The sequence below is a fragment of the Leptinotarsa decemlineata genome, unplaced genomic scaffold, assembly GCF_025532065.1.
Source record: "Leptinotarsa decemlineata unplaced genomic scaffold, Ldec_3_MD MMD2_tig00026369_RagTag_RagTag, whole genome shotgun sequence".
NCBI classification, from domain to species: Eukaryota; Metazoa; Arthropoda; class Insecta; order Coleoptera; family Chrysomelidae; genus Leptinotarsa; species Leptinotarsa decemlineata.
The window spans coordinates 5231317-5303405 of NW_027412709.1; the positions used below are offsets into that span (position 1 = coordinate 5231317).

General features: G+C 33.3%; 1 protein-coding gene across 3 annotated transcripts; it reads right to left on the bottom strand.

The window, feature by feature from the left end:
* Nucleotides 1-16635: 16635 nt before the first annotated feature.
* Nucleotides 16636-48937, bottom strand: LOC111510121 (uncharacterized). Of its 3 annotated transcripts, none has more exons than XM_023165994.2 (5): nt 48804-48937; nt 28687-28869; nt 24755-24840; nt 20476-20629; nt 16636-16903 (listed from the first exon to the last, which is right to left on the bottom strand). In XM_023165994.2, exons 2-5 carry the CDS (start codon nt 28859-28861, stop codon nt 16836-16838), a joined length of 483 nt encoding a protein of 160 aa, XP_023021762.2. In that variant the 5' UTR covers nt 28862-28869; nt 48804-48937; the 3' UTR covers nt 16636-16835. The 3 variants fall into 3 exon arrangements, with proteins under 3 accessions (XP_023021762.2, XP_023021760.2, XP_023021761.2); XM_023165992.2 differs by lacking the exon at nt 48804-48937 and adding an exon at nt 48658-48797; XM_023165993.2 differs by lacking the exon at nt 48804-48937 and adding an exon at nt 48658-48797 and having other exon boundaries at nt 28687-28888.
* Between the last annotated feature and the right edge of the window lie 23152 nt (nt 48938-72089).

Sequence of the window (72089 nt, forward strand, 5' to 3'; positions counted from 1 at the left end):
TTTCTTGTTTCTATTGAAACGTTTCTGGAGCACTTCTTTAAGTAGAATATAATGGTGTTAAATATTTTTTTTCAATGAGACACCCTGTATCTTCTTACATATTTCAATAGAGCTCAAAATTAACTTTCTATAAATGTAGCACACTCGATGTTTTGCTCGAGTCATCTTTGAAATACAGAGCTTTTAGATTTTTTCGTGTAGACACACACTTTGATCAAGTAGGCTTTGGACGATGCGGCGATAAACAGAATACAAATCTTTACTGGTAGCTGATTCAAGCTGTAAAGACGCTCTTCTGGTTTCTGTTCAATTTTCTAAAACATTCACAATGAATTGGAAATTGTCCTGATTGCGCATTAAAGGGTTATTTTGCTAGTGACTCTCCAAATGACGGTAATTACATTAGCTATGATGAAAGAGGGCACAGGGCAATTGTGCTTTGGACGATGCGATTCGGCGATAAAACAGAATGAAAATATTCACTGATAGCTGTCAAATTTTGATTCAAGCAGTGAAGACGCTCTTCAATTGGTAGTTTCGTTTCAATTTTCAAACACATTCGCAATTAAGTAAGAGAAATATGAAAAATTGGATACGAAGAGAGAAGACCTAATTGATACTGTTGAAAAGTTGAAAAGAAAAGACCAAAACTATATAAATCAAATAGGGATGAAGAATTAGAAGGAATAGTCGTTCTAGGAGCTGTGGAAAATAATCCCAAAATTTCAATATGAAAGTTGAAAATATCAACAGGCCTACCACGAACTAACGTTGAGAGGATTAAAAAAAACAAAAATTCAAGCCATATAAGACCAGAAGAGTTAATCAACTCAAACCAGGAGAGTCTGTACGCCGCATAACTTTTTGCCAGTGGTTCCTCGAAAGTAGTAACCAAGTGCGTGATTTTTCGTTGAAATGTATTTGGGCAGACGGAGCCTATGTGAACAGTGCCGTCATTTTCAACCGCTACAATTCTTATACTTGGGCACAACGAAATCCTCATTCTGTTGTGGAGCATAGAAGTCAAGAAAGATTTGGATTTGGTGTGTAGGCAGGTGTTTTCAGGAGTAAATTCATGGGCCCGTTTATTCATAATGGCACTCTCACATGTAGGAGGTATTATGAAATTTAATAGTATTGAACCCCTTGTTGATGAATTGCCTCTATTGGAGCTCACAAAAATATATTTTCAATGAGACGGGGCTTCACCTCACAACAATGCAATTGTAACCAATTTTCTGTCTGCAAATTTCGGTAATAATTGGATAGCTAACCTAGGATCAAACCGTTAACCGGTCAGGTCACCGGACCTAACGCCCATGGACTTTTACCTCTGGAAGATTGACAGACCTCATTTCTCAATTGCCGACCAATTCTAGATATGAATTGGAAGCGGCAGTGATGCAAAATTTTGCTTCTCTTACTACTATTGAACTGTTCGGCAAAAAACGTTCAGAAAAGGTGTCGCCTCTGTGTTGAAGAAGCTGGTAGACATTTTAAACAACTTCTCTGAGGAAATATATTCCATTGTTTCTTCTTCATCATTCTTATTGCTGAAGTTTCATTTATTGGCAGTAAATACAGTATAAATTGTTATCAGTTTTATTGAAGCGATGCGTTTTAATTACTGCTGTGGAAAGCTTTCTCAACAATTATTAGCTACTACTGAATGATTTTTTTCTATTTTATCGTCGCGTCGTCCAAAGACTACTCGATGAAAGTTTGCGTTTCAAAATCTACACGAAAAAACGTAAATGCTCTGTATTTCAAAGATGACTCTAGCAAAATATCAAGTGTGCTTCATTTTTGGAAATTTTGAGCTTGTCATTTTGTTATTTTGAGTGTGTCATTGAAAAAATAGTTTTCCACCAATAACTCTCGATATCTCATTTGAAAAAATAAGTTTCTTACACCATTGAATTCTACGAAAGTGTTTTGAAAATGTTTTTAAAGGAAAAAGAAATTTGAGGACATAGGACTGAAAACTTCTTCCTCTAGGAAGTTCTTCTAGAATATACCAAAATATATAAACATAATAATAATGATAATAATGATATTTATTTCACTTGTTTAACAGTATGAAATCATTTCAATAAACATTTACATACAGTAACAAGGAAGACGTCCATGTATAACTAAAAACAAATATATATATATATATATATATATATATATATATATATATATATATATATATATATATATATATATATATATATATATATATATATATATATATATATATATATATCATAAAATGAATTTTGAAAATCCAAATATTTTAGATAGAGAAATCGATACAACGAAAAGAATATTTTTGGAAATGATACATATTAATAACGAAGAACATTCAATGAATAAACGAACTGATATTGATAGTCTTAGCAAAATTTACACGTACCTACTGAAATATGATAAAGAAAATAAAAAATCCAGTAATTCGAGTATCATTCAGAATTTTCCCACTTGACATTGTCAGCCAAAATTTTTATCAACTGTCATTTATTAATGTTTTTCTATCTGTTTTTGAACCATTTTATATTTTATTCTCAAGTTAGTAAGTTCTCCATATTTATATATTTTTTACAAGATATATAATCTTATTATTGTAGTTGTCCTGACGAAGGTGTGAAATATACCGAAAGCTTGATATATAACAAAGAGTTTTCTTTGTAACAGCCCAGCTATTGACTGCAACCTCACGAATTAAATCGATTTATAGTTAATCCAGTCACTAATTATTCTGTTATACAAGGATGGGGTTTTACCAAGAAATCCATCAACGCTATGGAGCAACGAGCGTGAGATTCTTGAAGACTTGGGCAAATGATAACATCAAATTGGCAACATTACAGAATAGAAAAATTTTCCTTTTGAAGTGCAGACAAATGAGTTTATTTCCCAACCATATTTCCAATGGAATCCATAACATCATCAACTTAATGAATCATCAAGAAGGACGAACAGGACGTCAAATTAATAATTTCAATTTAAAGTTGAGAAAGAAAATTCTGAATTTAGAAATTCAAATTACTATTTCTGATATATCCAAACTGAACAAAGAACAAGCAGATCTAGAAAGGAAAGTATTAACAATAATACCAAATCATATATTTGGCGAATTTGAACGTAGGTCAGGTGTAAATTATAACCGCCACTTCCATCAAATTAAAAATAAAAACATTCAAAAAAATCAATTCATTGAAAAATAACTTTCTATCTGAAATATCATTTCAAAAAGATTGGTTTAAAAACTTAACTAATATCAATTTTCCTAATGATATACAGAATTTTCTATCCCTTGGCCCTAAATTCAGTGTTTCTCCAAATAAACATAATATTAACATTTCGTCTCTATTAGCAGATTTGGAATATATAATGGAGAATTTCGATGAGACTGAGAAAGATTTATATAGAACACAAGTAACGAATATAATAACAAATTTTCTACACAAAAATCATGACAAAGAACACTATTTGAATGAATTGTATAATAAAACCCGAAAATATCTGAAAGAACATCCAGAGATTATTATCATGAATAGTGACAAAGGTAACGTTACAGTCGCCATGTATAGAGACCAATACATCAATGAAAATCACATTTTATTAGAAAACTATAAATACTATAAAATTTTAAAATCAGACCCAACTTCTACACTACAACAGAAAGCAAATAAAATTGTTACAAAATTAAAAAATTGTCAAAAAATAGATAATATTGCAGCTAAATCATTAATGATATACAATTCCATAGCACCACGTTTTTATTCGTTACCTAAAGTTCATAAACCTACCTTATCCATGCGACCAATTGTATCTTCCATCGATGCACCTAACTCAAAACTTTGTAAATTTTTAACGAATATTTTAACAACTTCCTATAAAACAGACAATCCTTATTATATTAAAGATTCTTTTTCATTTAGTGAATTTATAAATAATTTTCAGCTTCCTCAAAATTATGTTTTGATAAGCCTAGATGTTGTTTCACTTTTCACAAACCTACCGTTAAAAGTAGTGAAACAAACTTTGAACAAAAATTGGTCTAACATTGAAGAACACTGTGAATTAGTCAAAATTACATTCATGAATATTTTAGATTTTATTTTTGATTCAACATATTTTATATTTGAAGACAAATTTTATAAACAAATATTTGGCACACCTATGGGTTCCACCATTTCACCAATTTTATCGAGTTTTCTTTTAGATGAGCTTATTGATGACTGTATTCAAAAATTATCTTTCCGTATTCCATTCATCAAACGTTTTGTAGATGATTTGATTCTGACCATACCTACAGATGGAAAAAAAGAAATTTTGAATGTATTTAATTCATATGATCTCAATATCCAATTCACTATTGAAGAGGAAATAAACAACTCAATTCCTTTCCTCGATATGAAGTTATTGAGATCAGAACAGAATATTATCATCACCGAATGGTACAGAAAACCAACATCAAGTAATAGATTTATTAATTACAATTCCTATCATCCAAATAAAATGAAAATCAATTTAATAAAATCATTAAAAAACAGAATCATCAAAATTACCATTCCCGATTTACGAAACCAAAGTTTGTCTAATTTCAGTAAAATTCTGATCCAAAATTCTTATCCTAAATCTTTAGTAAACAGAATTTTATTTTGTGAAAGAACAAACTTTCAAAATAATAATGAAGAAGTTGAATATAACAACGTTATACCTTCATTCATATATAAATCACTCCCATATATTCAAGAATTGACACCAAAATTAATTAATGTATTCCGAAATGATAACCTCAAAATATCTAAAACAAATGTCACTTCTATATCTAAATTATACAGTAAAGTGAAAGCTCCAATTTCAATTAAACAAAAATCCAATTTAGTATACAAAATTTCTTGTATGGATTGTTCTAAAACATATATAGGACAAACATCTAGACCTCTAAGTAGTCGCATCACTTCCCATAAGAGCGACTGTAGACGAAATGTTAATTCTTGTGCATTAACAGAACATGTTAATTCGGAGGATCATAAAATGAATTTTGAAAATCCAAATATTTTAGATAGAGAAATCAATACAACGAAAAGAATATTTTTGGAAATGATACATATTAATAACGAAGAACATTCAATGAATAAACGAACTGATATTGATAGTCTTAGCAAAATTTACACGTACCTACTGAAATATGATAAAGAAAATGAAAAATCCAGTAATTCGAGTATCATTCAGAATTTTCCCACTTGACATTGTCAGCCAAAACTTTTATCAACTGTCATTTATTAATGTTTTTCTATCTGTTTTTGAACCATTTTATATTTTATTCTCACGTTAGTAAGTTCTCCATATTTATATATTTTTTACAAGATATATAATCTTATTATTGTAGTTGTCCTGACGAAGGTGTGAAATATACCGAAAGCTTGATATATAACAAAGAGTTTTCTTTGTTATATATATATATATATATATATATATATATATATATATATATATAAGTGAAACAATATTTGGGTATGCAGCAGACCAAAAATTTTGTGTACTCTTATAACACAGATTCCAGACTTTCGATAATCTTTATTATCATCATCAGGGATGCTACTATAAGGATAAAAAACAGTCATATTTATAAAATAATAATTTAGCCAACTTACAGTGTATGTGAGGTTATGTGGCAGGTTGAAAGAAATATGGACGTAACATATATGAAAAATTACTAAGATGTCACTTAGGACGTTACAGACAAACAATATATAGTAGATTTAATGATATATCATTATATTATCAAATTTAAAAACCACCTGTTCCTTGAAGAGGAAACCACGTGCATGATTCAAAAAAATGGGATATGACATGTAATCCAAAATTAGCATGCGCTGTATACGCCAATTACGGGGCTCCAAACGAATTGACATTCGGCATCAAACAAATTGTTTGATCTGTGGCATAAAACCTTAACATTGTTGCAAAATTGATTTTTGGGCAATGTCTGGCTGTAGACATCGCATGTTTGAATTCCATTACATTTTGAAACCAAGTAATTTTTGTATTAAAACAATATCTTAAAACTTATCCTAATGGATTTTATATTAAACAGTAATAATGAGAAAGGATGATGATGTATTGTATATGGAAGATTCAATCTGTGAGAAGAATACCATTAGATGAGATTTGATGATTTCTTGTTTTGTGATTATCCATACAAATTGAATAAGAGTAAATTTCACTTAGGTGATTTAAGTCAGTTTTTTTATTCATGTGAGTGTGCTATATGTACCATTTCTAGGAGAAGCCTCTTGGTAGTTTTTTTTTCGGTTGATAAAATTTTAATTGAATTATAATCCATACAGTGTCCTTGTTTAGAGACATTTTCACTCAAAGCACATCTTTCCGGGTGTAACCTACTGTCACTTTTGTGTGCTGTGATCCAATCTTTTAATAATCTAGATGTCTGTTCTATATATTCTTTGTCACAGTCTGTACATGGTATACAGTAAACTACATCCGAACAGCTGTTATAGGGAGTTTTGTCTTTTAATTTTGAAAAAATCCTATCGATTGTTAAAACATTTTTGTTTGCAATTTTGATATTATTATTGGCAGACTTCAGGATTCTGGATAATCCTGGGTTGATATCTTTAATGTATGGAAGAGATGCATAAAAATTGGAAATTTGAGTCAACTCAGTGGGACCTGCAGTTTCTGCAGGTCCCACTGCAATTGGAAATTTGACTCAACTCACTGAGTTGAGCCATAAGATTCCTCATGGCTGGGATTGAATCAAATAGGTGAATGAATGCCATTACGATGTCATCGATGACATAAGCAGATCAAGCTTATTCCGTGACATTCAAAATCGTGATTCATGAATGAAGTGTGTGTATTTTCTATAATGTTATCCAATTTGGTACTGATGAGCCTTAGGGCAAGTGTCTTAAGGCGAAACACGGTGTATACCAGTTAGGGTGACAGTGTTCCATGTGAGTACAATTTATTACCATTCATTCAAAGTAGAACTCATGTGAATGATATCTGATTCTTATTCCTCAACAAATGTTCGATATACAAACTGAATAGAGAAAAGTATCTTCTGTATAATTTAGTGTTCATATAGAAGTATTTGTTTCGAAAGATTTTTTTTTCTTTCGTGTAATTCAATGTTTATATGAAAGTAGCTGTTTCAGGAGGACTTTCTTTCAGTTTGTGTCTGAAAGTAACTTCTTTGCATGATCTACACATCCATGTATAGAGTTACTTATTTTCAAATTGATTACTTCCTTCCTTTCTTTGAAAGATTCTCTCATCCATTTTTTTGTATCAGATGGAGTAGTAGAAAGCCAAAAACTATATATATATATATATATATATATATATATATATATATATATATATATATATATATATATATATATATATATATATATATCGATCAATACTGCGTCTTTACAAATTACGGGTATATTGCGTCCCCTAAAACCAATAGAGCTAGAGTAAATCTGAGTGAAGTATATTAAAAATCACATAATTTTGGGTGGGGCATGATATCACAAAAGTATTTTTCATTGAATCTGAAATATTGATTTCTCTTTCATTTTCTTATCTTTCGCGATACCTTTTATTGGTCTATGTTTGTTGAATCCATTGTATATTAATTGAATACATTGAAGTTATTCATGCGTCCTATATGAATATTCAGTTACAGTTATTCAATAATCCTGCATCTACCTTGTTGCCATATTTATCAGCAAAGATAACTTATATTTTTGCCAGAAACCTTCAGTGTGTGATTATTGAGATTATTGCAGAAGTGGAGATTCTTACTTCATTCAAAGTTATAGAATATTTCTTGGTTTTTCCGATTGGTTTACGATTTTCAAATGAGCTTGTCTTTAAAATAAAATGAACCTCTAGAGTTTGACTTTTTAATTAGATTCTGTATAATTTCATGGAAATTAAATGAATGATTGAATAAATTCAACTGACATGGAAAGAAAATCCAAATTAACGTGGGCAGTTTTTAGTAAATAAGTTTTTGGTCACTGACACTAGACAGCATATTTTTCCATTTTATTATGTCATATCCGACCTTTTTGTTCATTATCACTTTCTGTTATGTACAGGGTGACCCTCGAATGATGACTTTTGACTGAGAGCTTGCATCGAAAACACTGCCATTTAACTTATAACAAAACAATTCACTAGGTATTATTATTTTATGATTTTACAAAAAAAGTTCGCAATGGCATATGCCTATCTTTTAATGGATACTTATGAGATCCATTTCAATGTTTGAAATAATGGTAACATATAAATTGGTAAGCAATTGAAGAACTATTTAGACGGAGATGATATAATTTCTTATTAAATAAATGCGGTACTTGCCTTAATCATTTCATACACATTATAACTGAATAAGTGTAAAATATTTGAGGAGGTGATTCCTCATCGAAAAAAGATAGGATCTTTCATATAAAGAAACTTCATTGGAGTATCCCTTGTTAAGATACAGCCCCTTAAAGGGGGTACATGATATTTGTATAACCATTTTTTTCACAAGCACTGAAAAAGTTACAATTTTGAAATTAACCTGACGTTTTGTACTACCAAAAAGACACATAGCCAGTAATTCATTTGGTTCACCCCATGGTTGTAAGGGGTGGAAAACGCAACCCCTAAAATTTATTTCCAATGTAACTTTTTGTCCTATTATTATTTTACCATTTAAAAATTCATTTCCAACAGCCTGTTTTATTCTAAACAATAATGTCTCTTTTTACCCAAAATGAACCAGTTCGCAGCAGAAAATTATTTTACGAACAACTACAGAGATACATCGTCATAAATGCGAACTGGATTTATTATTTTGTAGTCAGTATATGTTTCAGTTAAATGCTGACGTGCTACTTGACTAAAATTGGCGGGAGCCCCATCATGCATAAAAAACATCCCTTCTGACGCCCAAAGGAACTTCCTCCAGCAGTACTGGATGCACTTCTCTTAAAAATTGAACTTATGCCTCACCAGTTGATAGAGGAAGTAGAAAATGAGGCCCAATTAAATCATCCCCAATAACTCCGAGCCACACGTTAGGAGAAAACAGTCCGTGATGGTTAGTTTCGAAATAGCGTAAGGGGTTTTCATCATCCCATATGTGGTAATTATGAAAATTAATAATCTTGTCTCGAGAAAAACTACATTCGTCTGTGAATTCTATCGTCTCCAGAAAGTCACAATTTCTTCTAATCATTTCCAGCATCCAATTGCAAAATTCAAGACGATTCGGAAAGTCTTGCGGTAGCAGTGCCTGTACTCGTTGCAGATGGTAAGGGTATAAGAGTTGTTCCTTTAAAATTCGGAATACCGTCATATGATCAACATTTAGCTGGAAAGCAATCTTTCTAGTACTGGTAGTAGGTTGTTCTTCAATCAAATTTAGTACTGCTTCCTCAAGCTGTGGTGTTCGTACTTCTCGATGGCGACCACAATCCTGCGTATCTTCTAGAAGCTTCTAACTCATTCCCCTGCGACAGACCGTAAACGTAATGCATATCAACCATTTCCTCATTTGTGTATGCCATTTTAATGACAAGTGAATTATTAAAGTAACAAATTAATAACAGAACAACAACACACAATTAGTATTAATTCAATTTAGAAAATTCACAATCTGATAGCGTCATACCAATTTAATTGTCACTATCGCTAATAGCGAACCACTAGATAGATTACTTTCGTATTTTTGCATTTATGACGATGTATCTCTGTAGTTGTTCCTAAAATAATTTTTTGCTGCGAACTGGTTTATTTTGGGCAAAAACCCAAGAAACATTTTTTATTTAGAATGAAACAGGCTATCGGAAATGAATTTTTAAATGGTAAACAAATAAGACAAAAAGTTATATTGGAAATAAATTTTAGGGGTTGCGTTTTCCACCCCTTAAAACCATGGGGTAAACCAAATAAATTTCTGGCTAAGTGTCTTTTTGGTAGTACAAAAACGTCAATTTCATTATTGTAACTTTCTTAGTGTTTGTGACAAAAAATGTTATACACATTCTATGTACCCCCTTTAAGGGGATGTATTTTAATAAGGGATGCTCCAATGAAATTTCTTTATATGAAAGATCCTATCTTTTTTTCGATGAGGAATCACCTCCTTGAAACGTAGCTTACAGAACGAATAATAAGTAAATTTATTTAAAACAATAAAAGACAAAACTTCAGTGTCGGATAGCTCAGGAGTATATAAGCTGACTTGTGGCTCTTGCCAAAACTGTATATTGGCCAAACGGGGAGAACATTTTCGCAAAGAATTAAAGAGCATAGAAGTAGTTTTGTGAATAGAAAGACCAATTCCACATTTGCAAACCACCTTTTAGCAGAAGGATATGAGTTCAATCATGAAAACAACGTGTTACATTTAGAAGAGAAGAGTTTGAAACTCAATCTTCTAGAATATTCAGAAATCAATAGAATCAGAAATTCGGGTAATTTACTGAATGATCAATTGGAATTAAATAACCCCTCGTTACTAAATAAATGTGAAAATTGGGAGATAAGCTCAGATAATTTAATTCATTACTAACTTAGGTAAAAGTCAGGTACCTACTTCCAATTGTAAAATTAGATATATTAAGCATCGAATATGTAGAATATTGTTAGTAAAGACACGCCCGAAAAAACCATTGTATGGATAACAGAACATACAAGAAAAAAAATCACGGGTAGAATAAGCTGTTCGTGTGAAAAAGAACCAAAAAAAATCACAACTTGTAAACAGACTCATTGTCACACAATGAATATTGAACATTATAAATGTTTATGGAGATAAATTGGGGTGAGTATCGTTAATTATTTGAAGGATTGATGTCAAAATATGGTCTATTCGGGTGCTGAAAATTGGGATTTTCTAATGTAAATCACATCCATCCCGAAATTGAAAGAGGGTACTTTTTACGTCCGAATGGTACCTCGGCCTTGACCCATATAGAGAGTTTGCTTTATCAAATGTAATGAATAAAGATTTATCCAAATGAAATGAGATCAAAACATAGTTACAATGAACAAACCTCATGTAGATTGTGGATAACTGAAAAAATTTGCTATTCGACCATTTTTCATTGGGATTTTCATCAAAAGCGTTATCTTTGAAATAGATAGCAGACAAATGGAAAGGTGAACATCCATTCTCAAATGAAATGAAAACAACTCAGACAATCAAACATTAGACTGGTATCAATCATCATTACCATATATTGGAAGACGTCTTGATAGTTTTCTCGTAGTGGGTACTTGAACACATGAAAATTAGATTAAAATGATGTCTTTCTGCAATAATTGACTAAGATCTACAAATATTTATATTCTATACAATTCATGAAATTATAAAACAACAAAAATTAATTGGCATTCAGAGGCGACTTTAATTGATTCCATTTGAGCATTTTCAGCTACAGGAAAACCCGGAAAAATCTGCAGTATCACATCATCTGAAGATCTTGATCTGCCAATGTCCTCTCTTTCGTAAAACAATTTTTTTTTTGAAAGTTTTTGAATTTTATCAATTTTCTCCACCCTTCTATCACTTTCACCATGGAGATTAGAAAGGATGACTCAATAATATTTTTTGGCTCGACAACAACAAAAGTTAACAACAAACATGATATTTTAATTTATCGTAAACCAGCACATACAGATATTATATAGCAGCGTTCAACCAGTATGATCCTCAGACTGATAAATGTTCCCTTGTCAGAGGTGAATTTCAATAAAGAACTGAACATAATGAAACAAATAGCTGTCAACAATGATCACGATAGCAGTCTAATAATTTCTTCATTATCAAAAAAATTATACAGCCTAGCTTTGAAGGAAGTTTACCCAATTTGAAGAGAAGGGGATGAAAATTATACAGTGCTTTTCTTTAATATCCCCCTCTTTTATTTTGTGAACGAGTCAACTCAAATAAATTAAATTTAGGATAATGAATTTAATGCATGAATAATTTATTTTGAAGTGAAAGTGACAGATGAAATTTCAAGATGGCGAATGGGCGCCATCTGGGAAAAAAATTAAACGGAAACGGGGGCAAATGCTCCTTACAATATTGTAACCAATTAAAGAATTAACTGTCTGAAACAAATTTATTTTACCAATACTTCACTATCACAACTAATTTATATACACCGCTTAGCAACTAATGCTTAATTTATCTTCTTTGTTTGTTAACCGCTTGATTCGCTTTCTAGATACAGACTCTCCCTATGGACGGAAAGCAGGTTTTATATACCGGTAACGATTGTTCAAGATTTATCTAGAGGTCTCTGTACTCGCGGCGGTTCGCGATGATGTCATGCGTTTGCTGGCTGAGATATCGGTCAGGGTCGGCTTCAGATTCGTTACAATGCCCCCTTCTTCATCCTTGGCGTGTGTCGATACCTGCAGGACTTCCCATATCTGCACTGTGAAGTTCGATGGAAATAACACACAGTCTTCATACTGGGTCGTGGAAGATGGTTACCGCACACCAAAATCTTGATGCCGCTGGATCTGAAGATCGTTTCCAACATGCTTCTTACAATTCTCCAGTCCAGCCTGTCGAGCCCAGAGGCTAATTTCGGGATTGCCAAGTCCACGAGACTCTAGTCGAACATCGTGTCCTTCAGTCTAGTAAGACTCCTCAAGACGTCTTCATAGGACGGTTTGTCTCGAGAATGCTTTTTGGTCACCAAGTAGAAAATGTCTCTCTGACCCTTCTTCAACTGTAGCACTCGTCCGATATCAGGATTCTGTTCTCGTAATATTTGGAGCTGACCGAATTTCTTGTTGAATACCACAGCGATACCCTTGGACCCCTGCCACGCAGTGAGCTGGTGCGTAATCAACTGAAACCTTGGAAAGGTCTCGTGGCTCTTCTCGAGTTACTCCATGTACGACCTTCTACAGGATCTGCCCTTCTGTGAGTCGGGTCAATGGTTTAGCGATGTTGGCAAACCCCAGCAGATATCTGCGGTAGTAGGTGCATAAACCAAGGACGCTTCGAAGCTGATGTATATCTTTTGGAATGGGCCAATCCTTAACTGCTTTGAACTTTTGTTCGTCTACCGCCACTCCTTTCCCCAGAGACAACGTGGCCAAGGTAACGGACTTCCTTGTGGAACAGATGGCATTTCTTGGGACTGAGGTTCAATCCAGAACTCCTCAGACGCATGACTACCTCCTTCAGATTCTTCAAGTGATCGTCGAACGATTTTCCGACCACGATTATATCGTCGAGATACACTAGACACGTCTTCCATGAGAGCCTCTTGAGAAATGTCTCCATGAATCTCTCGAAGGTCGCTGGAGCATTACAAAGCCCGAATGACATAACCGCGAACTGCCACAATCCTGAGCCGATGGTGAAAGCAGTCTTTTCTCGATCTTCTGGAGCCAATTCAACTTGCCAATATCCACTCTTCAAATCCAAAGTCGAGAAAATTGTGGAGCCGGCTAGCATTGCTAGGGTGTCGTCGATTTTTGGAAGAGGGTAGCTGTATTTCTTCGTCACGTGATTTAGTTGGTGATAATACACGCAGAACCTTGTCGAGCCGTCCTTCTTTTTCACTAACACGACTGGGGAAGACCAGGGGCTGTCAGAAGGTTCGATGACTCCTTCTTTTCTCATATTGCTGACTATCTTGTCTGCCTCTCCTCTCTTGTCAAGAGGGAGTCTTCTAGCTGATTGCCGGATTGGTCGGGCATCCCAGTGTCGATTCTATGCCGAACCACATTCGTTCTGCTGCCTTTTCCTTCTCCAATATCGAATATTTCCTGGGACCTCTTGACTAACTCCCTCAATTCAGATCGGTGAGTTGATGGTATGTCCTTGGAGGAAATATCGATTAACTTCTCCAACTCTTTAGGCAAGTTGTTGGCTTGGCTAACTGAACAGCGTACACTCCGTATCACAGACGAAATGGACGAACCGTGCCCCAGCATTGTTCCCTTCCTAAAGGTCACGGGAAAGTAGTCGACATTCATGACCCTGACCGGCACAACTTCATGAACACGCAACAGGGTCTTCCCCAGTGCGATTCCTCGCACTGGTGAAGACCCCAGTGCGATTTTTCAATTGTGGAATATCATTGACTTTAGGTCGATGATGGTCTGCCAGTCTTCTCGCATAGCCCACTGACTAATAAGAAAGTTGTTCTTCCTTATTCAGAAGAATCAGTTAAATTACGGATATGCAGTTGGTTAGTACCTTGTCCACTAGATGGAGTGACATTTTGTGATGTTCGCTCCAACTTCGGAAGGGAAATGAAATACTCTGAAAAAATTCCGATTTTCAATTGTGGAATATCATTGACTTTAGGTCAATGATGGTCACTATCTTGCACTGATGAGTGACTAATAAGCCCGGAACAGGTCTGCAAGTGTGCCCGTTCCAGAATTGGAGGTCGACTCTTTCAGTTGTATTGCCAATTCCATATGCAGGAAATTTTCTGTGAAGATTACTGCACTGACGCCTGTCGGATATAATCCAACGCCCTTCGTGGTATTAGCCAGGGGTGTACTTGTTTCCTGATAGGCATCAGTTCATTAAACCTACTGTGTAGGTATATATAGACTAACTTGAACGTTTAAAGTTCATTTGCTTTAGATTAGTTTACTGCCAGTCCCCAAGCATAGCCCACTGACTAATAAGAAAGTTTTTCTTCCTTATTCAGAGGAATAGGGTAAATTAAGGGTATGCAGGTGGTTAGTACCTTGTCCACTAGATGGAGTGACATTTTGTGATGTTCGCTCCAACTTCGGAAGGGAAATGAAATACTCTGAAAAAATTCCGATTTTCAATTGTGGAATATCATTGACTTTAGGTCAATGATGGTCACTATCTTGCACTGATGAGTGACTAATAAGCCCGGAACCGGTCTGCAAGTGTGCCCGTTCCAGAATTGAAGGTCGACTCTTTCAGTTGTATTGCCAATTGCATATGCAGGAAATTTTCTGTGAAGATTACTGCAGTGACGCCTGTCGGATATAATCAAACACCCTTCGTGGTATTAGCCAGGGGAGTAGTTGTTTTCTGATAGGCGTCAGTCCATTAAACTCACTGTGTAGGTATATAGAGACTGGCTGGAACGTTTAAAGTTCATTTGCTTAAGTTTTTTTTTTCACTGCCAGTCTTCTCGCATAGCCCACTGACTAATAAGAAAGTTTTTCTTCCTTATTCAGAGGAATCGGGCAAATTACGGATATGAAGTTGGTTAGTACGTCGTCCACTAGATGGAGGAACATTTTGTGGTGTTCGCTCCAACTTCGGAAGAGAAATGAAATACTCTGAAAGAATTCCGATTTTCAATTGTGAAATATCATTGACTTTAGGTCGATGATGGTCACTATCTTGCACTGATGAGTGGCTAATAAGCCCGAAACCGGTCTGCAAGTGTGCCCGTTACAGAATTGAAGGTCGACTCTTTCAGTTGTATTGCCAATTGCATATGCAGGAAATTTTCCGTGAAGATTCCTGCACTGACGCCTGTCGGATATAATCCAATGCCCTTCGTGGTATTAACCAGGGGAGTAGTTGTTTTCTGATAGGCGTCAGTCCATTAAACCTACTGTGTAGGTATATAGAGACTGGCTTGAACGTTTAAAGTTCATTTGCTTTAGATTTGTTTACTGCCAGTCTTCAAGCATAGCCCACTGACTAATGAGAAAAAATATCTTGAAAATAGAATCGTGAATGGAAATATAAACTATTCAGCTTCGAAAGTACTTTCCGTGATTTTTTTTAATGAGTAATCAATGAAACAATCACTCACAAATTTATAAATTAGAAAAGTTTTGGCTTTCCAACTTTTTACAAAAGTGTGGAAAATATCTAAAGGAAGAAAGAAAATAATTTATTTCAAAATGATCATGCAAAGAAATGAAAACGAATACTTTTATATAAACATTGAATTACATGAAAGAAAAGGTACTTTCTAAACAACTACTTCAATATGAACGTTGAATTTCACAGTTTGTATTTCAAACATTCGTTATTCAAATGAATCATATATCATTAACCAAATTGCTATATAATGTAAATAATATATTTCTTGGATATGTTTATATCACATGCCTTTTCTAGGAATCAACAGTTTACTGTTTTTTCTGGGGAAATTCATAAAAAATTATATGAAATATATGGTGATGAAAAATGAGATTTGAAACTCTATGTGTTTTACCACTTTTATTGCCCTGAAGAGGCATAAGCCTACAGTAGGGCACCATAGATTGTAACATATAAACAAAATGTAAACCAAAACAAAAAGAAATAATAAACGTTAATTCATTCATACCACTTTTATTCGTAACTAACGTTACTGCAGTTTCATCCTATAATAAGGACATTTTCAAACTCATACGTTAAACTCCTTATAGGATGAAACTGCAGTTACGTTAGTTACAAATGAAAGTTGTAAAAAACAGAAAGTTTCAATTCTCCATGATGATTTCCTACCACGTAATAACGGCTGCATCCATCAATTTATCAATATGTGTTGTACTTTGATCTTGCTTAAAACAAATCTATTGAAGAAAATCAAATTTCCGTACATTACTGAATTGTTGTGAAAATGATAGGTGAGGATTCTTGAAAAACTCAAATTTTCGTGTATTTTCACCTGAAATCGTTTAATAAAATTATTATTCCATTCACTACTTGAAAGTGTGACATATTTCTTTGAAATACTGAATAAAATCTAGACTAGCAATCTGAAAAAGGCTGTGTAACACTTATTATTGTGCTTATAAGATATGTTATTTCCAAGAATGAAGAAGTTATTTGGATTGCGGCCATGATTTCCTCAGAAATTCAGACTCTTCAGGTGCTTGTAGAAATTCCAAACGCACATTATCTTGTAGGCCACGATTACTGAAAAAAAAAAGACGGATTATTTTTTTAGATTCACTGTGCCTTGTACATCTTATATGTGCTACATATTCCATACTTATATGAAGCAATCATTATGAAACAATTTTCATCGGCTAGGGAAGTTTCGTGGTGGCCGTGGTAGTGGACAGATGTGCTAATAACGTCCGCCCACAAAGAAGATATGCGGATGCCATGTGCTATCGTGGGGATTCGTTTTTTGTTGTGCTAGTCCATTGTATTGGTGAAGTTCAAGGGCCCCTTTATTCACGCCGCTATCCAGGCCGGGGTGTTTCGCATAACCACGTGAAGGGGCTATGTATGTGAATTATAAATCCGAAGGTCTCCCGAAGAGAAGGCGACCCAATTAATATATATTTGAAAAAAATCAAAAAAATCATTATTTTTCATCATAAAAAGTGTGACTTAAAAGGTGTGGCAGCATTGCTTCGAGCAAGACCGCTGCGCCCCCTAGACGAATTTAGAGAAGAAAAAGAAGAAGAAGAAGAACTGAGAGCTAATCTGGGTACATAAGTACTATCACTCAGGGGACGACGGATGGATTTTAATCTGGGATTACACCGATATCGATAACATGAGCATTTCGGGCATGATGAGTTACATACGGAATCTATACTAATATAAATTTGAAAGTTTGAGGGAATGGATGACTTAGATGAAACCTTACATAATGAACACAACTTATACATCAAAATCACATATAGGCTACAATTCACAAAGGTTTTGTGTAATTTTGGTCATAATAAGTTATAAGTGAGTCGAAAAAATTCTTGTTCCCTTGGCGTGCGCTGCCTATACCGTTGGAGTTACATGCAGATCATCTATAGTAAGATTGTTTATCTCAAATAGTCCGGGATAGCATATATCTACCTTTTATGTGGTAGCGACGGTATGCTCAACATTAAAGGTCCTTCAGACTAGATGAAAATGATTCGACGTTTTCAAACCATTCCCGAATGGCTAATGTGATGAATCATTGTTAGTTTAATGTATAAGTTCAAAAATGTCCATATAGGATGAAATTGTAGTAACGTTAGTTACGAATAAAAGTGGTAAAAAAACATAGAAAGTTTCAATTCTCTTTTCTTCATTATGATCACATTGTAGTGAATGGTAAATGAACGAAATTCCTTTGGGTGGGATGAAATTAACTGAATGTATGAGTGTGTTTTATGTTATTCTATTGTGACGAAGACATGAAGTTGTAAAGTAAGAATTAACTGAAATGTTTTTGTGAGATATCCGGAAAGATGTTGTTGACATATTGAAGATAGTTTTTTTGTCCCGAAACTTACAGAATTACATTCGTAGAACGATTGCGAGCATATACAACGCTTATCTGTCTTGACGTATAAGGCTGCGGGCACGAAAATGGCGATGGTCATCCGATAGCGAAGCGAAACGATGTGACGCGGCGGAAAGGTAGCGATATATACAACAACATCAACAGAATAGGTGACGCGTACGAAATGAGCGGTGCTCTCGTGTTCACACGAAATACATATCCTCATCGCTTCGATTCACGTCACCCCGCAGTCGCCATCGCGATTTTCGTGCCCGAAGCCTAAATTTCAAGTTTTTCAATAATATAAATCTCAATGCGGCTCGTTGAATTTTACGAGTGTTACTGGCACGTTGAATATATTATGTATCATTATATTAAAGTTCAGAATTTAAGTTATTCCAGGTGAAATATTAACAATGAAAACGCGTCAATGAGAGCTCCCCTATAACATTTTTTATTTCGATTATATCAGAGCATCTCAGCATTTCAGTCAATGATGTTTATATTCCAACAATAATTGCAGACAAAACTTCACATATTCCAATCTTTCATTATTTCTGAAAGTTTCCAATCATGATGACACACTAAATAAAAATAACTATATTAACTGGGTCCCTTTCCATTCTATAGTTAATCAATGGACAAAAACGATTCTATAGTTACTCAATGGAAATAATCAAATTGCAAACATTCAGATATGATAAAGTATTGACAATTAGAAGTTGGCCATTGAATTTATTCAACTACTATTACAAGTTTGCACACATTTACAGTGCATAAACCTAATTTGGATAGCTAAGTATTTTATTCTAATTGTTTTTCAGCACCTCGAAGTTGTTTATGAGGGCATAAAATTCAGGATTCAGCATGTTTTTTCCAAATAAAATATTTCTTTCTGATAACTATGATTGCATATTGGATATTTTGATCGATGTTGGCATCTTGTCGATGTTTTCATTATATGTTTATTATGATAATCACCTGCATTTATTTGATTTACATCCAATGTAATCATTAAGCACAAACCCATTTTCACCTCCCGCATGTATTATGATCAGACGATGGCCTTTACTATCAGGTTTTTTCAGACCTTCCATGATAACACGTGTGTGTGTCTTCATATGAATGAAATGTCAACACGTTTCTCTGTAGATCCGCATTTTCTTGAAGAATTTTATCTTGAGTAATCGAATAGGTAGGTTGGCATTCCATAATATTTTTACCTTTTCTTTTAGCTTTCCCAATCGAAATTCAAGCTGCTATCCTGTTACCCTGACAGTAGGCTCGTATGATAGTTCTATTGATTTCCCCAAGCTTGGAATTATGCATCTGCATAAAACTTTCCAAATCAGCCTTATCCATCACAATGTTGACATATTATTCATCTCTGATTTGCATTTTCTTATACTTCACATGCAAACCTCTGTGGCTTCAGATACTCGTTCATGAACTTTCAAAGTTAATAGGCAATAACGGTTACCATTTTACTAATTAATACTATTACTTCTTATCTTCGTGAAAGTAATTCTTATTTCATGTGCCGTTGCTTCCACTTGCATAAATCTTGTTATTCAGTTTACTGTAAGAAAACATTTCCAAAAACAACAAATAATTCACAGTTCACCAAACCGAATAGTTTGTCCACGTACTGTACTAACACGAGCTCCCGCATCACTCTTTCAGCTGATCTACTGCGCATCCACTATTCAGGCGCAGACAGACTTGCCAAGCTGTACATAGTTATTCCTTCACCAGCCAATCACAGTCGTCATCCTTTTATCATTCCCCGTTTTGAATTTGAAGTGTCTGGAAATAGTGGAAGTATCTACTGGATGTCAGTAGAATACGACTATCGTAGTCGAAATGGCGTATTCTATTGAAATTTGGATCTACATGTCGAAACATTTTGGTAAGTGCGCTTACTAATCCAACTAGGGAAAGGAAGAAAAGCATCTTGTAGTGTACTTTCAGAGTATCATTTTTTCTGTACGTCAGATTTCAAATATCGATAGTTACCAGGTTACCAGATTTTATCTACCACTGACCCATCACATTGAAAAAAGAGTAGTGAAATAGTGAACTTTCGAAATTTCGAAATGCGAATATACATTTATGATTCGAAAAATCAGGAGTACCTTACCAGTGTACCTGTTAGATGTTTTCTTGAGAAAAGGGTTCCAATTTCACATTTTGATTATATATAACTACAGTTGGGAGTTCAAAAACCTTCAGTTTTCACCGCTGTATTTTTTTATATAATTCTACTTACGAACAATTATGATTCCAAGAAGCATGTGTCCAATGATGAAAGGCGTCATATTCAAACTGGTATGATGAATAATAGCTGTCAGAGTAGCCAAGATGTAGACACCAAGTGCTATAGGATTCAATATCAACCATGGTGTCAAAAGACCCGGACGATTCTGAAAAAACAATAATCATGCACGATTCATTGTGTTTTGCTTCATTTATTTTCACTTTGGATGATGAACAATTTTATAACAAATAAGATACCTTCATCAATTCATCTTAATTCAATGCTAAATCTTGATTGTTGTGAACCATTATTCACATAAGTGAGTCCATTGATTTTCGCTGATAAGAATCACACATTGAGAGAAAAGACTTCATTGAATCTAAAGTATCTGTTATTGAATGCATTGATTGAATATGGACGACAGTTTTATTTAACGAAATAATCCATTCATATCCTAAATGTACTCATCGTTTGTTTCCTGAATATGAGACAAAAATCTAGAACTTTATTAAAAAACAAGTTTTTATGTTATATGTAATACTATTCATAAAATATCTTCAATATCCTTGAATAGAGTTTATTGAAATTTGATACACTTATTTGAAGTGATAAGGTGCCAATTTGAACCATAGCTACATTGAAATTATTAGGTCAAGTAGCGTCTCAATAATATTGAGGACAATGGTATTTCACTGTCTTGTGTTTTGCAGTTCCAATTCTTCTGGAATGAGGAACTGATAAAACAATTGTTTTGTCTTTTGTATTCACTGCATGTATCCAGCCTTGTTTTCTACAACAAATTTAAGCTACTTTATTTATATGAAAAATAAAGTTTTTTGGCATCTTAGAAAAACTTGCCCATTGGTTTCAAAGTGGGTATTCACATTTCTACCCCATTCATTATATTCAAATTTCACCTAAGTGATTTCCATTGTCTAATATAATATAAGTTGTACCAGACTTTGAATAAACACCAAGTCTTTTTTACGGAAAAAGAAAGATAATCGCTAACACCGCACCACAGTAAGCCCCCTCACTTGTATGGACTACCCAAAATCCACAAAAAGGATGTTCCGCTCAGACCGATCGATTGTTGTCCAAATCGAGTACCCATTTTTTTTAAAAGGAGTTCACGTATTTATACGAGTCGAAATTAATTGTTGAGTTTGATATTCTCGCTCATCATCATCTCAACGACAACTATCCTTATATCTCTGGATTGAACGTGCAACACCTAAAATTTGGCCAGCTCGCAGCCCTGAAATGAATTCCTCAGATATCTTATCGTGTGTCTATCTAGAAGTCTTTGCTGATGCAACTTTTTTACTGGATGTGAATGACTCGGGGATCCAGTAATTGCAATGTCATGAGGAATATTCCAGGTATTTTCCAATGTGTCAGACCAAATATGTCTGTTGAAATCTGTTTTGTCCTCAACTAGCAAACCTCTATGGACCATAACCCTCAGAAGTCAAATCGAGCTGAAGATTAACGAGGTATCACCATTCAACGTGCGTTTCCTAGCATAATAAATGACAAATCAATTGAAGTTGTATATTTTATCAAAATGTGAACATTTTCATCTTCTATTATAAAAATGGTTCATTTTCTATATTTGGTTTTTACACAAAATCAAAATTATCACGTTTTCATCTCCCACAAAAGTCTAATGGAGATAATTTCATCAATGAAATTTCTACACAAAAGGCAGCGGTGTACTTTTCCCCCACATAATATTGGCTGTGGTGCACAACGAGACGTCACTGGACCTGATGAGTTCAATTTAGTCCGAGCAAAAATGAACTCCTTGTTAATTGAACTGAATATTTTGGAATATTCATAATATATCATTGAAACGATTTTTTTCAACTTCAAGGACTTGCGTCTCAGAAACTTCTAATTTTTCTCAGTTGTTTGGAATATCAGCCCAATGATTGATTTGAGTTCATAAAATCTACGAATTTTTTTTCAGCATAGCCCACTGACTAATAAGAAAGATTTTCTTCCTTGTTCAGAGGAATCGGGCAAATTACGGATATGCAGTTGGTTAGTACCTAGTCCACTAGATGGAGTGACATTTTGTGATGTTCGCTCCAGCTTCGGAAGAGGAATGAAATACTCTGAAAGAATTCCGATTTTCAATTGTGGAATATCATTGACTTTAGGTCGATGATTACTATCTTGCACTGATGAGTGGCTAATAAGCCCGAAACCGGTCTGCAAGTGTGCCCGTTCCATAATTGAAGGTCGACTCTTTCAGTTGCATTGCCAATTGCATATGCAGGACATTTTCTGTGGAGATTCCTGCACTGACGCCTGTCGGATATAATCCAACGCCCTTCGTGGTATTAGCCAGGGGAGTAGTTGTTTTCTGATAGGCGTCAGTCCATTAAACCTTCTGTGTAGGTATATAGAGACTGGCTTGAAAGTTTTGAAGTTCATTTGCTTTAGATTTGTTTACAGCCAGTCTTCAAGCATAGCCCACTGACTAATAAGAAAGGTCTACCATAATATTTTGAATAATATCATTCTGCCGACTGTTATTTCCATTCCAATGTCGATACAAGGTGAATATTACATGTTATTCATAATTGAAGTAGGTTAAATTTGGGTTCATTTTGACAAAAAAAAAAGGGAAAACTTTCAGGATGTACGAAATAGTTTTTTTTCGAAATAACTCTAAGAATAACTTCTTGAAATATCTACTTGATACTAATAAACACTCTGTAAATCACGAAATGAAATGAATGAATGGAATTCTACTGGAAACGTCTTGTTTTGGTTCCACTGAAAGCAACAGGGTGTATTGAGCAGTTCTTTAGGGAGAATATAATAATCATTAGCAGTGATTATTTTCTCAACGTTTAAAACCCAAAAAGCACCAAGAAACAAAATCTTCAATTAGGATGTTGAATACATATAGAGATATGGGACTCCATTTGGCATATTTTGGCAATCAGGTAATTCAACAAAATTTTCAACACGGTTTTGTGGTATACTGTTAACATCTAAAGTGCGGGATAGATCAACGGCCCACTTTTTGAAATTTTTGCTATATTTATACAACCTGTAAAAGCCCTTGGACCAAATTATCACACACGCCATATGGTTGCGAAGTGATTCCTTAGTAATGATACCACCACTATCCTTCTGAATGGAGAAGTATTCACGAAAACTCCAGAGAACAAACCATCCAATATGTTATCATCATTTGCCCTACAATGGACGTGATGGTTATTTTTCTGCACAAGACTGATTGTTGATAGAAATAGTACTATGACCTCTATGATTATTATGTGAATGATCTACTGACTGGTGCTGCAAGCAGCTTCATCGGACAAGAACCTGGTCATTGGCATCGCTTAAAGCTTTGCCAATGACAGGATTGACTCTCTCCAAAGCTTTTGATCACCCTTTGGAGCTTGATACCAAACAGTTGTTGGACTACAGTAGAGATGAACTACGATGTCTAACAGGCCTTGTTACAGGTCACTGTCATTTGAATCATCATATGTAGAGACTCGGACTGTCGGAAGACAGTATGTGTTACCTCTACACATACTTTGTGCCTGCTCCGCTGGGGACCGAATCAAGTTTTTAGAGTTCGGCAGAGCCGTACGCTCACCATCTGACCTGAAAGACCGGTCACCATACAAACTATTCGGCTTCGTTAAAAAGCTGGGTTTATTTGGTCGAGTGTGAATAGGTGTGAGCCACAATAAAACTTTGAAGTTTGCGATGGAGTGTCGAATAGACCCACCCACTTTAGATCTAACTTAACCTAACCTAACTGACTACGAAGTTTTCAGTATTTTTGATAGAGGTGATATTCCTTTGTCTAAATGACCAAATGATGTTCTCTTCAACTTCCAACTAAGTATTTCATTTTGATACATTTATCAATGTTGAAAATTTCACACTTATGTTTTGGTGTCTTTCTCTTCCAAGAGGTACTTGGTTGAAAATTTGTGTTTTTTCTGATTCTGCACTGCAGACATGGTAATATGAATAATGCGCAAATGTTTCAACCAACATCAATTCAATGAAGATGTTTTATCGAAGGGGCTATTTCACAAGCTCTCTGCGATGGCTGATAAAATTCCGTCGACGATTATCTGAATTTGAGTTTTATTATGGCTGCTGGTAAGTTTTGTGAAACATCTCTTTTGGAATCTCTCCGCCACTAACTAAAATATCTCCCGATAGTTGAGTTCTTGAAGTGATTAAATTTGATTACGAAATATTCACAAAAATTCCACAAAGTCCAGAGAACTGATCACCTAATACTTACAGTTTCAGCTCCAAATATCAGGAAAATGGAAAACAGACATTGAAGAGCACTTCCAACGGATATGATGATGAGAATTACCTTCAGAACTGAAAAAAAAAGTGAAATGAGACAACTTGTATATTAAATTATTGAATGTGAATGAAATAACTTTGACAATGACATATTTATATTTAATGTGGATTTTTTATGTATTAATTTGGGAAGTAGAAGGCCACAAAATTTCTTCCTCGATATGTATCAATTTTTTATTTGTATGCATCATCCACATTTATCGATATCAAGAAATTGTTTTCGCTTCAATATTTTCACTTAGTGTACTGACCAGTAGGTAGGTATATGATGACTACTGCTCGAACCAATCAGGAGAGATAAAATTGGACCGCGACTACTCAGTCGCGGTCCAATGAAGATATCACATTTTTTACAGAATCCATCGATAATCGACATAGATAATGTAGGACATTCATGAATGGAAAAATATGAAAAAGATACAACGAAGCCACCTTCGGTTCATATTTCATCTCCTTCAATCTTTATGTTACGATGTTCATCACTTCTAATATCTCATAATCGATTTATTCCACTTCGTTTTCTGATGTGCTCAGGATTGACACATTTTCAGTGAGATTCACACTATTTCTCACAGTTCGGCAATCATACAAAATGACAACAAATAATATTATAGCTCGTAGATCTATTGCGCAGTAATCAAGCCAATCAAAACCGTAACTCCCCTAATAGGTAGGCGAACTTGAGAGCGAGTGTTGTAATGAATAACGACACTAGAGGTTACATTATCTCAGAAGAAAAAACACATAAATACTGCAAAAACTTCCGAGAAAGACGGTTTGCTATCGAAAAACTACATGAGGGGAAAAATTTCCACTGCGGAGAGAGACCCCACTCAATTTAATCAACTATGGCGACGTCCAAACCTGACCTAGTGCAAATATATTTCATGTTTCATCAGAATCTTATATGTTTCCGGGACAAGATAGACATTTTGTAACTAGATCCTTCCTTCGGATCTCCTGCATCATAAAATATTTCGGGACCATGATGGATGAAAATTACTGGACACTGGACTATTATTTAAATCAAGTTGTTCGTTGAGGACAATAGAATTGGGATTTTTCTTTGACCTGTTTATTTCCATAGATTCCAACGAAGAAGTAAAATAACATGACTGACCTAAGACCTAGGACCTACGATACATAATATACCGATGGTTGAATTTATGATAACATATGGTTTGGTGACCGTAGTTGAAGCAAACGATTGCAGGTGGAAGGACTTACTCTTTTGGGTATGAGGAAAGCAATGAAAACTCTTTTGAGAGTTCATCCTTCACATCTAGTAATAGGAATGTGAGAGTGAGTCAAACTAGATAATTCATCTTGTCACAGCAGATCAAACAAAACAAAAGTGATGGAATGTGTCGGGAAACGAACATGTTCTTGAATCACCAAAATATAAATCCAATACCAACTTCGCGAACAAAGCCATCAATAATGAAAGGTGAAGAGTGAACAGTAATGCCGGGGACTCGATCGGCAGAAACACTTGGTATACAGATAGGTTGGAAACCAAACATAGAACGTAGGCTGAAATCCACGAGAAAACATGTACATTTCAGTTACCGCTCAGCGAATTCACATCAGTCTTTCAGGCTGAAATGTATACAATATCACAATGCGCATGGAACAGACATTTCAGGCTCCAATGGAATGACTAGATTGATATTTTCCCAGACAGCCAGGCTGCACATGGGTCATTATTGAACCCAAAACTGATTCGAATCTGATTCGAATCGAATGGTCTGGGAATGTCGTGGAAAACAAAGAAAATTGACGGACAGGAATAAAATGAATCTTTTCTGAATGTCAGGACAGTCAGATATCATAATCAACGGAAAAACTGTGCTAGACACGGATCATTATCCTCATATATAGGACCAGTAACAATGGTCGATGTACCAAAATCTGAAAAGAGTGTCTATATGGAACATGGAGATTACTGAGAAATATTTTCGTAAACACACTTTATGAAATATTTTTTTTAACAAATCACAAATAATTTCATTCCATTGAAATTTTTCGGACTCGTCGTGACCAATTCTTTGTTTAAACAGAGAGTAGACTAATAACTTTACATATTTCCAAGGCGGGTTGCCTGTCCTTGTTCATATTCCACTACCTGAACCACTGTGCATGCTGTTTTCAGCGAGTGTATTGGCTTGGGATGTGAGGGTTGAGCAAACCGGCCATCGGATGCCTGCTTCCACGTAGCCACGCTGGATACGGGAATGACAGGATCACTTGTGGTTCTGTTATTTCCTAACTGAATGGCATCCCAACGATGGCTTAATCCTAAGGTGTGTGTATCCGTGCCGAGAGGATAAATGACACTGAGCCTATCAGCTGTCTCTACGGAACCTTCGAGATACCGGGCGCCCTCTCGTCGTAGCATCGCCTTGTCACGGTAATGCGGAGCTTTGCCGTGATTGACCTTCTTTCTCTAGCTACTCGTGGGAGTTTTATGGACAGAGTAAACTCAAAAATTCTTTCTGACGCTGAGTCTACAGAGGAGATGGATGCCGAGCTTACGACTCCAACTGACCTCCCTGTAAATTTAGATCAGGAGCGAGAGCTTCCCAACTCTCCAACTCCTGATCCAATAACTGAACCTAAGAAAAAGGTTTGGACGACTGAGTCGTCTCCTAAAGAGCGGAGTATCTTATAAAACTGCCTTGCACCACATTCTTGAGCGGCGTACGCAGAATCTATCTCAGGTGGAGGAACAAACCCCCCATGAGCAGGTTAGAAAACGTTTGCGCTCAAGTGATGATTCACCAGAACCAGAGGCTAAAAAGTCCTGCACGGTTGAATCTGCGCCATCGTTAGGTGTACCTGACATGCAAAAACCCGCATACGTAGGAATCTTGCAACTAGACTATTCGACTACCTCATTAACGATAAAACAGCAGAGCATAAACTTCGTGCCTGCCACGCTGGGGACCTAAAGAGTTCGGCAGAGCCGCACTCTTACCATCTGACCTGACAGACCACTTTCCATACAAACTAATCGGCTTCGTTGAGAAACTGGGTTTATATGGTCGAGTGTGAATAGGTGTGAGCCACAATAAACCCCTCAGGGTTGCGGTGGAGGGTCGAATAGATCCACTCACTTTGGACCTAACCTAACCTTTCATTATTACAAAGAAAATAATCAGTTCAACATATCCATGTCGATACATCGATCATTAGTCAAATGTTTTTATCAAGAATAATTTCTTCACCAAATTTACTGTGAAAAGAATGATCGTGTGACTTCAGTTCCTGTACGGGTTGAATTTTATAAGCACTTACACAAACACCGTTTTACAAAATTTTCTTTGAAGAGGATAGACACAAGTTCAATTGAGATATTTGAAACATCATCTACACTACACTACACACTATTAATTGCTCATTGTTTTCATACTGACTGTATCTTATAGGATGCGTATTATTGTTGACACCACAAACAACTTGAAAACAAAAATTGAGGACTGTAAATTTAGCTGTAGAGAAAAAAATCGCTGAACTGCAACATGTGTTTCGCTCACAATAGCTCAGTCAAGAGTATGAAAACGCTTGAGGAAGCTATCGTATAGAGAAACACGTGTTGCGGTTTTGTAAACTGTCCAGGTGGAAATCTCACCGTGTAGTGTTACTTGAATGAATTATGGATTTTCATCAAATATCGGCAATTCCATCATCACAATTATGACGCTGTCCATCATTTTGAAAACGGATATCAAACATCTCTTTAACTGGAAAGCCTAATCTCAAAAAAAATTCAATAATTGTTTTCAATTTCAATTTTCATTCAAGTTTTCAACAGAAGGGTTTTGCCTTGCCCTTAAAACGGACACCTTAAATAATACTCACTAGTCAAGTCTGGGACGATGGACGGATCGGACATGTCTACCAGTTCGTGAGGATTTTCAGCATATGCAGCGGACAAAACCAAAAACATGAAAGCAATTATACTTTGTACGACTCCAATTATGATGGTCCCATGTTTCAAGCTGAAGCCGCAGCAGTTGGTCATTTGAACTCCCATTTTCTTATCTGAAAGTTGTGCAAGTAACTATTTAAAAAATAACAACGAGCTGTTTAAAAACAATTGTAACTGAATCTTTACGGAGAATATTTCTAGAACAACAAACTTTATTTGGATTTTGATAACTCTAATGAACTGAAAGAAATAATAGCTTTGCCATGACATAACGTCGGTAATAAATAATATTGAACAATATCTGTGCTTTCTGATATTTCAGCAAAAAAGTTTCAATACATATGGGTACAATATAGTTAAAGAATATATTCGAAAGTTTTGACTTCGAGTGTCTTCTTCAAATTAATATATGATACTTTCGAACCCAGAAGGATTTTTTTTGACATTGAGAGAGTGAAATTGGTTCATAGTATAAGTAGAGATGCTGAGTGAACAAATTTAATGAAAACCAACAATATCTGAAACATAAAATAAAAAAGGCATTCTGTAACCCAACTCAAGCACTGATTAGCTTTGACAAATTGATATGGTTGATTGTGCTATAAACCTGGGAGTCATTATGGATGAGAATCTTGGGTTTGAAAAACATGTGAATGAACTAATTGGCAGAGCATATGGATGTTTCAAAATCTTTTACAGTAGTAGACAATATTTATCGAGGAAAATCAAATCGATGCTTTGAGAGACCTTGGTTTTATCAATGTTTAATTTGGCAGATTGTCTGTATGTTCCGAATGCCACAGTTTTTATGGAAAAAAGGACACAAAAAATACCAAATTCTTGTTTGAGATTGATATTCTGTATTCGCAAATATGAAAGCGTTACCCATACTTTGAAAGTTATAAACTGGTTGAATATGGATAAACGGATGTTGCTACAGTCCGTAAGCTAATATGATGGTATAATTAAAACTAAAATACCAAAATATCTCTGTAATGAAATTAAATTACGAAGCGTTGTACATATATTGAACTTGAGGTTTGAACGGCTTTTAACACCCTCTTTGCATAAAACACAACAATATAAAAGATCTTACAGTTATCAGATCTCGAAAATTACCAATGAAATTCCGAGCAGTTTGAAAGAGATGACGGTAGATAAGTTTGGAGAGAATCTGAAAATGATTTCATTGATGAAACAGAACACCCCCCGATAACTATGTTGAGATTTTCTTTCATTTATATACTTTTCCGTTGTAGGGCGCTTTATTAGGTTGACTGGAAGAGCAGCTAGCTCAAGGCTGAACTCCGCCTATCGTCAATAATTACTTACTCACGTTGAAAAAAATTGAAAAATAATTTATTACGTAAAATGGAAAATAAAGTCACTAGTTTTATTATCATTATATTCTCTGGATGTTTTCAATAAGTATTATCACATTTAAAAACTGAAATATGTGTTTGTGTCTGAAAGTTACTTTTTTGCATGATCTACACCATGTATAGAGTTAATTTTTTGAAAATGATTGCTTTTTTCCTTTCTTTGGAAGATTTCATTTTTTTTATAAAGCTTTTCTTTATCTGAAATATATTCTAATGTTACTCGAAACGGTGTTTTTCAAGGCTAATATATTTTGAATAAATCTATTATTTCGAAAGAAACGTAAATTAATTTTTTTTTTTATAGAATTCCTTTGAACGGTGGCGTAGATCGATACGAGATGTTCATTTTTCCTTTACAATGTTGTCCGTTGTGCTATACTCAATTCTGTTTTATTTCACTGCATTCAGACTGAGAGCCTAATTACATATTAATTATTAATCTTAGCTATCCTTACAAAGAATACTAGTATATACTGACATAAATTCATTTTCATAGTTATTCTTTCTGTTCACAGTTTTACCTCAGAAATACTCAAGTAGTTGATGCTTTTTGAGACAAATCTCGATATAATGCTGTTTTTACCCTAATCAGAGATGTGGTTTAACAAAATTTATGCCCATTTTACAAGATGCAATTCAGAATTTCATTGTACAACTGAGTGAATTATTCCGAAAATGTTCATCAATAGATAGATATGTAGTTGACTCTTTATGGCTGTACAAAAATATGAAATGAACTATGGAAAGTAACATTTTTTTAAGAATGTGGAGAAATATTTTTCTATAACATATTTGTGATTAGAATGAGATCGGTTCATCGATACGTATATAAATTAGTTATGAATTGAAGCTCAATTCTGACAAACGAAATATAATATTATATAATATTTATTGCATTATCTATCCCACTATAAAAGTAGTCGAAGGAAAATTTTGAAAATATCTAGATGATTTATGAGTTTGCACTTCATTATATCTCATTCTGAAGTTACATTTCACATTGTTTGCATGGAATGTTACAGAAATAGTATAAAATATTTCTCGAGAATAATTTCTTGTGGAATTCATTATTGCCAAAATAATATCAATAAATGAATAAACTTTGTTATCGACTTGTCTATAGTTGAACGAAGTCTAGAATGAGCTTGTCTTCGTTCTCATATGTAATTGAGAATATGAATTTAAGATATACACTAGATTTTCAGTCATTCGAAACCTTCTTGTTTTATTTGATCTTTCTTCATGAAACTTAACGAAATCATAACACGGATATATCCAAAGTCTTAGAAATGACGTAATGATTAACAGTTTTCAAGAAACTTCCTAGGGAATGGAACAATTTTTGCGAATATATCTGGGGGAGTATGACATATGTTCTGCAAGATATCTGTACAGACTTTACAATATCCATCCAACAAAAAAGTAACAATAGATGCGTGATCAAAGCATGATCACCACGAACATTTGCATCTATAGGTGAAATAAACAAGCCTCTTCACGCCGGCCAATCAGATTCAACTGCAATCGGCTGGCGGAATTCATTGTTTCAGGAATATCGCAACAGTGTCGAAGTGGTCAGTTACTTTTCAATGCCTGTGTGGTGTACATATACGATATGTAGTTATAGTTGACAAAAATCCGTTGATAATGAATCACAATGATGATTCTTTCAGTAGCAGTTCTTTAGCATCTGAGTAATCGGTCTGAAATGACAAAAAGATCACGATAAAACGTCATTATAAGTATATTAAAAATTTTTTACCCGTTTGTCCTGCTGAAATGAAATGGACTAATTTTTTTGTAGTTCATTTAATGCTGAATAAACAGAATTGTTTTTGATTTCTTCATTACTTAGTTCATTCTTTCTTTTGAAGATTATCATTTGGTGATTGAAAGACGTGTCGAGGTGTTGAAAATAACGGTTTGGTGCTGAGAAAAAAACTCTAGTAATATGCATTGTTCATTACGATAGCACCTGGACCTTAGCTGCAGGCAGTAATATTCATTAGTTGAATAATTTTTCTATACCATATTATTGAAACAACAAAAAGAATTTGGTCGTTCTTTTGTGCAACTCTGTACAAGGAGCCTTGTCTGGGAGATCACGTACACTATGCATGATAATATTTTGGAGCATTCCGTTGCGTAGAGTTTAGTACAGGAAACAATTTTGTGACAATGGGTGGCATGAATAGATGATGGAAAACGCAATGAACCTATGGAACTGTCTAATTTCACGAAGGAATGAACAAACCTGAGGTCTTCCGGGAATTGAAAAAAATTGTTGCGTATTATTATGCTGGATGTAAAGAAGGTTATATTTGGATCCAAACCTTAATTTTTATTCAAAACAGACTTTATGTGTATGAGAATACCGGTAGTTGGTTGAACAAGCTGTTGGGTTGTCGAACTTTTTAAAGTACCTACCATCTTGTGCCAACCTTCTCCATTACTAATTATACTTAATCACAATTATATTGCATTTCAATATATATTACACTTTTTCATTATATTTTCAGCTCCACTTCTTGATTTCAGTGCAACCGTTGAATCCAAAAATTCATACAGATTCAAAACTCATGCATCTGGGCATTTTACTGGATGGATCACAAATCTTTGCTGAGTTGAGATCACTTCGTTTGGTGTCGAAAACTAAACCAAGTTCATTGAACTTTCGAACAGCTGCCTTGAGAAATAATGTTATGAGTCCTGCTCCTGCTACAGATTCCAAATAGAATTGTTCTGTTTTGTAATCACCCCAAACTCAAAAATCCACGGTCTCCGTTATCTCAGTCAAAGCATAACAAGCGGTTCAAGATACAAACTTTTATGGAGATGCAGCAAATTTCTGTGTCCTTACGTTGAGCTTACACAGCTCCTTCTGAGTCCACTTCACTACTCCATAGTGGAATGAGATCGGAACTGCAAGCATAGTTGTAGCAGCAACTTTACTATTTCTCGGCAACTTGATGGGTCAAGTTTGTGCTAACCGTTGGACAGAAAGAGAGTTTTTCACTGATATCACCTTTCGTTAATGAAGTTTTTCCAGCACGAGGTAACACTTCTCTTCAGCATCCAGATGCAGCATGAAGCTTTTTTCTATTCATGATCTCTGATATCTTTCGTCTATCATGATCTCCATACCCATAGCATGTGCGTACTCTCACTTTCTTGAAAGACCGATGGAAATCCTTATAATACAAATGATTTCGGTTTTTAGGGTGTCACAGTTTCATTCTCGAATTTTCCTGATCGCCAGCGAAAATGAGATGGGAAAATATGGCTGCTGATAAAAGTCGCCCTGAAATAAATCCTTTCTGAAATTGTGCCACTCCGGACTGTAGTCAGAACATATTTCAGAGCGAAGGCAGCCCTCCAGAGTGCTATTCATTCCTCGGGTATGGCAAGGCATGTGTGCAAATACCAGATAAGCTCATACAATGTTGTATTAAATACCTTGTCATGCCATAGAGAGGTTACGCTCATCATGCATTGAGTACTGCGTTATACATCTATCGATAAGCAAGATTTCTTTCAATTCAGCAACTCTTTTTTGGACTAATTAACAATTTTTACCACGCATTCAAAAAAGTCATTGGCCTGCACTTCTGAGGAATCAGAAATCTACGTATATGGGAATGAGGAAGATCTTCCTTTGACAAATTAATCCCTAATCTGCTACTTTTATCATCTAAAATATTTTGGCGGTCGGACCTTGTCCCCGAAATCCTGATACAATCATACGATGTAATGTTTCTCTTGAAAAAATGACTTTGTAATATTGTGAATTCATTGTATTGTGTAGCCATAGATAATGGGAATTATTCATCCTCATTTTCAAAGTTAATGGCAATTCAGAAAATGAAAAGGCAGAGGCCTGATTGAAAAACATTTTTTAATTTTCATATATCAATTGCAACACTATTCAGAAAAAGGTTACCATTTTGTTACCATCATTTTTTCATGTGAGACTTTTGCCTGAATATTTCATGAGAGAATCAGGGTATTACAAAGTACTGAATGAACCTATGCCACACGCCAGACCCTAAATTTAGGACTTTCCATACCTAACACAAGTTTGATTGATAATTCTATATTGTATAATGGTCTCAAGATATATAGTCATCTTCCTAACAACCTGAAATACGAGCCCTATCAGGCTAGCATGGCAAATCCAGCAAAATTGCAGAAGAAAATACATCAATTTGTAGCTAATTATTTGCTAATTAGTTGCCAAAACGATTTTGTTGCTCGTGTCGACCTCTAGAAATCGCAAATAATGTCGTTATATAAAGGTATCAAGGTAACTCAATAAATTATATACTTTTCCTCTAATCTTTACAGAATATTTAGTTGCTAAACCTTGGATATAGTGTAAAAAATTAAAATTTCTTCTTTTTAATGTTTTATGATCTTGCTATCTTGCTATCTTGAGTATCAGCAACAAAATATTTGAAACCGATCTTCCGATTTATTTTTTTTTCATGTTCTTCCTATCTTGAAACTAGTTTTTCTTAAAATAAAAAGTGTTTTAATTTTGTTGCTCACCAGGAGTTAACTCAAATACACATTGAGTATCAACAACAAAATCGTTGAAACCGATCGGCCGATTTTTAATTTTTTTTCCCCGTTCTTACTATCTTGATACTGATTTTCCTGAGAATAAAAAGGGGTTTCAAATTTGTTGGTCATCAGGAGGGTACTCAAATATACTCCAAGAATCAGCAACAAAATTGTTGGCCTTGATCGGCCGATTTTCAATATTTTTTTAAATTATCCCTGTTCTGGCTATCTTGAAACCGGTATTTTCTGGAATACGGAGTATTATGAATTTGTTGCTAACCAAAAGGGGACTCAAATACACCTTGAGTATAGTATCAGCAAAAAAATAGTTGGAACCGATCGGCCGATTTGCTACCTTGAAACTACTTTACTTCAAGATGAAGAGTGTTTCAAATTTGTTGCCCACCAGGAGTATACTCAAATACACCTTGAGTATCAGCAACAAAATAGTTGAAACCGATCGGCCGATTTAAAATTTTTTTTTCCTTTTTATCGATCTTGCTATCTTGATACTGGTTTTCCTTAGAATAAAAAGTGTTTCGAATTTGTTGCTCACCGGGAGTATACTCAAATAAACATTGACTATCAGCAACAAAGTAGTTGGAACCAATCGGCCGATTTTTATTTATTTTTTTTCATTTTCCTCGTTCTTACTTTATTGAAACTGGTTTTCCTTAGAATCAAAAGTGTTTCAAATCTGTTGCTCGCCAGGAGATTACTCAAATACACCTTGAGTATCAGCAACAAAATAGTTGAAATCTATCGGCCAATTTTTAATTTTTTTTTTTCGATTTTGCTTTCTTGATACTGGTTTTCCTTAGAATAAAAAGTTTTTCGAATATGTTGCTCACCGGGAGTATACTCAAATACACCTTGAGTATCAGTAACAAAGTAGTTGAAACCAATCGGCCGATTTTTATTTATTTTTTTTTTCATTTTCCTCGTTCTTACTTCATTGAAATTGGTTTTCCTTAGAATCAAAAGTGTTTCAAATATGTTGCTCGCCAGGAGGTTACTCAAATACACCTTGAGTATCAGCAACAAAATAGTTGAAACCGATCGGCCGATTTTTTTTTTCTTTTTTCTCGTTATTGCTATCTTGATACTGGTGTTCCTGAGAATGAAAAGCGTTTCAAATTTGTTGCTAATCAGGAGGATACTCAAATACACTCCGAGAATCAGCTACAAAATAGTTGGCTTCGATCGGCCGATTTCTAATATTTTTTTAAATTCTCCCTGTTCATGCTATCTTGAAACCGATATTTTCTGGAATACGGAGTATTATGAATTTGTTGCTCATCAGGAGGATACTCAAATACACTTCGAGAACCAGCAACAAAATAGTTGGCCTTGATCAGCCAATTTTTAGTATTTTTTAAATTATCTCTGTTCTTGTTATCTTGAAACAATTTTTTTCTGGAATACAAAGTGTTTTTGATTTGTTGCTTATCAGCAGAATACTCAAATAGCCCTGGAGGATAAGCAACAGAATAGTTGAAACCGATCGGCCGATTTCAATTTTTTTTTATTTTCCTCGTAATTGCTATCATGAAACTGCTTTTTCCTGGAATTGAAGATGTTCTTAATTTATTGTTTACCAGAATAATACTGGAATACACCTGGAGAATCAGCAAGAAAATAGTTGAAACCGATCGACTGATTTCTAAAATATTCGAAGCAAAACTTCTTTAGGCGTGACCTGGGATTACCTCTGTTTATTTCCTGATGGAAGTTACGCTAGTCAGTTTGTCGTCTTTTTAGGTAGTTTCGGCTATTCAAAAATAGTCAACTGTATTAGAGTATCTCTTGAATTATAGGTGAATTAGGGGCAAAAATCATAATCAATCAAGGGATTATTTACTTTCTATTTCATCAATCGTATGAATCGTGAAAAACAAAGTTAATCAGGAGTTAACGGTTTTAATGAAACAATGATTCTGTTATTACTTTTGTAATGCATTAATTAGTAAAAAAAAATTGAAATTTTCTAATGCCAGCGACTTTTTTCCATTTTCAAAACAAGCGTATAATGACAAGTGGTAATTCAACCTTCAATTCAATATTTTTAATTTTGTCATTACTTTGCTACCAGACTGTTATCGTTTGATATTGAATTATTTCATTTTTGATTTTTGAATGACAGCAAACAGTCGAAAAATTGTCCAACATGTGAGAGTGTGTCAACGAATTTTATATAGAATATGACATGGTACAATGAGACAAGCTGTTTAAGTGAAATGTGAAACATAAAATTTCATTTGGAAAAATGAATAATTTCCTTACATATTTTCTGTCTTACACTTTAATTATTATTAATCAATAATTTCATTCATTTATTCGGTTGATATCAAATATATCAATGATTTTCTCAACTGTATAAAATAACCTCAATATTCCAAACTTCCATTTGGTTGGCTAATAATGCTGGTGTACTTCCATTTCACTATTTATAACTATTTATGAAATTTTCAAATTATTTTAATTATGGAAATTTTATTTAATTTTCGAAATTATCATTGTCAGTATTTACTACTGTTAGTTTATTTATTGGTCATGTAGCTCAGTAACAATTTAATTGAATGCATAAAAAAATTGTTTTCCAAATTGCTAAAGGAGTATAACTTCTAACGTGCGTACACAAGGTCATTTACAGTTCTTAAATTTTCAATCGCCAAACAGAGAAGGAAGTTCAATTGATTATAAATTGAGTTCAAAATAAATTTATGTATATTCTCAGTATGGTGTTTTAATTGACAATCAAGTCAATAATGATAAAAACATATGACATGCTTCACAGAAAAACGTGATTCCCATTGTAAAAAAGATGTGGAGTCGTAAGGATTTTCGAGACCGAAATGGAGGTATTATCATATGTTTAAAAATTTGTGTATCGATTATCAAGCTTTTCATTACTCTTCAGTGAAAATTTTTAGTTGATTGTCCGTACCGTTTACGAGAAATAAATGATTAAAGTTGCTCTTTATACACGTAAAGGTATGAAGTGCTGATCGCCGTAGTATGAAATTTTGTTGCTGATTTTCGGAGTATATTCAAGTACCCTCTTGATGAGCAACTAATTTAAAATGCTTTTTATTCCAAGAAAAACTAGTATCAAGATAGCAAGATCGAGGAAAAAAGAAAAAAATTTTTAAAATCGACCGGTCGGTTTCAACTAGTTTGTTGCTGATACTCAAGGTGTATTTGAGTCCCCTTTTGGTGAGCAACAAATTCATAATACTCCGTATTCCAGAAAATACCGGTTTCAAGATACCAAGAACAGGGAGGATTGAAAAAAATATTGAAAATCAGCCGATCAAGTACCCTCCTGATGAGTAACAAATTTGAAAGGCTTTTTATTCTCAGAAAAACCAGTATCAAGATAGCAAGATCGACGGAAAAGAAAAAAAAATTAAAAATCGGCCGATCGGTTTCAACTATTTTGTTGCTGATACTCAAGGCGTATTTGAGTATACTGCTGGTGACCAACAAATTTGAAACACTTTTCATCCTAAGGAAAAATAGTTTCAAGATAGCAAGAACGTGGAAAATGAAAAAAAATATATATAAAATCAGCCGATCGGTCTCAAATATTTCGATGCTGATACTCAAGGTGTATTTGAGTACCCTCCTGATGGACAACAATTTAAAATACTTTTCTTTCCAAAGAAAAGCAGTTTCAAGGTAGCAAGAATGAGAAAAATCAACAAAAAAATTAAAAATCGGCCGATCGGTTTCAACTATTCTGTTACTGACACTCAAGGTGTATTTGAGTCCCCTTCTGGTGAGCGAAAAATTCATAATACTCCGTATACCGGTTTCAAGATAGCAAGAACAGGGAGAATTTAAAAAAATATTAAAAATCGGCCGATCAAGGCCAACTATTTTGTTGCTGATTCTTGGAGTGTATTTAAGTACCCTTCAGATGAGCGATAAATTTGAAACGCTTTTTATTCTCAGGACAACCAGATAGCAAGATCGAGGAAAAAGGAAAAAAAAATTTAAAATCGGCCCATCGGTTTCAACTATTTTGTTGCTGATACTCAAGATACTCCTGGTGACCAACAAATTTGAAACACTCTTTTTTCTAAGGAAAACTAGTTTCAAGATAGCAAGAACGTGGAAAATGAAAAAAAAAAATATAAAATCGGCCTATCGATCTCAAATATTTCAATGCTAATACTCAAAGTGTATTTGAGTATACTCCTGGTAAGCAACGAATTTGAAATACTTTTCATTCTAAGGAAAACCAGTTTGAAGATAGCAAGAACATGGAAAATGAAAAAAAAAAATTCAAATCAGCCGATCGGTTTCAAATATTTTGTTGCTGATACGCAAGGTATTTGAAATACTTTTTATTCTGAGGAAAACCAGTTTCGAGATAGCAAGAACGTGGAAAATAAAAAAAATTGAAAATCGGTCGATCGTTTTCAACTGTTTTGTTGCTGATACTCGAGGTGTATTTAAGTTTACTCTTGGTGAGCAACCAATTTGGAACATTTTCAATTTCAGGAAAAACCAGTTTCAAGATGGCAAGATCATAAAAATAAAAAAATATATTTAAAATTTTTTCGCTATATACAAGGTTTAGCGACTAAAAAGCAACTAAACCTTCTGTAAAGATTGAAAGAGAAGTATATAAGTTATTGAGTTACCTTGCTACCTTCATATCACGATAGCATTATTTGCGATTTCTAGAGATCGGCACGAATATAAAAATTGCACACAAACTTATATTAACAATTTTTATATTATCAATATTTTGATATATAAAAATTGCACACAAACCTATATTAACAATTAATTCCCTTTTTTCAAACTTAAAAGATAAAATCCCAAAAAAATTTCAATCTCAAGTGGTTTATAGTATCCCTTGTATAAGTTGCAGTGCTGAATACATTGGTCAGACTGCCAGATTATTAAAAGACAGAATATCTGTACACAAAAGTGATTGTAGACTTCATCCAGAAAGGTGTGCCCTTAGTGAACATGTTTATAATAATGGACATGTAATGGATTTTAACTCAGTAAAAATTTTTACTAAAGAGAGGAATGTTTCTAAAAGATTATTCCTTGAAATGACTTACATTTCGCAATCACGAAATTGTCTGAATAAAAAAAACAGACTTACAACATTTAAGTGAAATATATTCCTATTTACTTTTTATAGACAAAAATTGGAATTCCTTCAAAGACAACTCATTTGACATTACTTAAATTCATTTATCAACCTATTAACAAAAATTATACAACAAAACTCTTTCTTCTGGAGGCAACTGTAACTCTTTGATTAATTGCACCAGCGGCAAATGCCAAGTCTACTTCTTCTTCAAAATTTTAATAAATTGACAAGTGATGTGTTTCTAACCTAAGACGCACCACGTTCATTCTCATATAAAAAAAAATTATGATTACTCCTCATTTAACGTATATATATTGTAGCTTTCACTTAATTCTTATGTCTTGTAATTTTACAGTTGTTACGTGTTTTTATCATGATCACAACGTTCATATTTTGATTTTAACTCAACTCAATTGCGACCAATCTCACTAACATTGTAAGTATTCGTCTGTTAACTTAAGTTCTGTATTAATTCAAAATCTATCATTTTAGCTCCCTGATGATGACAATAACCATTGTCGAAATATTGGAAATATAATGTTATAAGAGTACACTTGCGCTTCGCTGCTATCCCAAACATCTCTAAGGAATTGTTCGTAACTATATATATATATATATATATATATATATATATATATATATATATATATATATATATATATATATATATATATATATATATGCTGAACTGGTTTTTCCGGGTATTTGATCCGTGTATGTGATATTATCTCTAATTTCACCGACGTTTCGACAAAATCTCATTTGTCATTATCAAGGTGTGCTGTTACGTGTTCAGAAATTTGTTGACCTTGCTCAACTCACTTCTTACTATAATGGTAAAATGGTATTCGTTATGTGTTCAGAAATAGATTAGTCCATAAACCCTCTACTACCTACTATTTAAACGTTGTTGAGTTTTACCTGCGTTCTTCTTCTTCTTAGTTGGCCTCATCTCCCCGTTAAGGTATTGAATATGAAATCTGAAGTTTTCACGGATAGGAATATGCTGAACTGGTTTTTCCGGGTATTTGATCCGTGTATGTGATATTATCTCTAATTTCACCGACGTTTCGACAAAATCTCATTTGTCATTATCAAGGTGTGCTGTTACGTAACAGATAATATCACATACACGGATCAAATACCCGGAAAAACCAGTTCAGCATATTCCTATCCGTGAAAACTTCAGATTTCATATATATCTATATATATATATATATATATATATATATATATATATATATATATATATATATATATATATATATATATATATATCTATATATATCTATATATATCTATATATATATATATCTATATATATCTATATATATATATATATATATATATATATATATATATATATATATATACACAGGGTCCTGCAACAGTGGCGCGGTGTTCCATATCTCTATATAGGAAGCAGATAGGAATCTAATTTTCTATAATATTACCTTATTGCTCGAGCTCGACAAAATAAAAATATTGGCGGTCACACAGGGTGTTCGATTTTTTCTGGGCGGATCCCAACTGTGTCTTTTTAAATGGCAACCTATATTTTTTATCGCTTTTTCGGTTTCTTCATAGAAAATAAAATAAACTTTATGTATATCTGCACTTCGAAAATATTGACGGTTTTCGAGATATCTAGCATGACAGGTTTTTTTTTCCAATATTCGTCACTCAGAATATTTGAAATTATAAAGTGGTGCCAAGTCCAGTTGAAATTTTTTTTTGGTCGAATATTCTACATTGGTAACTCTCTCAAACGATATATCTGAAATCGACCTGTGATATACAGGGTATGAAAAACCGCTTGCCAAATATTGTAAATGAAAATTTGCAAAATCTTCCTTATATTAAATGGAACACCCTGTATATTATTGATCCATAAGAAGCGCCAACGAAACCTCTACAAATTTCATTAAGTATTCCCTATGGCTAAGTTCAATAGTTTTTCTTAAATGAGCATTTCTTTCGAAAAATGGTCATTTTTTCAAAGCGAAATCCATTTGACGACTGATAAGAATATACAAAAAATACCCTTTCCTTAAAATATCGCCCATTCCTAAAATTACCTGTTGCTAGATAAACAAGTTGCGAATTACACCACAAAATGGACGTTCTTGAATAGTTACAATAATTTCAAAAATCTCGAAATTTGTGCCATATTCTTTCGGTCTAAAACAACCTTTCAGCGAATGAAATATTTATTGGAAATCAAGTAGTCTGGCAAATGACAGAACAAAATATTTGGCTGCAAATGAATATTGAAATTTTTAGTGAATCGTGAAATTGAACTGTCGGTATAATTTCATCAGAATGTTGTTATCAAAAAGTGATTTGATTGATATGATTTTCATATTAGGTGAATCAGACAGGAATTGTTTATTGGCAAGTAGAATTTATTCTCAACGGTATCCAGATAGAAGGCATCCAGATGAAAGATCTTTCCGAAAGGTCTTGGGACGATTCGTTGAAACTGGATCTATTAATTATTCCAAACATGAGCGCATCAAGCCAGCTACTAATGAAGATAATGAATTGCAAGTTCTTCTTGCTGTTGAAGAAGATCCTAGTAGGAGTCAACGACAAATTGGGGAAATAGTGGATATAAGTGAGAGATCAGTGCAACGAGTATTGAAGAAACATCGCTTGCATCCATACCACGTTCAGTTACATCAAGACCTACTGTATGCTGATTTCGAGAAAAGAGTGAGATTTTGCAATTGGGCCATGAACCAAATTCGTCGAAACGAATATTTTTTCAATAATATTTTATGGTCGGATGAATCGACATTCCATAAAAATGGATTTGTAAATCGACATAATTACCATTATTATGCGACAGAAAATCCTCACTTATTGAGACAGGTGGATTATCAACATAGGTGGTCGATAAATGTCTGGGGAGGCATCATTGGAGAATATGTAATTGGTCCATACTTTTTTGAGGGACATATGAATGGTGCAATGTATCTCAATTTCTTACGAAATGTTTTACCAGGTTTGTTAGATGATATTCCTCTTGACCTCCGCAATAGAATGTGGTTACAACATGATGGTGCACCTGCTCACTATTCGGCAGAAGTGAGAGATCATCTAAATGAAGTATTTCCCAATAAATGGATAGGACGGAATGGGCCTGTACGATGGCCCGCTAGATCACCAGATTTGACGGAACTAGATTTTTTCTTATGGGGATACATAAAAAATATGGTTTACGTTGAGCCACCAACTTCTCCCGAAAATATGCGACTTAGAATAACGAATGCTTTTCGCAGCATTACACCAGCTGTCTTGCGCAGGGTAGAACAGTCTTTCAAACATAGACTTCAGCTCTGCATTCAAGAAAATGGAAGACATGTTGAACATATTTTATAAAAGTTTCATTATCAACCTTAATTAAACTCTCCCTTTTGTAGTTTTGTAATTTGCCAGTTGACAAATTTGAATATCTAGAACTCAAGCTCTGAATGAATATAATAACATGAAAAAAATAGTTATTTATAATGTTTCTTTCTTTTAACTTGTTTGGTTTGATATTGCACGATTTATGAGTGAAATTCTGCATCCAATGAAAAAATAATTTTCCATTTAGCAAAAAGTGATAGGTACATACATTTATTTCGTTAAAAAATATTTGTTTGGACACCTTCTAATGTACAAAATTGAAACAAGATATCTTTCGTATATTTTTATCAGTCGTCAAATGGATTTCGCTTTGAAAAAATGACCATTTTTCGAAAGAAATGCTCATTTAAGAAAAACTATTGAACTTAGCCATAGGGAATACTTAATGAAATTTGTAGAGGTTTCGTTGGCGCTTCTTATGTATCAATAATATACAGGGTGTTCTATTTAATATAAGGAAGATTTTGCAAATTTTCATTTACAATATTTGGCAAGCGGTTTTTCATACCCTGTATATCACAGGTCGATTTCAGATATATCGTTTGAGAGAGTTACCAATGTAGAATATTTGACCAAAAAAAAATTTCAACTGGACTTGGCACCACTTTATAATTTCAAATATTCTGAGTGACGAATATTGGAAAAAAAAACCTGTCATGCTAGATATCTCGAAAACCGTCAATATTTTCGAAGTGCAGATATACATAAAGTTTATTTTATTTTCTATGAAGAAACCGAAAAAGCGATAAAAAATATAGGTTGCCATTTAAAAAGACACAGTTGGGATCCGCCCAGAAAAAATCGAACACCCTGTGTGACCGCCAATATTTTTATTTTGTCGAGCTCGAGCAATAAGGTAATATTATAGAAAATTAGATTCCTATCTGCTTCCTATATAGAGATATGGAACACCGCGCCACTGTTGCAGGACCCTGTATATATATATATATATATATATATATATATATATATATATATATATATATATATATATATATATATATATATATATATATATATATATATATATATATATATATATATATATTTATACATTCGTGCAGGTATGTTATTTTGTTTGAATTGTATTTATATTGTATATAACCAATGTTTTTCAGAAAATGTAACACTCAAAATTTTTATTTTTTATTTGTATGGTAGGACTTTAATATTTTTATCAATCTACTAGCGTATACTCTGATTTCATGTATTTTATTATGTTTTTTTTTCCTCACCAAAGCGTTGTCAATGTGAGTTTCTCTTTGGACAATAAAGCATATTTATTATTATTATTATTAAAGGTTTATTTGAATAAAAAATGCCTGCATAATGAAGTATTTCATTTGGAGCGTCTAATTTTTTAGATATTCCATAAGATTAGTGACTTACTGTGAATGTGATACAAAACAAATATAAAATTTGTAATGTGTAAGATGTGAAGTTTAAAAGGAATGTGAATGAATATGTGAATGTAAATAAACTTCGAGCTCATTTTCGTTTTCCTGAAAATGAAATTATATGAGTTGAATTGCTCCCAACAATATCAAATTTCCACGCTTTCTGGCTCCGCATTATCCATCAACGTAGTTTCCTGGAAATCACTTTATATGATTGACTGCAGCCTTTGGAGCTCAGCGAAAGTATGCCTGGAAAGTCCAAATCCACTTCATTTGTGAAGGCGAAGTGGATTTTGACTTCTCAGAATTGAAATGACCCAATATTGAAATGCTACAGGACTCATAATGAGAATTTTGTATCTGCCTTTTTGGAACTTTTTACCTTCCATCATCTGAATTTCACATAAACATAGAAGTTTTAGTATACTTTTGTACGTATTTTAAAATTTTGTCTGAAAAAACAATTCCATGAGTATGTATTATAATAGGTAGCTAAATTTGAATGAGTGAAATGAATTATGATTTAATAAAATTTATTGTTGAATTTATTTATTATTATTGATTTTATCGATTTTGTGGACTCTTACGTTGAAATTAAATTTCTATATCTGAATATATAGAAATTTTTCTCAACACCTCAGGTGGATTCTTGCTCGAATCAAATATGACTTACCAGGAAACAACACAATCTGCATATATACCTGTGGATGAATTTTGGAAGAAATATGAATACAGAACAATTCAGCAAACGTGTAAAAGCTTTGAAAATGTATAAAAAACTCTCAGTGAAGACTCAAAAATATGTTCTATGCTAACCGGACCACCTATGGAATATGGAACGCACTTTATTGTAAAAACGTCTACTTTCAGTTCTCACATGAATCACATTTTTCTTTCAGCTTTAGGTAGAACATTTTCATGAAGATATTCGAATGTATTGTCCTTCTTGTCAATTCGGACAGATCTTTTATATGCATATATTTCATTCAGGAAAGTTCAAACTTTTAAAATTGTTGGTATAAATACCTGGTTTCTCTCCTTTACGTGTAAAGTGATGTTGCACCAATAAAGTTGTTTGATGAAAACTACTGGGAACTTAGCTTTGGAACTTGGAAATCTGCTATAAGGAACTTCCGTGATTTATTCAGTTTTTGGATTGACTTTTGAATGTAGGTCGTACTGGTTTCAACCCAATTATAATTTATTACTATTCTAATTGTTTTCGACTTGATTTTCAATAATTCATGGAGCATTATTGTTAAAAAAATAATATATACTATTACTTTGTCTTTTATTTGCCTCACTATTTGTTTTTCTATTCTTGTAATTATTTTCAACATTATTGTTATCTCTTTGCCTATATTCTTGACTGTTATGGTTGTTTGCCCTGTTCTGTAGATAACTGTAATTTATTTTTCGTCTTTCTTGGGCCATTAAAAATTTACACAAACTATCCTAATCTTTGAAATTGTACAACATCATTATTTCTTCCAGATTATTATCAAAGTTCTGGATTAGTAAATTGACTATATACTCCTGAGTGAATTCACAATTTGTATATTGTGTTGAGCTATAAATTTGCATTGCATATTTATGATATGACGTTCCTCTATTTGGATTGAATTTTTCACCCAATAATTCGTCTTTTACTAATTTTTGTTGTGATGCTCCCAGAAATATGTTAGAAAAAATTGCTTGAAAGCCTCATCTTGTAATTGATTCCTTATTATTTGTTTCACCTCATTATATGAAATATTGTCATATGTATTTTCAATAAATTCTATGAATGGAACAGGATGTTGTCATTTTATTTTTCCTGGGAATAGTTATTCATTATCATTTCCTAAGGTTATTATTGGTCTAATACTATCTTCTCTATTATTAATTTTCCTCTCATTTTGTTTTATTCTATTATTTATGTCTATTAATTTCTCATTAAATTAATTTTCATGTTTATTGGGTTTGTCCCTAGTTATTTTATTATTCCTATCTATCTTGTCATTCAAATTTTTATTTTCTTCCTTACGCGTGTTAATTTCTTGAAGTAACATTCCTTCAATAATACCTATTTTTCCATAAACTTGGTTGATTCATTCTCCTCTTTCCTTTTTATTACTGTCTACCTACTGGAAAATGTGTTCTACTTTCTCTTCAATAGTTTTCTTAAATTCAAACAATTCTTGTTTGATGTTATGATATTTCCATTTCTTTTTCACATTTTCGTTGGGTCATCTCTTTTTCCACATAATTTCTTCATATACATTTCTTGGATTATCATTTCTTCTTGTCTTTGTTTTTCTATGATTTTTGTTTCTTCCTGTCTTTTTTTTCTAATTTTTCGTTTTGTGAAATGAGTCGAATTACTTTGGAAATCGGAAATCTGCTTGATTTATTTAGTTTATGGATTGACTTTTAAATGTAGGTCATATTGGATTTAGCTCAATTGAAATTCATTACTATTATAAAATATTTATTCTAATTGTATTTGACTTAATTTTCAATATTTTATGGAGCATGAAATTTGCGTGACTTCTCTCTTCGTAACTTCAAAAGAAATCTCTTTTTGTTGACAAAAAAGTTGAATATCAACTCCCTTGCTTGGATATGAATTACTACTTATCACAAGTTCAAATTTCGAAATTTCATATTTTAAATACTAGTTAACTTACAATTTTGATACATGCTTCTAAAATTAGATATACTTCTCTGTAATATGCTCACAACTTTTTTATAACCTCACTCATGTCTAAATATCTTAATTTTATCCAAGCATCATTCAATGTTCGTAACTAAGGAAGCATTACAACTCTTGTTTTTCAAACATTTCATCATTTCTAATTAATTATAATGATTTTATTATGTCTCTCCAGAACATATACAATATTATTTCTGATTGATGGTGTTGTAAAAATTCTGTCTGTTGTATTTACTCCAGAATAATTAATGTCATACTTAATTTTCGATATTTCTCTGGCTCTTTCACGTGATTTCCGCTTAGAGAACTTCACTTATATTCATGTACAGGGTGATCAAAATTTATCCCTGTTGAGCCTTTTCTAGAGATATTGAGAACATTTTTCTTTTATTGATTTCTCTGAGTCTATTTCATAACAGTATATAGTTTTTTCGACGTTCCTAAAGCTGAAATCTGCGTCTATCTTCAGAACTAACAAACTTGACTATAACTTGTTTTTCATCCCAAATTCTTCTCATGTTAAAACTCCTTCGACAGATATCGATAGATTTTGCTCTCCAAATCATCAAAATTGAAAATCTGTCCAATTTTTTTATACACAAAATCATGAAATAATTTCAGCAACTCATGAATAGATTTTTTATGGAGAATGTATTGAATTTGAACACTATTTTCTATCGGGGTAAACAAAACTTTGCCTATTTTACATCTGTATGAAGTTCTCGAGTAAACTTTCTGAAGATTGTGAAAATGGTGAACAGTCCCAAAAAAACTGATTAACTTAATTCGCTTAAGTCAAAGCCGAATATATTTGCCAGGTCCTTCCAAAAGGGCGATATTTCACCGTTGGTGATCTCAAGGGGATTGAAAATAATCAATTCTTGATATTTTCACCAGATTCACAGAGTATGTATCGCCAAAAATCGTTCAGTGTAACTTACTGCATATATAACATGAATCACTCCAATAGTTACCATCATGAAATTAAAAAGAGAAAGTGAATTGCAATTCATGCTAGTTACGTTGATTTGTGAAAATTAAACACTTGTATTAAGATATGGTCTTGTCGTTATTTCAAAATAATTGCCAGGTGTCTGACTTACGTGACTTACACAGTTATTTCTTCAGTTACAATGAACTCGGTTTGTAAATGATAATCATTTGAAAGGCAGAATTGAATGGAAAAAATCAAACTGAAAAACTATATCGCATGATTATTACTGAGGTATTCTACTTTCAATGACGATATCACAACTCACATCGAATTCGTTACTTCTATTTCCTGGTATATTTCAATTCTTGTATTTTTTTCAATTGACTTTCTAACTTACATGTATATTGAATATTTTATGAAGATAACAGACAATCCGAAGCACTTTCTATCACAGAAAAGAAGGAACTACACAGTAGACCTAGATTTTTCAAACTAACATAAAATATTTACACAACAATCACAAAACAATGTTTACTGTTATACCTGCTGACAACTACAACCACTTGCTACTTGGCCTGATGCGCTAGATATGCGACATGCATCTCTCTTTAGAACCAGCTTATTGAATGTTGGTTTGCGTAAACGTAAGTCTATACTCGAAGCATGTATTTAAGAGAGAGTAGGATTTCATGATGGTGACTCAGACAAATCAGATTTGAGTGTTTTCTTATACAGCGGATTAGCTCAATAATAGTAATTCAATAATAGTAGGCACTGAATTCTCTGAAATATTATTGCATTTAAACGAAAACATTGTTGTCAGGTTGTGATTCTATACATTTAAATCATGCACAGGCAGCTAAGTGGTCATAGAATAACAGACAACGTGTTTTATTCATTGAAGAAACTTCCTGCTAATAAAATGTATTCAACAGCATCACTGTTACTTAAATGAATACAAATTTTCAAATTATATTCTGCGACTAAAATTTATGATTGGTAACGTTGCGTACACAGAGATGTTTGCGAGGCGGAGAAAAGAACTGCAAAATAAATTGGACGTAAGATAAAGAGAGATATGAATATTGGCCCATCAGCTGAGCGCGATTAGGTTAACATTCATGAGCGTAACATTCGTTAAATAATGCGTAAAGTAAATATTAACTTATTCATCTTTGACCTGTTATTATAATTTGGTAATAAGGATTTAGGTATGTTTCAACACTGATGACAGTTTTGGAATTTCTGTTATCAAAACTCTAAAATTGGAAATACCTGTTTCAATAATATAATGAATAATAATATTTTTGTTTGATCCCTACTCTAGATAATGATGAAAAAGGAATAATACACTTTCTATTATACATTAGGAATAGTCCTAAGAAGTTATAATGTAGTCGACGTCACAATATTAGGTAACTTTATTTCTAGGAAAAGGAATAACAGTAAATAAAAGAACAATATGGAGAGTGAAAGCAGTCAAAGCAAACGCAGACGTCCGAATTCACCTAAAGGAGAATAAACTATTATATACAATGTGTATTTAGGGCTCCGTGAATAGAATGAAAATATGTTGCATGAACACCTAGTTAATAAGTGTACTGATTAAACTGAAGTGTCGATGAGAAGTGTTCAGAAAATTTTTAAAACCTGTGAAGAAAATTAAGGCAAATGTGATGATGTCTCTAAAGATATTGAAACTAGAAGAAAACAAATTCAGCTTGATGATTACAACAAATATGCTATTCGTAGAGAATTTCTTTTGTTTCTTTTTCGAAATGAAATCCCAACCTTCGCAGCCGAAATAAGTTCCGATGAATCTATGTCCAAAATATCACGACGTATTTCATAGTGCACATTGAAGAAAATAAACAATAAATTCATGAGATAGGGTAGGAAAAGTACTGTTGAAGAAAGAGAAGAAATTGTTATGTGGCGGAGAAATTACTTGAAAAAAATTTTGTCAAGACAAAAAGATTTGAATGAATCAAGGCCATACTGTCTCAAAGGTATGGCGAGATTCAGAGGTGAAGAGTTTTTTGAAAAACGACTCATCGAGTCAAAGAAAACTAGAAATTGTCACTGGTATATGGACGCGCAAAAATAAAAGATTTTACCAAACCTTGAACCAAACTCTGACGTGGTCATGGATATCATTCATTGGCTGTCTCAAAAAAATTTACCATTCGACGATGATGTTTTGAAAGTCCAATTAAGTACTCGTGAGAGAAACATAATTGTACAGGGCTTCCCTCCTTGAAATTGTGAGTTCAGACAATGCAATACTGTATTTCATACTATTTTTTTTGTTCATAATGTTCCACACTCTGAAATAATCAGAGCTGATTCTATAGAGAATCTGCTGATTTTGTAGTGTACGAGTATACAGGTTGCGAAAACGAAATAGAGTTGTTTTCCGAAATGTTAACCACTTAAGAAAGGCAAGTAATAGTATTAAATTTTTTTCAAATGATTTTTTTCAGTTTGTTGGCAAAATGTATGAATACGATAATGGGTTTTCATAAAATTAATATAAATTAATTATTATTCGTGAATATAGTTTTAAAATACCAGCAATACACTCGAAATTGAATTTTCCTCATCTGTTTAGTATGATTTCCGTATGTCACTGCAAGAGACAGCTTGAGGCAAAAACATATCATAGTCAGTTCTGAGAATTCAGTGCCTACTGTTTTTGAAATATAGTATAGATGATTTTATTGCGTGAAATCTTGAATGTGTGTTTGTTTTCTTTCAACGATTTGAAAAACATCTTATCAAAAAGATATTGATTGTGATGACTACCGAAAGTATGCAAATATTCAAAAGGGTAGGTATATCATGAAAGAAAAATTGTAGTGTTGAAAAATATGATAAAATTGACCAATACCTGACAGATATCCATTCAAAATCCATTTGAAAAATACAGTTCATTGTGAGATTTTAACTTGGAAGTTTACAAAACCACGATACATGTTTCGACATATAATATAGTAAGATCCCAGGGCCACAATACGTCACGTATTTTCTAACGAAGGAAATGTGGACGATTGAGTACTGTTAGTATGTACTATAAGAACGCATGCCTACCTGCTTGCTTTCTTAGACGGCCAATTATCAGGTATCCGGTAATCAAGGTACATAAATACATTACTTACCTTACGTAAATTCTCCAAGCTGGTTTTTACGTATATTTCAGGCGATATCCTTAAAAATAAGTCGCCAATACTCCCAGATACTTTCCGTCGGCCGTATTGCTTTGTAGATGCTTTAAAACTCCTAAAATAATTACTTAACTTCACTTAAATTCTGATGCTCATACCCCAAATTCAATTTTAAGCCTCTGTTGGTAGGAGCGCGAGGGCATTATCCACGGGCATGGGACTGAGTGAGACATGTACTAGGATATATTGACTTCTCTCTCTCTCTCTCTCTAACTCTCTTACATGTCAATCAATTATTATTATTATAAAAATCAGCTGAAATTTAAAATATCAGGTAGATAATTAAAAATGAAATTCTAAAAAAATGCTCATTTCAGAAAATTTAAAAAAAATTATTTATTGGGAATTAATCATAAAAAAATACAAAGAGAAAAATATCTCAACATTTCTGAGTAGTGCCTCTAATCTTCATTATCATCGTCATTGAAATTAGACAATTCATCATACAGCCAATCTTGATTTCAAATATCTGAAGCGTTATTGTCATTATCAGCATTATCCTCTTTCGTTTCACTTCCACTGTGAAATAGATGGGCTAGGTATTGTTATAGGGTAAGTTATAAGAGTGGTTGTTGAATTAAAATTTTGAGAAATAGATGCTTCTGGCTCAATAGTTCGTATGTCTAATTCAACTGTCGTTAAAAATTCTACAGATGAATTTTCAGCAATATTTATTGATTTTTCTGTTGAGGAAGATTACTCGATTGATAATTTTTTTTTGTAAATAGTATTTTTTATATAACCCTGTGAATGATTATTTCAAACATTGTCTGTGATGACCACTTTCAGATAAATCACTCGACAAAACAACGTCATTAAATTTAGGGTTATGTTCTATTATATGTTTTAAAACTACTCCGTGAAAAGTATTAAATTTACATCAGAATATTTACAAAACATACAATTTGATGGGAAAGCCATTATATTCTTTCAAATACTGCAAATATTATTATTTTTGTCACACACGTTGTGAAATCACGGCTGCACTCAACGGACATTGTGGATCACTGAATCTGAATACTTTTCTTGTGAGCAGTGATGCCAGATGAAGAAATTGAAAATTCAGTAGCAGTGTTGAGAAAACGCGGATTTTCACCAAACAAAGTGAAATTTCATATCGAAACATTTGTCTACATTGATTTTACATTCTCACTTCATACGGTAACTGATATTTTTAATTGTTTATCCATATACGGCAAGGGAACTTAAAAGGTAAGAAATGAAAATAATATAATTTCCGTTACTTTCATTATACCTGTCAGGTATTTATCATACAAGAACAAAAATATTCCTATAGAACCAACCAAAACTTTTGTTAGTATAATTACTAATTTTTGTTTTCAGGTGGTTGACATTGTTTCATGGTGCATTTCATCAGTTCAGACTTCCATTGTCTAATATGATATAAATAGATTTGAAATCCCTGAAAGGATCTGTAAAAAATATTAAAAAGTTTAGCTGAAAAATAACAATTATATTAAGCAAAAAAACTGAAATTACAATGAAATAAAATACAAGCAACAACCAAAAAATTTAAAAAACTATTAACAAGAAATGAAAATTAAAATTAAAATATTTCAAACCAAGTTACTTCACGACGTTTTGTGAAGTAACCAATTATCACCCGAAGACGATTGTGGATACTAACAATTGAAACGTCGTGAAGTAACTTGGTTTGGAATCTTTTAATTTTGATTTTTATTTCTTGGTAATACATTTTTAATTTTTATTCCATGTTAATAGTTCAATTTTTTTTTAATTTTGTTGTTGCTTGTATTTTATTTCATTGTAATTTCAGTTTTTTTTTAATTAAAATAATTGTTATTTTTCAGCTAATCTATTTAATTTTTTTACAGATTCTTCCAGGGATTTCAAATCAATTTGTATCTTATTAGAAAATGAAAGTACAAACTGATGAAATAGTTACTAGTTTTTTGATTCGATATGAATATTATAATCACTTCTCATGCCCACAGACGCATTAAAATTGAATTTAGGGAATGATTGATCCTTTGTATCGATCTGTCTTCTTGTAAAAGGTTTTTAAATAGTTGTTGGGTGGAGATATATAAAAATGGAACATCAGAATTAACGTGAAGTTAAGTAATTAATTTGGGATCTATAAAGCGTCTGCAAAGCAAAGAAAGCAAAGAAAGTGTCTGGGAGTATTGGCGACTTATTTTTAAGGATATCGCCCAAAATATACGTAAAATCAGCTTGGAGAATTTAAGTAATGTATTTATGTACCTTGATTACCCGATACCTGAAAATTGGCCGTCTAAGCCAGCAAATAAGTAGGCATGCGTTCTTAGTACATACTAACAGTACTCAATCGTCCACATTTCCTTCGTCAGAAAATACGTGATGTCTGGTGGCCCAGGGATCTTCGAGTTTAGTAGCATTTTCGAGCGACACAATGTATAGCGAAACACGTTTTGTGAAATTTCAAGTGAAAATCTAACAATAAGCTGTGTTTTTTCAATACATCGAAATGTTAGGTTTGTTATTGACAAAGAAATATAATTTTAGATTATATATGATAATAATATATGATATGCAACATACATAATGATAACGGTTTTGGTAATAATAATATCTGAAATCTATGTATAATATGCAGGTTTACCAGTACAGAAAAATCCCTTTACTTTTTGACTGGAACTAAAATTGTTGTTTTTGATTGAATGGATATAATTCAATTTTTCATTGTTCACTATTAGTCAGTTCCAAATCCAAGAATAAATCACTTCACCATAACATAATGAATTAAGGAAAAAACTTTCGAATAACATTTAATACTTCAATAATCTTAGTGAAATAAATAATCAGTTGTAGTGGATTCAGTCGTAGTAATGATGTTCAATAGTTGGACTATGATGATGAATAATGACACGATCATGGTCATGGTAGTCATGGTATCTGGAGGATCCAATATGAAGGGACGGAAGCAACAAACTCAGCCCCAACCCTAAAGTTCGCTTGTCTCTTGTGGAAGTGCTCTCTTCTTCATTTGTTGAAGAAACTAAAACCAGCCCGAAAATGGCAAAAAAGAGAAACTGGTAGAACTGAAACAAAACTTTTGTATAGAAATCAAAGTTTAATATATTTAGCTGCCCTTAACTTACAAAATCTGAGAAAATGTGTTTTTCAAATGACGGAAGGTTGAAATGGTAGAAGGTTAGAATAGCAAGAAACATGATACCTACTGAGTGACTAAAATGATTAAAAAACGGTCAAAAAAGTCTTGAAACATATTTATCAAATCTGACTATTTTTCGAATGAGTGAAACGACTATTCAATATAGTTATCGAAAAGTAGTATCAACAGTAATTTTCATAGTTGAACAGAGAACAAACACTTCATACTCAATTGATATGCAAATCAAGTAATTCGATTGAGGATCATGTCAGCTGATTTAATATTACCATATTGATGGAAGCTAAAGAAAAACATATGTTGAAATCATTGAAAAATAGTTGAACATGTGATTGATAACCTTTTTGTGTTTTGTGCCGGTCAAAAAAAAACATGGAATAATGAATACTGCCACGTACGATAAAAGACATCTATCTTGGGAGTATGCCTACTACTGATGGAACTGCTTTGATAGTGAAATTGATCAACACTAAATTTTGGAAAGATTTATTTTATAAAACGAACCATTAGTAGGAGATTAATTTCCTACTACCATTATTTATTTCAATTACCTATCATCCATAATGGAAGTTGGGAGTTCAATAACAAAGTTTAGTGTAGAGAATAATTGCATAGATTTTTTTTTCTATTTCAGAAATGCCATTATTTTTCTGAGAATAATGAAAGTTTCTGTCAATAACAGGTTGAAGCATAAATTTTGCTAATATCAGTCCTGAGCTGAGCTTTCAGTAATCATGTTTTTCGGAAACATAATTGCTCTCATAGTAAAGTCTACCATAACACGTTTGTTTGAAGGTGGTTGACAATGTTTCGTGGTGTATTTCATCAGTTTGGACTTCCATTGTCTGATATAATATAAATTGATTTGGAATCCCTGAAAAAAATTACAAAGATTAACCGAAAATAAAAATTTTATTAAACAAACAACTGAAATTGCAAAGAAATAACATACAAGCAACAACCAAAAAAAAAATGAAAAATTGAAATATTACTTGAAGCTGAAAATTAAAAAGAAATTCAAAAATATCATTAACAAAAAATGAGAAATGAAAATAAAATAAAAATCAAAAGATTCAAACCAAGTTATGTCACGACGTTTCGATTGTTAGTATCCACAATCGTCTTCGGGTGAAAACTGGACTTATTCCTCTGAGATCTGACTATTTATAGGTCAATGGTTCTAGCGGGAGATGACCGTTTGGCGGGACTTGGCCGTTTTTCGCTTGATTAGAGGTTTTCATATGTTACGTATCTCTACGCTAGCTTGACTAAATGCGTTGTTGGATAACATATACGCGGCTTCTTTGAATTTTCTCCTAAACCAGTGTTCCTCTTTGTGGATGATTTAAGCTCGAGCCCACTTGATGTTATGTTGATGAGTCCAAACATGCTCTGCTATTTCAGATTTGCTGGTTTCTTCTCGCTGTGTAAGTTCCTTATGCTCAGCAATGCGAACTTTCAATGGCCTCATAGTTTCACCGATGTATGATTCTCTGCACTCGCAGGGTATCCGGTAAATGCAATTCTTGGAATCGCAGTCCGCGTTTGGTTGCCTGGTTTTCGTGAGGCTGCTACGGATAGTGTTCCCAGATCTGAAACAGGTCCTGATGTTATAATTGGACCCAATCCTTCTTATCCTTTCCGATAATCCTCTGATGTAGGGAAGTACAAGTACTGGTTGTGGCGTTGAAAGTCATTTTGATGATGCCTAGTTCCTTTTCGAGACCTTCCTTCGTATTACAGAGCCCGAAAGCACGGTCTAGTAGAATATTGATGATTCCTCTCCTAATCGATTGATGGTTATTGAATTTCTGGTTCAGTTACTGTTCTGTGTGAGTGGGTTTTCGATAAACAGATGTTTCCCATTTAGTGTCGGTCATCTTCACAAATACGTTTAAGGAAGGCAAATCGTTGTGGACTTCCTTTTCCATTGTGGAAGTGATGGCAGGATTTACGTTGTTGATGTGCTTCAGGAAAATTTCTAGTTCTGCATTCCCATGGTTTCCATATTATGAAGGTGACTTCTACGTATCTCAACCAGACTCGGGGCTTCTTGAGTGCTTCTTCAATGGCCAGAGTTTCAAACCACTCCATATATATATATATATATATATATATATATATATATATATATATTGTTGAAAGTGGCGATGCCATTGGCAGTCGGCAGTCCCTCACCTTGCATAAAGAATCCACCCTTCAGTTGAAAGTAGAAGTTTTGTACACAGCATCCTAGTAATTCCATGATTACTTGTTTCGGTAAGTTTGTTCTATCTTTTAGTTCTTCGACAAGCACGTTGGTGTATATGCTTTCCACGTCGAAACTGATCAGTTATTGGTCCTGATCTTTGACTTCAATTTCCCCTAGTGGTTCAACGAAATGCCTTGAATTTTTCACAAAAGATGATGTTTTACCTTGCAGTGGTTTGATTATTGGTAGTAAAAATCTGGACAAGTTCTGAGTGGCTGAATCTCTGAAGCTAATGATCGGTCTGAGCGGAACATCCTTTTTGTGGATTTTGGGTAGTCCATCCAAGTGAGGGGATGGTGCAGTGTTAGCGATGATCTCTCTTTATCCGTAAAATAGACTTGGTGTTTTTCCAAAGTCTGGTTACTTTCGGTTAATATTTTCAATTTTCTTTTTCAGGGATTCCGAATCAATTTATATTATTTTAGACAATAGATGTCCGAACTGATGAAATCTACCATAACAGTTATTTGGCGCAATACAATATTCAAGTAGTCCCTACGTTTACTAATTCAAGTTTCAAAAACAATTTATTAGGTCATAGGATTTTCAAACATTCATATATTTGAAAATTCAACCCAACTACTTGTCACATCGCCTTATTTATGAGAATATTTGTGGAACGACGAATTACAAAGAAATCTGCCAGAATCAATCGATAAGAAGAATATCATTGGGAATGCAGATGATCTTGTTCCCCATTCTCAGTTTCGATAGTGAATTGTATGTGTGGGTCATGAGTATTGAAAATATTCACTACCTCTGATTCACCCTCCGTTAGACCAAGTCATCCATGACATCATGGATCATTTTTGCTTCTTTGGGAGTGCTTTAAATATATCAATTTTATCATTCGAATGAAAATATGTATTGTTGAAAAAAAGGTGATGAGTTCAATAAATATTTTTTATCGATATTGCCCAATTGACTATTGGTCAATTGACTGTTCATTTCCCAGTTTTTATGAATCGTTTCTCAGATAAGATTCCAAATACATACAACTAATATTCACCTTAGTGAAATTCATGCCTTTTAACTGAAAGTTCATTAGCCAACAGTTGAAATACAAATTGTTTATTCCAAAAAGAATAATTTCTCATTGCTAGTCTGTAAAGTATTCACCAACTCAGAATCGAGGTGAGTAGCTAAACAAAATTTCAGAATAATAGTAGGAAAACCAGTTCTGTCATATTATAATTATGAATTTCTATTAAAGGGATTATTTTTGCTTTGTTGAGTAGTAGGGGTCACATATGCACTGCAGGAAAATTAATTCAACCTAAAATAAATGAACTCTCCGGAAAAACTTTTTCATCAGAGGTGAAATATATTTTTAGTGCGTCAGGAAATTATTGCTGTTTTGTTGTCTGTTTCCCTAGGATAATAATATATTCTTTCATCAGAAGAGTCCTTTATTCAACTGAAACATTTGAATTTAAGATTCTGTCAAAATGAAAGATTATCAGATCAATAATTTTTTTAGCCACATGAATTATTTCCATAAAAATTCAAAAACGAATAAGAACAACCAAATTCAGTTGAGCAAAACATATAAAATATATGTATATAGAGGTGAAGATTGTTCAATAAAGTTGATAATGAAATGTAATGAAAGAAACGTCGCATTGGCTCACATCAGATTATAACGAGTAATAAACAGTATCGAAAGGTCCTCTGCTTTTTTTATGGCATTCGAAATGGAGACGGTAGAGCCAAAAACAGGAAAGTTGACAAATCTTGTTTCTGGCGAATATTTAAGAACAACCACTGATGTTCGATTTGAGATTATTCAAATTATAGAAAATAGTCCAATTCAACCTATCTTGTAGTTCTTACCGTTTTAGAGGTAGAACGGTGGGATTAGCAAATTTAGGCCGTTTCATCATGTGGTAACATTGCTATATACTAAACCGTAACAGAAACGAAGACGATTAAATGGAAAAAGGTAACTGTCATTGGAAACATGATATTGTATTTGAAGTGTACTATGATGATGTAATATCAAATATTCGATAAAACGTTTCTTGTCAACATGGCCACCATCAACTTTTTTAAAATACGAACCTGTCTTTTTTTATTACAGATATTGATAAAGCGATTAATTCACAATCCACCCACATTTGATATTTTATAGTCTATCATTTGAAATAACCACCATCAGCAGTGACCACAATGGAACAGAAAAACAATTTATTTTATCATGAACTTTTGGAAAAAATGAAACCAATACGGAAAATCAAAGCTACATGGCAATCTACATTGAATGCTCGAATTAACTATCTCTTTGTCCAATGCACATAAATTGTCGATACAGACAATTTCTGTGGCAATTTTGTAGCACAATAGGTGTAATACTTATACATGCATCTCTTATTTTTCATTTGAGATGGCCGATATTTGTACTTAGTGTTGAAAAAACTTCATCCTTCATGTATCCCCATGACGAATATTCAGTGGCAATTCATCTAATATTATTTTTTTACGAATATTTTCAACTTCCCTATTTCTACGTCTTAATCACTTCGCGAATCGTTCTCTCCATCTGTAATCCCTTTCATTAATGTGATGAACTTTGTGTATCATGTAGCATTTTTATTTGTTCTTTTTCAAAATAGTTCTGGTGGATTTTACAGAAATCCCCATTTCATGGGCAATTTCTCGAAAAGAACAATCTTGATTAGCATCATTTCTGTAACTGGCTAATCCCAAATTATAGAAATATTACGAATTATGATTGATTATGGAGAAATGAACCTTGAAAGAAGGATTACGGCAATATAAAAATTTGCAAAACGAAAAAGTACGAATTTTTATTGTGTTGGTATACCTACCTGTCGAACTTATTGGGTTGCATGAATTATGTTTTGAAGAAATCGAATCAATTTACAAAAGAAGTAACGACACGACCGTAATTCAATATTATTGTTACCGATGATGGTAGTTATTTCAAATGAAACGCTAATATCCAATGTGATATACCTTCGAAATAACAATTCCATTCGAAAAAAAAAACGAAATGGTATTGTTCCCGATGACAGTTACCTATTTTTCCATTCCTCGTATCTGTTATGGTGTAGAATATAGCAATGTCACCACATGATAAAATAAATGGCTTGTATATATATATATATATATATATATATATATATATATATATATATATATATATATATTTTAGGGGTTTTGATACAATTTATATCAACAGATCTATCTAAACTGAAATCAAGTTCGATTTTTTCAATATAATACTGCTATGGCGATTATTCATTCATCATTTTCATGCTGAAATATTTTCTATTAATAAAACCTGGATTTTTTTTTTCAAATATTTTCTCAACTAATGACAACAGGCATACATTGGGAACGAATGAAAAATAATATATCTGAAAAAACGATTCTATAAGAGTCTGTGAGATTTTAATTGCTATTGGTAAAATGTTGCGAATGTTACTTGCATCTCTCTCAATGGTTGAGGTAAAAGTTTGAAAGAATGTACATGAAATTTTTCCGAAAGCTCACTTGGTAGGTTGAATTTTGTATTCAATAATATTGGAAATATAACAGCTTCAAGTCAATATTTTCAAAAAATCTCAAATTATTGGCGGTACTTACTTTGATGAATAGCATGATGGAAAATAAACTACTGAAACTCTTCAATGAGAATTTACTCGTGAACTGACTTGTATAAATATGTTGTACAACTCTTATTATTGAAGTAGGCACAAGAAAGTCTTGATCTAGTTCTAACTAGGGCATTTCATTTTTCAATTGAAATCGGTCGACCTTCGTTATGATATTGAAATAATACATATATATAATTCAAGAAAAGTTTCAGTTTGAATAATTATTGCAGATTTGCAAGATCTCCAGATGGAGGATAATGATTTTCATCAGGGTGGATGATTAACTAAGATTCAATAACATGAAGCAATATAGGTCATTAGGTACTGGAAATCTCTATACATAATAATATAAGTATAATAACTTATTTCATGGTCTTACACAGAATTCATAAAATAAAACATTTTTTTTGTGTTGACGAAGGATTGAAAGGCTAACAGAACAATTTATATTTATTTATGTCGAATTTTCGATATATATGGTGAAGTAATCGATGATTTTTCGATTTGAAATATTGGTCCCATTTTGTCTCATTCTGAAAGAAGTTCAATGTCGTATTCAACACTTATTATTCAATTATGAACAATTGTTATCGTTTCTACTCAAGATAGTCCAGCAGTTCAATCTAAATCATCATCTATGTATCTCAAGCCTACTGAAACCGTAGAAATATAAGAAATAATTAGAATGTTCGATTCGAGAAAAGCTCCAAGATAAAGATCAGGTTTTGTAACTGAAAATGCTAAAATTGCAAAGTAAAACCATTATTTGAACCAGGTAAGAAAAACAAATGACGAATTATAGACCAATTTCTGTTTCACCAGTTTTATCTAAAATTATTTAGAAATCAGTACATTCTAGATAGTTTGAATATCTTGAAAAAACAAAATTATTTGATGGGCAATACGGATTTCCAAAAAAATTAATGTGTGGGGTATCGTAAGGATCAATACTTGGACCTGTTTTTTTTCTTATATATTCCAATTCTATAGCTACAGAAAATTTATTTGGTAAGTTGAAAATGTTTGCCAACACCACTTTAATTTACAATGGAAATAGTGTACAAGAAATCAAAATTATTATTTCAAATGACTTCGACCAAATATCTTCATGACTTCAATGCCATAATATGAAACTGAATTTTCAGAAATCCACATACATGTCCATATCAAAAAGGTCTATATCAATTGATGCAATAGATCCAGTTAAATTCAATAATGAGGATATCATTACTCTCCTAGCGCTAAATTTCTTGGACTTATCCTAGATAAAAAAAATGTATCATGGAGAAAACATATTGTAACAATAAAAAAAATAGCTTCCATGATTGGAATCCTATCCAAAATAGAAAATATTGTACCCCTAAAATACCTTAAATTGATTTAATTTTCATTAGTATATTCCTACATTCAATATCTTATATCAGTATGGGGAATGGCAACAAATTCCTTATTGAAACCAGAACAAAATTATAAGGTGTATATACAAGTTGAACTACAAGGAGCCTAAAGTCAACTTGTATAAACCAAAAAAATATTAGATTTGTCATCCTCACATAAAATCAAATTATGTACCTTCATTCATTTGGCCAAAAATAAGCTGAACATTCTAATTTGACTTTCAAAATCAATGGTGATCAATACAACCCTTTGACAAGATATTCAGGCAATATGAAATTAATGAGAATGGAAACAAATAGGTATTGGGCAAAATTCGATTTATTATATAGGTATCAAATTTCACAATGAGCTACCGAAGGCTTAGAAAAAAGTAATAAACAAAAAATCTGGAATAATTTGAAAAAATATTTAAAATATTTTGCCAATTCTGAATTGTAGATTGTAGAATCAATTATTTAAAATTTATATTTTCACAGATCTGGGATTCTTCGGAGTGGACTACTGGCATAGTACTACGAATAATCAGAATGCTGAGACCTATTCAAAGTCTATATTTTTTTCATTTCGATTAATTTTATTCATGCTACGGAGAGAGATATGAATAGACGTCAACTAGTACTTCTCTTGTTTTGTTCAGTCATAGATTCGTTTCTGATAGTAATTGGATTTGAGAAATATCATACTTGTGTATGAATTGGCAGATTTTATAGGTGGTAGCATTGCCTGAACCTTGAACCGATACCATTTTAATATGTGAAGGATGAAATTTTGAAAGGGTCTTTTCTGTGCCAGTCTTCATATAGAGACACGTAGTGGTGATTTGAGTAAAATATATACAGGGTATATACAGGGTGTAACTGAATGAAAGATATAATCTTTCATAAAAAGAAACTTCATTGGAGCATCCCTTGTTAAGATACAGCCCCTTACAGGGGGTACATATGTCTCACCATTCAATCTAGGAGTTAGAAAATGAGGACCAATTAAATCATCCTTAATAACTCCAAGCCACACGTTAAGAGAAAACTGTTCTTGATGGATAGTTTCGACAAAAGCGTGAGGGTTTTCATCAGCCAATATGTGGTAATTATGAAAATTAATAATCTTGTCCCGAGAAAAACTTTATTCGTCTGTGAATTCTATCGTCTTCAGAAAGTCACAATTTCTTCTAATTATTTCCAGCATCCAATTGCAAAATTCAAGACGGTTCGGAAAGTCTCGCGGTAAAAGTGCCTGTACTTGTTGCAGATGGTAAGGGTATAAGAGTTGTTCCTTTAAAATTCGAAATACCGTCAAATGATCAACATTTAGCTGGAAAGCAATCATTCTAGTACTGGTAGTAGGTTGTTCTTCAATCAAATCAAGTACTGCTTCCTCAAGCTGTGGTGTTCGTATACTTCTCGATGGCGACCACAATCCTGCGTTCTTTTGTCGAGTGAACCATATTCTCCTAATCGTTGATGAAGTCGAGCAAATATTCCATGTGAAGGATGCTGCCGTTGAGGATACATTTCAGCATATCTTATAGAAGATTCTAACCCATTCCCCTGCGATAGACCGTAAAAGTAATGCATATCAGCCATTTCCTCATTTGTGTATGCCATTTTAATAACAAGTGAATTATTAAAGTAACAAATTAGGAACAGAACAACAATACACAATTAGTATTGATTCAATTTCGAAAATTCACAAACTGACAGCGTCATACCAATTCAATTGTTACTATCGCTAATAGGGACCTAGTAGATAAATTAGTTTCGTATTTTCGCATTTATGACGATGTATGTCTGTAGTTGTTCCTAAATTAATTTTTTGCTGCGAACTGGTTCATTTTGGGCAAAAAACCCAAGAGTCATTTTTTGTTTAAAATGAAACAGACTATCGGAAATTAATTTTGAAATGGTAAACAAATGATGAGACGGAATGTTACATTGGAAATAAATTTTAGGGGTTGCGTTTTCCACCCCTTACAACCATGAGGTAAACCAAATAAATTTCTGGCTAAGTGTATTTTTGGTAGTACAAAACGTCAGGTTCTGTGCTTGTGAAAAAAATTGTTATACAAATTTTATGTACCCCCTTTAAGGGGCTGTATCTTAACAAGGGATTCTCCAATGAAATTTCTTTATACAAAAGATCCTATCTTATTTTCGATGAGAAATCGCATCCATAGATGTTTTACACTCATTTAGTTACATCCTGTATATAAAAAGCATACAGGAACAATATATAAAAGTGTAAGAACTGCTAATAGCATTAATTGGACACAACGAGGAGATCGTTTTGGACGTGCCTGGCTGCACTGCACTGTAAAACATAGGTCTGCGGTGGCTACTGCTGAAGAGTACTGAAATCCCGGATTTCAAGAATCAGAGAAGTCTATTCGGAGAAGTGTACAGCAACAGTCTTGAGTTTCCATGATTCTTGAAAATAGGATTTCCATCAGAAGACAAAAATAGGTAGTTATGAATGAACTTACCGTTACTTGATGGAAATTAATAACACTATCCATGATAATAATCAAACAATTTTCACAAACATTTCATTCATATTATTTTTATTATAATCAATAACTAATTAATAGGGGATTGAATCTGATAGAACAAATTGCGGTGAATAACAACTTTGACCCGAATGCAATTTGTAAAATCCTTGATGAAAAACTTTTCAAACAAGCTGTTATCCAAGTGTGATCACACATAAAATATAGTACTGATACCTTCAAGGTACTCACGTACCCTGAAAAATATCAGATAAAATGAAGAGACTACTGAATAAACAAAATATTAACGTGGCATTCAAGACTTGTATCTTCTTGGAAAGACATATAAAGAACAAGTCACACGTAGACAAGGATGAAAAGTGTCTACAAACAAACCTGTGGATCATGGCGAAAATTTTATGCAGAAAGGACGCCAAAAAATTTCAAAACAAGAATCTCCGAACATAAAAGAAGTTTCGAACTTATCAGTTATGTAATATAAATTTATTTGGAACAATCATGAAATGCAAATCAATTCAAAGAAATAAGATTATAAAAAAAGGAAAGAAGAAAAAAAAATCACATCAAAGGTGCTGCTTCGTTCCCTCCTGTTCATAAAAGAGGACATATGCCTCATCGCTCACAAGTGATTTTAGCGAAATTGGGAATACGTGTGAATCGTTGTATTCATGTCACGTGCCACTATATGAGTGTCTGCAATATGCTGTGTAATGTCCGTTTTAGTTTCGAACTGAAGTAGATCGATTCCACCTATGCGTTGCACCTTTTAGGCAACAATCACGATTTCAACACTATCTACGATATACTACATATAGAAAATGAGGAACAGAAATTGTACCTGCTGGAATCTCTGGAAAGCAGTGAAGGCAAACAATCAATTTTCCTATCGAACGACCAACGAGAGAATGACCACTCACCACTGATGAACCTTTTTTCAACCGGGGTTGGAAAAAACTTCATCAGTGAACCTACCTGAAACAAAATGCAAACCATTTTCTTCACATATTGTCGAACAATCTTCAGAACTCGTTTTGAATTTACATAATTTACAATTCAATAATATGAATTGTAAATGTCCAAATATTAAAAAAACTGGCAATATAGAATATTTAGGTGTTATTATAGGAAAACATTCAAGATGGAATGATCACGTTACGTATATTCCAAAAAAATTGAATATTATTCAATAAACTATATTCCTTGAAAGAAATTCTCACGAATAAAACGCCTATGATGCTATATAACGCACAACAGCTTGGTGTAGAATGAAAAACATTTAAAACTACACTTCAAAATCTTCAAACTGCTCAAAATATATTACTGAAATTGATCTTCAAAAAAAAAATGGACTTATTCCACTATTTCATCATACGAAGAGGTGGATGTCATTAAATGTCGTGAGCTCTACGAATATCAGTGCTTTAAAGATATGTTTTTTTAAAATAACACTTTTGAAAATCATTACAGTAGAATAACCAGGTCAAAATGTAACCAAAATATCTGTTCACAACTTTTTAAAAAAACAATTACTGAAAGCTTGTTCTTTCATTCCGCACCTAAATTAAACAATGCCCTTCCAGTTGAACTGAAATCTTCAAAAAATTTATTAAATACAAGCAAGACATAAAAAATGTAAACTGAGTCATCCCGAAAAATTCGATGTTCTGTTTCAATAAACTGTTTTTCCCCTCTTCCTTCGTCTTCCTCGCTTTCATTTTGTTCGTTTACTCTGAAACACTCGTTGAAATCAACATTTATTGTACAATTATATGAAGAAAGCAGTTGAGATTGGGTCATAACACAGGCATTTAATGCTCAGATGCCCTTGTCTCTTACTGGTATTCTTCACTAATATTAATTCATAATAGTTGATAAATGTAAACTACACTTAATTATTTTACAAATTCTAACTGTTATCTCAAAGTTCACCTGCTGTCGAAGAACTGAACTTTTATTCCAACTGAGGTTGTAATTATTCTACAAATGTCATCAATTGTCATCTCAAAATTGTAATTTGTTTTGAATATTCTATCTGATATCTTGTTTACTATTAACCAATTAAGTGCGGTAACTTACTGTTGTATTGTACTGTGTGTACTATTCATTACTACCAATGAAGCTATGGTGTTAGCGAAACACGTCTCACATTTGAATAAATAATAGTTTGAAACATAGAAAGACACCCTTCAATGGCAAAACAAACTAAAAAATAATTCGAAAATAATTTATCATTGATACAATGAGTAATCCGGAAACTGTGAGCTTTGGGATACCTTAAGGAACTGTGCTAGGCCCCGTTCTTTTCACGATTTATATATGAATGAACTGCTCCTTCTTGATGCAAGAGGTAAGGTATTGAGCTTTGCGGACGATACTGCCATCATATACACAGGATCTACGTGGGAACAAGTCGAATTATGTGCAGAAGAAGATTTTCTAGCAATCGAAAGTTGGTTTCGAAAGAATAAATTAACCATTAACCTTCCGGGACCCGCATCTGATCTGAGAGATCGCCACAATACATTCTTCAAGAATTCTCGGTGAGTTGCAGAGATTATGATCGGTGATTTTCAGTAACTTTCTGTAATTGGTCTAGGTACCCTGTGCACACATTAATACCGTATTAAAATTTCAAGTCTCAGCATGAAAAGTTAGTGGGATCTCTCAGATACAGTGCGGGTACTCGTGGTCGTAAAATAAACAGTTATTATTTTGGATTTGGTAAGGTTTTTGTTTTTACAAATCGATACAATTTAGAAATGATAATGATTTTCAATAAATAGATAAAATGGCATTCTATGAGGAGGAACAACGTCACCTACAACGCCTTATGGAAGAAGCCGATATTTTATCTGAATGCAACGATAGTGATGATGAACATATACATGAAAATCTTGATGAATTTGAGCGTCGTGAAGAAAACTCCAAATTGGAGCAAGATTTATCTGATGCCGATGATACTATAGAAGAAGATTGTATGGAAAAACTTTATCTGGGTAAGGCTCCTGAAGATAAAGAAAATATAAAGTGGCGAAAACTGCCTTCCAATACTAATGTGAGAACAAGATCTCACAATATAGTATCCCACCTTACTGGAAACACAGCCATTTCAAAAGGAAAACAAAGCCCTGTGGAATGCTGGAAATGTCTATTCAGCGACGATATTATTGAAGTAATTGTCGATAATACTAATATGTTCATAGCTTCTAAATCAAACAAATATTCTTGAGAGAGAGAGAGACGCAAAGCCGACCACAAGTGAAATTTTGGCTCTTCTTGGTCTTCTTTATTTAGCTGGTGTTAATAAAAGTGGCCGGTTGAACACCAAACAGTTATGGAGTACAAACGAAACGGGAATTGAACTCTTCAGCTTGACAATGTCTATGAACAGATTTGAATTTTTATTGAACTGTATTAGATTTGATAACAAAAACACACAAGCAGAAAGGATAGCAACTGATGAACTGTCTCCTATCAGAGAGCTTTCTCAAATATTCAATGAAAATTGTAAAAAATCGTATACTACATCAGAATATGTTACTATCGATGAGAAGCTGGAGGTCTTTAGGGGACGTTGCAGTTTCAAACAATATATACTTTCCAAATAAATAAGGGATACAAATAGTTGCCATGGTTGATATGAAACAACCTGAGGGTCCATATTGTGTTTCAAATGCTTTTGATGCAATTGTTACAAGATTGTCCTCTTCTATCCATAGAACAGGACGAAATATCACTATAAACAATTGGTTCACCTTCATTATCCAGTATGCATCATGATGATGCAATAGATTCTGAATCAGGAGACAAAACTAAACCGGAAATTGTCACATTTTGCTCCTCTTGTGGTTGTGCTCCTCTTATAATTGTACAAGAAATACAAAACGATGCCCTATGGTAATTTTCCATTCCTTACTGAATGTTGCTGGTATTAACAATCAAATTTTATATGTAGGAAACGTTGATGAGGCTCACTATCTACGACGAAGGCTATTTTTGGAAATATTGACTTTTCAGCTCGTGGATGAACATTTACGTATATGTGCTGCAAATATTAATGTACCAAGACAAATTCGAAATAGAATTAAAGAACTTCTACAAATTGAAGATACAGTTGAAGATACAGATAAGTATCGACAGGGCAAATAAACGAAGCAGCTGTGGAGATTGTAAAAAAAGGAGGCTTACGAAATATTATTGTATCAAATGTCAGAAATTTTTATGTTCAGAACACTCACTCATGGTATGAAAAAACTGCTCCGAACAATTAAAATAATGTGAATTTTGTGTTTTTCAAATAAAATAAGTTTCACTTTAGTTTTTTATTTTATAATTCGTTATAATATCCATAAATAACATACATCATGAAAAATGCCATGATCTGAGAGATACATTGCAGGTACTGGTGTCCAAAAAAGAGGTGCGGGTTCCGAAAGGTTAACTCACAATTAACTTCAATAAAACGAATCACTTACCATTCATAGTGGACAACTCAATATCAAAAATAATTACTATATAACTGAAAGTGACTCAATTAGATATCTAAGGGTAACAATTGATGGACACCTCCGTTGGGACTTACACATAAAAGAAACAGTAAGAAAGATAAGAGGTACACTTTCTAAATTACAATATCTCAGAAACTTCCTAGACATGAAACACTTGAAACCCTATATTCTGCACTTGTTCAGTCTCAACTGTCGTACAGGATAATTGTATGGGGAGGAGTTAAAGATTGTTGTTTGGAGAATCGTGATACAATTCAGAAGTGGATTTCAAAATTAATACTTCACAAAGGCCGAACATACTCAATTGACAGTGTTTTCAGAGACACACAGGTCCCTGGTATGAGGGGCAATTATTCTGTATGAGTATTCTAAATAATATTCGAAAAGGAAATATTCAGATAACCCTAGCTGAACACACCTACCACAAAAGAAACAGGAATAACTCTGTGATCGTCCCTCTTTGTGAGTAAAAAATTGAACAGAGAAATGCATGTTACTTGGGGCCACGAATTCATCAGATAATACCCGATGTGATCAAAGACAATCATAATAATGAAGGTTTCAAGAAAACAGTTAAAAACTGGTAGTGTTGCCCAAATGCAAGAACAAGACGAGACTTAGCCAGTCTTGGTCTTGGTCTTGCGCCAATACACCTGGTCTTGGTCTTGGTCTTGGTCTTGCGCTCCCAGTCTTGGTCTTGGTCTTGGTCTTGCAGCAAGAGTCTTGCAAGTCTTGCAATTACCTATTAGTCTATTACTATTTATTAAAGTTTACTTTAAATCTTAAAAAAACGTATTAGAATTGGAACATTGTGAGCTTGAATTAACATAGCCATAGTAAAGATCAAGCAGATTAACAAATAACTGAAGATTTAATAAGAAATTCGAAAAATTAACTGACCTATATGTCGTTTTCCATGGAAGTAACTGTTTCTTAATAAACATTTATGATTTATAAGCTTACATTTGCTAAAACATGTAAAAAAACAAATTAATTACAATAACTTGACTGTATTTTAAAGAACAATACTTATCTGTCTAAAAAGAGATTGAACCCTCAACTTATAAGAAATTTAATAAAAGAGTTTTACGATTTATCATTTATTTGAACAAAAAATAAAATACAACACTAATCAACAGCTTTATCATTAGGTTATGATACTTTATATCAATTTTTTTGACCAACAATTAATACAAAGTAACCATCTGGCTGACTCATCATTTAACCTATTTCTATGTTTTCTAATTACTAATGATGCTTTAGAAAATAACCTCTCAGCAGGTACTGAAGTTGCAGGTATTGAGAGAAAATCACGGGCCATTTTCGATAAAATCGGATACTCTGTCTCATGCGTCCTCCACCAATCTAAAATGTCTTCCGAGCTGGCAGTTCTTGGTTTTCTCAGGTACTCCTCCAACTCGTCTATCACTAAGCCTTGAAGACAAGATCCAGATGACGTCGAGGGACATTCATAGAGTTTATCAAAGTCTATTACGTCTTCATCTTCATCACATACTTTATTTTCTTTTTCTGGTAATTCCAGAGATTTGTTCAGTGAGTGTAGATTTTTATATTCTTCATAAAGTTCATTGAACTTGCGCAGACTTTCTGTTTTAAGTTGCTTCCCCCACATTGTCAGGTCAAAAGTCTGAGCCTTATGCCTTGGGTCTAAAATTAAAGAAGTACAATAAATCCAGTTGCTCTTTTTGTAATGTTTAAGCATTTTGTCTCGAGCTGCTTGGAAAGCTAGAATGAGCCTTTCATCCACTTCAGATCGATTAGGTTTCTCATCTAACTGTTTTACCATAGATTCAATTTTATCTAGCAAAAGATTGAATGATACAATGACTAGCGGTAATGTAACATATTTGTCTCCACCAAGTTTTGTACTTAAAAGTTTAAAGTTTATTAGAAATTTATGTAATTTTTCGAGTACCTGCCATTCATTAGCTGTGATTTGAAAATCATTTAATTCGGTGACAGAACTGCACAATATGTCAATGCCCGCTCTCACTTTTAAACCAAATCCAATCATATCATGTGTGGAATTCCATCTCGTTGGACAGTCAAGAATGGCATTTAGATTTGATGGCACGCCAGCTGCTTCACAAGCAGACTGAAACTTCTTCTTCACTATCTCACTTCTTTTTATTTTACTGGAAACACTGCGTAACTTTGTTACAGATGTACGCGAGTCAGCAATATTTGGTGCAGATTCTTCATCTTCCTCATCCTCAGTTTCGTCTGCATAGTCTTCGTACTGCTGATCTTGCGCGTTAGTGTCAGACTCACAGTGTAATGCTAAGGTCTTTAATAAATCTTGTACACCAAGGTTTAAAATGTGAGCAAAGCACCGGAAATGTTGATTGTCTGAATCAAAGTGTGGCGGCAGCTGTTTGCCCAGTTCATACATAAATTTGGTATTTGCAGTTGCGTTGTCGACCGTGATACCTTGTATTTTATCAATTATGCCATATTCCAATAAACATTCATGGAAAATCGTTGCAATATCTTCCCCAGTATGTCGACCGCGTGATGGTATAAAATCAAGAACTACAGATTGATACTTCCATTCGTTGTCTATATAATGAATAGTAACCCCGTAGTAACTCCTACCAGCAATTGACGTCCACCCATCAATGGTAAAAGACATTTTAGATGATAATTGTTGAAGTCGTTCCTTGAGATTCAATTGGAGCTCTTCAAATCGCTCTTTGACTTTCCTTCTAAGTGTAGACCTTTTAGGAAACACCATATTAGGGCAAATGCAAATACGTCGAAAATATACTTGTGTAGCTTCGTCATCGAAAAATGAGAAGGGAAGATATTTTTTCACCACCCAATCAACTGTAGCTGTCGTGATGTTGTCACTGCTGTTTTCCGACTGAAACAAAACAATAAATCTTGTGTTATTATTTAAAACATACAAGGTTTGAGCATATAAGAGGAGGAGGTATGTTGTTGTTAAATCGAGAAAATCGTTAAATTGATATTTGTTATATTAAGGTTGCACTGTACTGTAATTTACCAAAATAAAGTACTTAGTTGTTACTGGCCGATTAAATGAAAATATGGGTGTTTATAAAAAATATTTAAGACGATAATTACATACTTAATATGTCGCACCCCTAGATGAAAACACCACTAACTCAAAAATACTTACGTAAG

Excerpts from the sequence above, each read along its gene's own strand:
- LOC111510121 (XM_023165994.2), bottom strand. The coding sequence starts at position 28,861 with ATGGGAGTTCAAATGACCAACTGCTGCGGCTTCAGCTTGAAACATGGG. Across the intron at positions 24,841-28,686 it reads CATCGTCCCAGACTTGACTA|TTCTGAAGGTAATTCTCATC; the intron begins GTGAGTATTATT and ends TTTTTTTTTCAG. Across the intron at positions 16,904-20,475 it reads TCTTGGAATCATAATTGTTC|TAATCGTGGCCTACAAGATA; the intron begins GTAAGTAGAATT and ends TTTTTTTTTCAG.